Below are 72,089 nucleotides of genomic sequence, written 5' to 3' on the forward strand. Positions count from 1 at the left end.
AAGTTTAGGTGAAGAAGACTGTAACATGGAGGGTTTTTTTTCCTGCATGCATGCTGATAGATATTAGAATTCCTGATTGTGCTTTGGTAAGAAACATAGTTATATTTGTTTTGTGATGCGCATGCAAATCCAAACATTACAGGTAACATGTGGATTTTCCCGTTCAGTGCAGCTAGCTGAACAAGAATAAGAACAAGTTCCTCCTAATATAAGTCTATTTTTGATCTGGGATTTTGAACCACTTTGCTGTCAGTCAGTAATTATTGCCCTGCATTCTTGTGCTGATTACAGTTAATGTGTGGCAGAGTCTACATCTTTTGAAGGGTGGAAATATGGATTTTACTTTACCATCACATTTTTGTCCTTTTGTGTAGTAAAGTACAAACTGCATCCAGGACAGAATCAACTGCATCATACTGTTACCACAACTTTGGCTCTTTACAACCATCTACACAGACAGCAAGCTAGCCAAGAAGCTAGAGTGATGATAAAGATGAGTGGATATGCATAGTGCTCAAACTCAGCTGTCAAAACTGTATCTTAATCAGGTAACACAGGCAGAAATGAGTAGTCAAACATGCACTCTCCATTTCTACCTGTTCATATTTCTAAAGCAGAATTAGTGTGAAAATCACTTTGAAGTCTTAGGCTGGACCATAACTGTACTTATTGTTCATATGCAAATACTAAAAGAAATATGTGTCCGTCTTCATTGCATTACTTTTAAGGAAAAAAACAAGTAATATGTAATACATTACTTTTTGTGAGTAATGACCCCAACACTGCTGGCTAGAGGTTGAAATGGTTGAGATGATAACTCATAACTTCCACTAATGGATTGTTGAATTCAGCTGCCTAAACCCACAAAGAGCAGTGGCAGCAGCACAGACTAGCTAAACAAAGAAAAATCTAGTGGCAGTCATGCAAATTATATGGCTGATTTCTAAGTTACTCAGCTATTGTTTTTCATATGCCAGTGGGCTATTTTTTTTCATGAGCATGTGAAAACACAGATAATCAGCAGTCTCAAGGTATTCTTGGATTCCCTGAAAAAGTTCCTGAGACTAAAGGTTTCAGTTACTTGAGCTTAAAATACAGTTCTCATGGTGGTAACATGCAGCCAAAGACTGTACATCTGTACTCTTTACTGCTAAAACCCTGCTGATTAGCAGATGAGAAGGTATGACCCAGAACATCTGCTTGCTCAGCACACATTTCTGACATCAGAATTAGGGCAGCTGTCACTTCTGGCACTCATGTCATACAAACTAGGTCTTTAAGCATAACTTGATTTTCAGCAGCATGGAAAACACAACACAGAAGTCCTGATTTAAACTAAAAACAACCCCAAAACAACCTGTTATATAATCATAGAAACAATTATTTTACCCTCTGTTTTGCAATGATTATGAGGTAAACAGTACAATTACTTGCTTCATTAATTTACATTCATTATTTAAACAGTGATGAGAACTCCTGCTGGGCTTTCTAAGATGGAAATGCATTTTAATACCCTGATGCTGTATAAATAGTGATTCTAAAGTATTGTGAAGGTCAAGAGCCACTGAACTAGAAAGAAGAAATCACGGAGATGATCAGATTGATACCAGCATGGAATTGTGTGTGTGTGTGTGTGTGTGTGCGCACCCAGTGTCCATCTGGACCATATGTGTTGTGAGCCCCTGCAGTTCACAGAGCACACCTTCAGCAGCTTCAGCAGTGCATGTCTTGAATGGATTATAGCACAGTGCAGTCATGTGTAATACTTCACCCCAGAATTCAGCTATGTCTTCATTAGATGCCTTTCACTCTTTCTCCGTCACACAGACTCACTAAAAGAGAGTATGACAAAATCCTAGTAAGGAAGGAGGATGGAAGCAGTGTTTTAGCATCCATATAATACTGAATCCCACACAGTACAGTACCTGTTACAGTTTTAATATGCAGCAATATATTTTACACTGAAAGGGTATGACAACAATTTGAATCCAGCAGACAGAGATGATTACCAGACTTTGCACATCCACTGAAGAAAAGGGCTTGGAGAAATTCGACAGATTTAAATGAAGTTTTTTAAAATTTGGATTCATGATTCCAAGACGATGAGCTAGGAAATTGGTTTGAATGACCTCATAAACTTTTTGGTGAGAATGTCTTTCAGTAATTTCACATGTAAATATAAAAATCTGAGCTGCAGATCGGCATGTATGACTGTTTGTACCCTGTGGCGCCACCCTCAGGTCAAACACAGGAGCATATTTGTTTGATCCAACATCTTTTGATTTCTCTCTCCGTGTCCTCATGCTGTGTTGACAGCTGTGCTTGTCTGTTCATGCAGCCTGAGCACTGGCTGAATGAGGAATCATCTGCCAGTGCCTGTGAGGAATACAAAATGATTTGTGTGTGTGTTGTACTAGGGGATACAAGGAGTGCTTCACACAAACATTGTGGAATAAGACATTATATAAAGTCTGACTGTGTCTGTGAGAGGCACTATGTGTGTGTGTTGTTTTGGGGGACACGAGTGCTTCACACAAACACAGTGACATTGTATACATGTTATAAAATAATAATTGCAATTAGGTGCTTTAAGACTAAAATGGTCTGACACTTAAACCATCTGATAAACACAGCAAGAGAGGTACTGTAGATCGTCTGTCAGCTGCTTTCTTTGTGGGCCACCACAGTGGAGTGATGTGTTGTTCACAAACGAGTCGGTTCGAAGAGCAGATTCTTTGTAGAGAACGAGAAGAGTGATTTCCATTGGGAGAGCAGAATCTTCAGCTGCTGCTGTTCATGCAGGCAGGGACGAGGCTTTATTTTGATGAGCACGCCATATGAGCACTCCAAAGACAGCAAGCGTAGTGGTACAGTCCAGCACAAAGCGACACAGAGAAAATTTGGCTGGATTTCAGTGATATTGGAGGCAATGAAAATATCCATTAGAGCAAGGTCAACAAAAAACCTGCACAGACACGGAGGACAGCTTACCCTCTCCCTTACACCCACTGATGCTGGAGAAGTGTCCTGTTTTGATCCAAGTATGTCAGCATCCACTGTCTTAAAGAAAACTGCAGGGATACCAAAACAAGAACATTTCTTCCAAAACAAATGACCCCAGCCAAACAGTTGAGTCCTGATCAGGCGATAGCTAAGATGATAGCCAATGATTTTTAAGCCATAGTAGTAGTAAATGCCTAATGCTTTTATTTTTTAAGGCTTTTATGAAAACACAAAATAAAAAGTGTGCTTAACAACACAAAAAACATTCACATTTGCTAAATTAGGCTAAAATAGAAGGTCTCTTCATCATCTTCATAGCTGCCATCATGTCCTTATTACCCCTCCTCCACACCTCTCTCTCTCTCTCTCTCATTTTCTTCATTTATACATTTCTCAAAGTACTTTTTCCAAGAGAGGAACTGTATATAAAATATTTTAATGAAAAACAAATTAAAATATCAATCAGCATGTTGATATTAGAAGTCAAATCTATAATTGGCAACATGGCTCTCTTCTGGGAGCTTCCAGCCCTTTCATATGCATGCATGGAAAGCTGGAGGTGGGAGGAGCAGCAGCAAGATCCCACAGAGCAGAGCAAATGACAGTAATATGACACTGATTAAATAAGAAACAGCATGAAAAGGAAGACATGGCGATATGCAGCTCCACTGTCAGGTTAAGGCAGCAAGTTTTTTATATGAGATGTGCCATTTAGATGTGTGGAAGGCTATCAGCTGATATGGACTGGCATTGAAATCAGCTTATCTACCAGAAATTAGGCTAAACTTAACCTCATGGCTTGCTTGAACTTGTTTTTGTGCCTCTGTGCACCCCAATAGTTGGTTTGAACTAAGACAATCAAATTGTGGTTGAAGAGCAGACTTAAAGATTTAATTCAAAGGGATTTACCACAGTGCATTTGGTAGCTCAAAACTGGACCCCTCAATATGAAAACTAAAACATAATTACCCTGAACAACCAAAAATACTTATCTAACTAACTTATCAGAAAGTGAGCCAAAACTTTAGAGGTGGGCAAATCAACAATCTGGCGCATTTTTAAACAGAAGAAATTCAGAAACACCAAAGCCCTGGAAGACCAAAGAAGACAACTAAAGAGGATGATTACTCTGGTCAATCATGACGATCAATATGCTTTACTTGGTTAAGAAAACTCATTCACAACTTCTAACCAAGTCAAGAACATTCTTGAGGAAGCATGTGTATCATTTTCAAAGTCTACAATCAAGAGACACTTTCATGAAAATACAATTAACAATAAACAAACCAGTGGTAGCACTCAAGAATGGGAAGGCCAGAAACAGCTAAACAGCCTGCCCAGATCTGGAGAGAAAATCTTTGGATAAATGAAACTACAGGATCATGATCACTAGCGTTTACTGATGATGTGACTGCTGATCAGTGATGGGAATAACGGCGTTATTTGTAATGGTGTTACTTTTTCCAGTAATTAGTTATCTAACTAATTACTATTTCTATTGTTACAACGGCATTACCATTACTAACAAGAAAATGTCAACACACAGATGATTGAAGCTGTCTTCAGCTTACCCGGGGCTAAGGGGTCAAAACATTTGCACGAGTGCTGCTGATTGGCTGAGAAAGAAAAGTAGTCATGTTAAACCAATTTAGCAACAAGATGCTATGTCCACCCAAGACAAGCCCGAGTCTCCATTTTGCTGATAAAAGTGTTAACTTCAAACTAAATACCAGTTTTTAAATTGCGTTGATAGGCCACGCAAAATCAGAGTTATGATAAAAAACATACGCAATGTTTTTTTCCAGAATACTATCGATGTGTTTACCCCCACCCTTTCCTACTGGTGGCAAAATGCACCATGTCGACCAATCAAAAAATATGATATGGCAACATTGGATTTTGCTTGTTTAGGAAGAGGGAGAAGTTTTATGAGTAACGGCAGCAAGAGAGAGAGAAAGAAAGAGAGAGACAGCAAGTTTTGACATGAGAGAGATTTGTGACATTTAGCGTGTTTTGAGTGTGTAGTTAGAGTGTCGTGTGTAGTGTAGTGAATAGTTTTGTTTTGTGTGTCAGAACAATGTGTCGACTGCTGAATGCCACAGTTGCTGCCAAAAAGCCACCAAAGGCAGATTACAGTGTAAACATTGTCTCCAGGTGGAAAACAGGAGGAGAGATACACCTCCTGCTGTCAGGCCTGCAGGTATCAGGGTTGTGATGCTCTCCTTTATCTTATAGTGGACAGAAATTATATTTTGGAGTGGCACAAATAATCTGTGTGGCATCTTATTTGATGCAGAACAACTGATTGTTCTGTAAATAATTTTGAAATGGTTATAACCCCCCCTCCAGCCTTGGCTGCATTTTTAGGTGAATAGCTGCAAATAACTTTGCTGATTGCAAAACTTGTGCATAGGTTTTTAAAATGTACAATTTATATTTGCATTTCAAGTTAATGATTCATTAAACATATTTCTGTAAAAATAGTACAAATTTTTAAAAAACTGTAAAAATATAACTTTTTTCTACTCGGATTTTATGTTTTTGGCTGGTTTTAGGTCAATTGTGTTAATACAGTACATCAACATGGAAAAATAACAGTAAAGTCAGACATGTGAGGTTGTGCTGAAAAGAATGATACCAAAAAAGGCAAGGTAAATAGTTATTAAAGGTTAAATGTAGAGGTAAAATAAAAAGTAATGAAAAACGGCCAATTATACCATGGACCCCATGTTAGACAACTTCTGTTGTTTAACTTCTGTTAAACATTTTTTTTAACGTAACACAATAGTTACTTTTCCTAGTAACTAGTTACTTTTATAATATTGTGACTCGGTTAATAACTCAGTTACTTTTTTGAAAAAGTAACTAGTCACTATAACTAATTACTTTTTCTAAATAACTTGCCCAACACTGCTGCTGACAGAAGTAGCAGGAGAAATTCTGATGTGTACAAGACACCATCTGCTAAGATTCAGCCAAATGACTGCAAAACTGATCCGCTGGTGCTTGACATCTAAATGGATAATGACCCAATGGATAATGAGTTCAAGTGCTTTTAACTTGTCATTAAATAAAGAGGAAACAGGTCTCATCTGGTCATGAAACTGTTTGTCAGTCACCTGTCCAATTACTTCAAAAGCATCTGGAAATGGGGGACTTCACATAAAAATGGCTGTAATTCAAAAAACGTTATTGCAATATTCCTTGGAAATAATGCTGAACATATGCATTTCTGTCACATATTCACTGTCATGATACACCAACATGTGTGGTGTTGTCCAAAGAACGAAGAAGAATGAGTCCATTTGTAGTAAGAAATATGGAGAGATTAAGTTAATACAGTCCTCATTAGTCCCACAGTTAGGACAGTTATTTTAGCAAAAAGAGAAGTGAAGTACCACCTCACTGGTTTCTGTGGGCTCTATTGAGACTTCCAGTTGTAGTCCTTCGGTTAGACACGGGCAGCAAAATGAGTAATGCACCTGTGATGGACACTGCTTCAGTGTTTACAAGAAAAGTGTTCAATAGAGTGTTTGATAAGTCACAGATAAATGCATAAAATGCAAACTGTGATGAAAGTGTGTGGTTGTTTGTATTGTAGTACAGTATGCAGTATTTGGCATACCTGGTACACAAGGAGTGAGTGATTCAGGAGGGAGGGGACGCTGACCTTCTGTGGGCTGTGTGACTGTTTTTATTTCTCTGTTTTTCAAATGGTGTTCTCTCCAGTGACATTCCCTTCGCCCCTTCTTCTCTACGTCCGGCCCTTTTGCCGTCCTCTTACTGTGGATCTGTCTGTGTGTGTGTGTTTGCGTGAAATGTGGGAATAGAAAAGATAAGTGGTGATTTGCAAAAAAACCCACCCAAATAAATAAACACCCAGGAGGCTAAACGTAATTAATTAGGAGACGAGAGAGGACAGAGAAAGGGTGAAACACACACACACACACACACACACACACACACACACACACACACACACACACACACACACACACACACACACACACACACACACACACAGAGATCATTGGTGGTGCAGCTGGGATATACCTTTGCTGCATTCACAAGTTTTGTTAGCATCTATGTGTGCATATAGTTTTGATCTAATCAGTGTTAAATTCACTTCTGAATTAGCAGCTTGTAGTGGTGTGAATTTTTTTTTACCACCTTACTGATTTCTTAGATTTTTGTATATTTGTCACACTTACAGAGACAGAGATAAGTCGAGGAAATACAAAATGTGTTTTTAAATGATAATTTCATTTATTAAGGGAAAACAAATCTACCTGTCCTTGTGTGTGTCCCTTCCGTTTAAGTGGGGGAATTACACCCCCCCCCTTCCCCGCCCCATCCTCTAAGAAAAATAGAAAAATAGAAAGTTCCATTAGTAGTTCTGTGGAAAGTACCCAACACTGACCCCCAAACACAGGTGAATGCTGGGAACTTTGTAAAACTACTTTTTAAACTTTTTTTTGTCTCTCTCTCTATTCAGGAGGAAAAGCAGCATGTCATAGAAAAAAAAACCCACTTTGACAGTTTGTAATTGTCAAAGGATGTGATTCTCCAAATCTACTTAAGCATTTTAGAACTTGCCCTGTGTGTTTGTTTGGAGTCATCCAAATGTGTTGAACTCAGAAGTTCACAGGCAACATGGCTGTCACTTGTCACTTTAAAATCTTGGATTACTTCGCTTTTGCTAAGTGTGTGTGTGAGTGTGTGTGTGTCTGTCTGTGTGTTGGGTGGGTGGTTGTGTGCCATGGGCCAGCTTCATTCTCATGCTTCAGTGCATTTCTGGTTACATCATCAGACATCAAAATGAAAGCATGTGAAGGAGCGCGGGAGTATACTTTTGATCAGTGGCCTCAACTGAATGTCCTAGAGTTGAACTGTGTAGATCTAATTATTTTAGCATTCACTCTCTTAATTCCAGGGTCTGGCTGTTAGCTATGAAGACAGTTTCAATAGCAAAGACTACATTCCTCACTGTGTCTCCTTAACCTTGTGCAAAATAAGCATAAAAAACATATATATATATTATAAGTATACATAAGTAAAGGAAAACTAGAATGTTATAAAGTTAGCAAAGCACTTTTGTTCCTGGGTGCCTGAACTGTATTTTTTTTTTAATCACAGCCCATTAATTATGCACAAATTGAAGTTTTTTTACTTAAGAGGTAGTAGTGCAAAGAATCCTTTCACCCCCTCACAACACAATGAGTTCCATTGATATTATGCTGTTTATTGTACAGTAGTATTACTGTATGGTTAGGAAATACATCTATTTTACTAAGTTTAGGCAATAAAATTACTTGTGAAACCTTGTGATGGAAAAATTTGCAATTTTTTATTATGGCTCCATCCTCCTGTACCATGATTTCAGTGTAGAGCGATCAATGGCAGGTTAAAGCATGCTAGCTTGGTGAAAATTGGAAACTTTAAAGGTTGATTAATTAACTAGATATATATTAGAACAACAGAGTTTGATTTCTGTCATATATGTGGTAAAATCATTTTTGTGTACAGTGAGTTCAACTCTCATCACATATATGTTTTTATAAAATGTAAAACATGTTCTTAGTGCCTATCAGCAGTCACTGAGTACATTTCATAATCTATATTAATAAGCAAAATGTAGTCATCTGTCACTTGTCAGGGGAGTCCATAGATATTATCTATTATGCAATTAACATAGACTTTGTTAATTTGGTTTTTGCATGGCACTTTGCCATTATTGTTTTTGTTTTTTTTTAATAATGCTGATGATGGCTTATTATTGAAGCGCCTATTAACAAACAACAAGAAGTACACTCACTACTCAAAAAAATTAATTTTCACATTTTTATTATTCATTCACGGCACAAACAAAACCCTTACTACATTTACCAAAGCCTGACAGAGGATGATTATAATGATACAAGGAGAGGACAGTAGAAGTGTTTACTCTTCACATCTCTTGCAGCTACACCATATGGTTGTTCTTCACATGGCACACATGACATGAAATTTTGGCACTGCTTGTCACTCGCTGCATATGCTGCCTCCCACCTTCTCCACATTGTCTAGTTATTTCACTGGTGAAAGTATTTCAGGGGACAGTTCAGCTCCTAAAGTCAAATTTATGAACTTTCACTTCCTTATCCTATATCCTTCCTGGGATAGGCTTTGTTGCCAAATTGGATAAGTGGAAGAAAACAGAGACATGGATAGATAGATGGTTTACTTTTGAACTGAACACTGATAACAAGTCAGAAGGTCTTCCTTTTCAGTTCATACGCAGTGTTATGTATATGTTTTATAATTATAGCAATTTTATGTTTCAACAACAGAACAGCTTTGCATGCTTTCTCAGTCAATTTTAAATGAACTTAAGCCCAAGTACGTATATCTAGAACATACTGTGTATGATGAGATATTCAAAGTCTTCACAGTGTTATGTTGAAGGACATAATCTTTAAATTTTGTTTTACAATTTGTAAACAGTTTTTTGCTGATTGATAAACCTTTTCCCCTTTCTACTTCTGAGGACCTAAAACCTTTTAAGAAGCTGTTTTTATACCCTGTCCTGACCTGTTGCCAGTGTGTTGATGCCAACAAATTCAAAATGACCTTATTTTCAAAAAATGAAATAGTAAAATGTCTTATTTTAAACATTTGATGTGTTTTCTATGTTCTGTTGTGAATAAAATATGGGTCACCAGTAGTAACCCTGAAGGCATAATGACAAAGAGCATCTGAGCGCTTAAGAGTTGAGTCATAATCATCTGGATAAATTATTACAGACCAGGACAGACAAGTTGGAGGAAAGTTGTTTTCTTATAGCAGTTAGCATATGAAATACACAAGCATAATTCGAGAGAGGTGGATAATATAAAATGCTATGTACCATAGGTTTATATTTTAGTTATTCTATATATAACTACAGTGGCTTGCAAAAGTATTCGGCCCCCTTGAACTTTTCCACATTTTGTCACATTACAGCCACAAACATGAATCAATTTTATTGGAATTCAACGTGAAAGACCAATACAAAGTGGTGTACACGCGAGAAGTGGAACGAAAATCATACATGATTCCAAACATTTTTTACAAATAAATAACTGAAAAGTGGGATGTGCATAATTATTCAGCCCCCTGAGTCAATACTTTGTAGAACCACCTTTTGCAGCAATTACAGCTGCCAGTCTTTTAGGGTATGTCTCTACCAGCTTTGCACATCTACAGACTGAAATCCTTGCCCATTCTTCTTTGCAAAACAGCTCCACAACTGCCCTGTGACGGCCTCAGAGGTTGTCTAAGAGAATATTGTGAGCAACAACACCGTGAAGTCCAAAGAACACACCAGACAGGTCAGGGATAAAGTTATTGAGAAATTTAAAGCAGGCTTAGGCTACAAAAAGATTTCCCAAGCCTTGAACATCCACGGAGCACTGTTCAAGCCATCATTCAGAAATGGAAGGAGTATGGCACAACTGTAAACCTACCAAGACAAGGCCGTCCACCTAAACTCACAGGCCGAACAAGGAGAGCGCTGATCAGAAATGCAGCCAAGAGGCCCATGGTGACTCTGGACGAGCTGCAGAGATCTACAGCTCAGGTGGGGGAATCTGTCCATAGGACAACTATTAGTGGTGCACTGCACAAAGTTGGCCTTTATGGAAGAGTGGCAAGAAGAAAGCCATTGTTAACAGAAAACCATAAGAAGTCCCGTTTGCAGTTTGCCACAAGCCATGTGGGGGACACAGCAAACATGTGGAAGAAGGTGCTCTGGTCAGATGAGACCAAAATGGAACTTTTTGGCCAAAATGCAAAACGCTATGTGTGGCGGAAAACTAACACTGCACATCACTCTGAACACACCATCCCCACTGTCAAATATGGTGGTGGCAGCATCATGCTCTGGGGGTGCTTCTCTTCAGCAGGGACAGGGAAGCTGGTCAGAGTTGATGGGAAGATGGATGGAGCCAAATACAGGGCAATCTTGGAAGAAAACCTCTTGGAGTCTGCAAAAGACTTGAGACTGGGGCGGAGGTTCACCTTCCAGCAGGACAACGACCCTAAACATAAAGCCAGGGCAACAATGGAATGGTTTAAAACAAAACATATCCATGTGTTAGAATGGCCCAGTTAAAGTCCAGATCTACATCCAATCCAGAATCTGTGGCAAGATCTGAAAACTGCTGTTCACAAACGCTGTCCATCTAATCTGACTGAGCTGGAACTGTTTTGCAAAGAAGAATGGGCAAGGATTTCAGTCTGTAGATGTGCAAAGCTGGTAGAGACATACCCTAAAAGACTGGCAGCTGTAACTGCAGCAAAAGGTGGTTCTACAAAGTATTGACTCAGGGGGCTGAATAATTACGCACACCCCACTTTGCAGTTATTTATTTGTAAAAAATGTTTGGAATCATGTATGATTTTCGTTCCACTTCTCACGTGTACACCACTTTGTATTGGTCTTTCACGTGGAATTCCAATAACATTGATTCATGTTTGTGGCTGTAATGTGACAAAATGTGGGAAAGTTCAAGGGGGCCGAATACTTTTGCAAGCCACTGTATATATTTTCATTATGGCAAGTTCATAGAATTGATGTGGATGTTTCTTTCACATTTATGATTTTTCTTTCTTTAAAAAAACTAAATAAATAAAAAGAAAATATAAAATATATACAAAATATATACTATGTATATATATATATATATGTGTGTGTGTGTGTGTGTGTGTGTGTGTGTGTGTGTGTGTGTGTGTGTGTGTGTGTAGATCGACTCGGATGTCACCTGGATTAACAAGGTCCATGTCAGGTGTTGAGAGGCCAGCACACACTGATGAGAAGTGGCCTACTGGAACAAGAAGGCATGAGTGGAAAATGGCAAGTGATAAAAATAGGGCACTGTTAGAATGCTACTATTATGTTAGAATGCTACATGAATAGGATGAGGGACCTATGGAATCTTCCATACCCAGCATCTAGATTGACGGCGAAACAACTAGTAGCTCAGTCTTCTGACATTCGGAAGAAGGAACTGCTCTCACAGCTAGAGATTGACGAGGTACAACACAAATGCTACGGGACGGGGAGCAGGATGACCTGTCATCCTGCTCCCCCGTGCCTGCTCCCAGGTTATCATCAGCCCCACCCGAAATTGGCTGGCTCCAGGTGTAATGGAAGAAGGATCGTTGAATGGGAGAAGAACGTTCCTGAAAGATAGTATCCTGGTGACGCTTGAAACCTCCTAGCCGGTTACCAAGACTAAGTAAAGTACCCTCTGGGGGATCTATTAGATGATGTGAATGCAGCACTGCGGACAATACCTACTGCGACCATTACCAGCTGATCTACACTACGGCAGCAGTGATCAATGAGATGCTAGACTACAAATTGAACAGCCACAAGGAGCAGTATCCTCTATGGAGAAGTAAACTAGACACCAAGATCAAGGTAGCAACTATTGGAGCTGTAGAAAGGTTCAATGAAGAAAGTGCCTAGAAGTACAGCAAGGTGTCCACATCTGAGGCCTTGGAAACTGCCAAGCAAAGACTCACAGCCTTGGCCAGTTGCTTGATAGAAATAGAACGCAGGAGAAGCTGTTCTCCACACAACAATCTAAGGTGTACTCTCAGTGGCAGGAGAACAATATGAGAACAGCATCACCAAGGCTGAGCATTGATGTTATGTGTTGCGTCCTTCTCCCATATCATCTTCCAGTATTGCTCAGTGGCTAGTAGATCTAAGAGTAGACCACAGCAACCTCCCAGAGCAGGGTCCACCATGTATGGATGGTTTCACACCAAATCCATCACCCTGAGACTGTACACTAAGCTGAAGGAAGGAGGCTGAGGACTGGTGAGGGTCAGTACCACAGTCCAGGATGAGACAACGAACAACCACGTGTACAACCAACCTACCAGTGGCTGGACGAAGCTGGACTCAAAGACAGCACAGAAGCACTAATCATGGCAGGACAGGAACAAGCTCTAAGCATAATATCCATAGAGGCTGGGGTCTATCACACCAGGTGTAGGTGTAGGCTGTGTAAAGATGCCCCTGAGACAATCCAGCACATAACAGTGGGATGCAAATGTTAGCAGGCACGGCATACATAGAACGCCATAACCAAGTGGCCGGTATAGTATACAGAAACATCTGTGCTGAGTACGGTCTATGAAGTCCCAAGGTCAAAATGGGAGACACCCCCTAGGGTGGTGGAGAATGACCGAGCTAAGATTCTGTGGGACTTCCAGATACAGATGGACAAAATGATAGTAGCTAACCAACCGGACATAGTACTGGTGGACAAGCAGAGGAAGAGTGATAGATGTAGCGATACTGAATTACAGCAACATCAGGAAGAAGGAACACGAGAAACTGGAGAAGTACCAAGGGCTCAGAGGAGAGCTCCAGAAGATGTGGAGGGTGAAGTGGACCCAGTGGTTATTGGATGCAGTGACCCCCAAGCTAGGCGATTGGCTCCAGTAGATCCCAGGAACAAAATCCGAGATCTCTGTCTAAAAGAGCACAGTCCAAATTATATAGATGTTTGGAGTAATGTTGTAAATGCATGGTGCCTAAGACCTTTTTGGATGTTTGAAACTACTCACTATTAAGAATTGGCTCAACTACAAAGAAGTTAACATCTAACATTTAGGCCTAGAAGGTCACCGGAACCATTTATGGTTGGGGTCAGGGCTGGGTTGTACGCTGTATTTTACCAATATGCTAAACAAATACACTTTTTGAACCTAGAAGATGTTACCTTTTAAATCAAGTCTTCATTTGGGTATGCCAAAATGTTGAAAATGCTATATAAATAGTGATGTAAATGTAACCCTAACTGGTCACTGCTGAACTGGTGGATGTCAAGAGCTTAATCAAGTGTATCCACTTGTTTTTATATCACACACATGTATAAGCTGATTCAATGGTCAGTATGGTATTTATACTGACGCTGTGAAATCTTCCTAAATATAACAGCAAATTTCTCTGGTTGCTTTTATATGGATAGTCTTGTATACTACATCAACATTTTAAACTTTTTTTGTATGTGTGGGTGTGTGCTCTCCACCACTGATACTGTAGCTGCTTCTCTTTAGTGTGCAGCTTGTATTGACCTGTTGACAGATCGTTTGCAACACAGCATTTGGCCGAACACTTGAATACAATACTTGTGTTTTCTGAAGTGGGTTTAAAGGCTTAAACAGAAACAAACAATCTGACTTCAGCAGTTTGCATCAGTGGTATACTGTGGAAAACAAATCTCTTCAATCTCTCTTGATCTTTGTCTAGCACTCCACTCCTTCTTCCACGATTCTTTCATGGTCAGAGAGATATCGAAAAACTCTAAAGATGCTTTTTCAACAATTGATTTTTTTGTAATGTTGCCATTCTCAGAATTTTGGATGGTTTATCTGCTGTAGGACCCACACACAAACATAAAGCAAAAAAGAAAACTTTGACCTAATTTAAAGAAGACAAACATGAGATTCTGGAGCAGTGCACTTTAACTGCTGTTGCCCTTTGCTGATGTTATGTCCTCTCAGTGGTGGAGTGGCAGCGATGCTGCAGGTCTGAAGGGTTGCAAAGTATAGAGAAATGTCAGAGTTGCTTTTTAAAAATATTTTCCTGTGTTCTGCTCTCTAGAAATCCTTCTCACGTTTTGAGCTACTGTGAATTTCAATGTTAGATAAACCACCTGAAAATCACACAGAAGTCTGGCATACATATTCATTAACTTATTTTCAGTGGAGAAGTGGGAGAAAGCCTATGTGTACTCTCAAAAGATGCCATTTTGTAGCCATGTGTATGCGTGTGTGTCTATCTTACGGACTCTTTATAAAAGATTGAAGTAGCTTCCAGGTGTGAAGAGGCAAGTCGGTTTGGAAGTTCCTTAGAGCTGCATTCTTTCTTATGGTTAGCGGAGGCTGACTGGTTGCAAAAAGATGCTAGGTTGCGTAGAAGTTTATGGAAAAAATAACCCTCTACTCCCTTTATTTACAGTTCAGCATTTTCCCCATGAGTTTACGATCAAAGTTTTAGGTCTTTTTCAAAGCTGATGTAGCATGCACGATCCCCAAAAGTTGATTCTCTTCAACTGGAGGTAGCGTTTTCAGTGGGAGAAACGTTTCGTCACTCATCCAAGTGATTTCTTCAGTCTCAGCTGACTGCAGGTTTCCCCAAGGAGTCAAGGAGGCCATTTACGTGAAAAAGGAAAGGCCATCTTTGAATCGAGGATGGGGCCTAAGGGTACATCTGTCACCATCTTACGATGCTGTGATTGCAGCCATTCCCCAACTCTCTGTGAATGGTACTCATGGCCATTGATCAGTGGTTGTTGATCAATGGTCTTTGATCAGTGGTTGTTGATCAATGGTCATGGGAATTTGCATAATTATGATGAAGAAACTGACCTCCCAGCCCATTGTTCCTTCAGTGGTGCTAGTTTCAGTCATTATGCAAATGTACTGTTTATAAGATTGGGGAAACCTGCAGTCAGCTCCCACTGAAAACGTTACGTCCAGATGAACAGAATCAACTTTTGGGGATTTACTTACCTGGATGATTGAGCATTCATCAAGAAGATAGCATGCACAATGTTTATCTTGTAAATTACAGCCCCAAAAGAATAAAAAAGGATGGTAAATCAATGTATATGTTTGGTGGGCCTACCTCAAGAGTAACACACTAGCTCGGTTTGTCAGTCAGAATCCTTGCTTTGGTCATCATATCCAGTCACTCAGCTCAAGGACAATCTCACTAATTGATGGGTGATGCCACAGTGGCTATATTATGCTTATGATGAGTCCAAGTATACATCCAGAATTAGAAGACTGGGTTTGTGCTTCTGAGTATGTGTTGTTAAGCGGCAGGAAGGTTGGTGGGTTCTGTAGTATGGACCTGTAGAGTCCCACCTAAGTTAAGCAGAGCTAAACAGGGTTATTGGTGTGTCTCTGTTTGCTCCATGTTTGTGTGATAAATAATGAAGGAATCAAAGTGCCATAAACATGGTTGTATAACTGTAAAATCTATTACAAATGCCTTCCACATAATTATTTTTATTGTAATGAAATTGATACTTATTGTCTTGGTGTTGATGGGAGGGGTCTTAGCCAGAATGAAAGTCAAAGCAGAACATATAAACCCTCCACTCCATTTGTCATCATGGGGAATGTGACGTCTCTGGTTAATATGATTGATGAGCTGTGGAACCAAAGGGCCACATTGCCAGAGCTGTGGCTTAAGGGAGACCAACACAATTATTATACAGATGGTTTTAATGTTTTGGCTGATCAATGTATGTTAATTCATCACATTTGAGTGTCCCACTCTTGCTATCTTGCATCATTGTACCAGCATTATTTTTGTGTCCTCATCTCCACCTCAGTTTTACTCTGTGACTCCAGTGTTCTCGTGCTGTTTCTCTTCCAGCATTTCACTTTCTCACCACATGACAGTTTGTTTAAAGCACAGTTCAAACCACACTGCAAGTCTTTTGACCACTGCAGTCTACACTTGTATCTGTGCACTCGTGTGTCTTTATGTGTGTGTGTCTGTGTACAGAAGGAAAAGCTCCTTTCATCTTTAAATATTCAGGCCCTTTTTGGTTCCCTTTGGTCTTGGTTTCCAGTTGGCTTTGTGACTTATTAAGTCTCACAACAATTCCTAATCCCTCCTCCTCCCACATAGATCTCACCCTCTTTCTGTCTTTGTCTCCAAGATTGTTCAAATAAAGTTTATGGACATGAATGTCCTCTTACAAACCTACTTTTGCTTTCTCTTTGCTGTGCAACAGTGTAGGATCAGTTTCAGGGCAGCCAAATATTTTGCATATCTAGTGCCACCTGCCAGCGACTTGTCTGATCAAAGGTAAGTAGAGGAACTATGGACTGACTTCCTGATCAGATTTTTCATATTGAGAGTTAGAAAGATACCCTTAGCATTTAATAAAGAATGAGACCAGCTCATACAGCCTTGCCTTTGAATCTTGGCTGTAAGTCTCGTTGCATTGTGAGCATTAATATGCACATTACATTGTGAATCCCTTTTCACATATCAGGCACACACAACACCTCCCATCCGGGCTGGGTTACTCCCAGTATGTTCAGCATGCTTCACTGTATATTCTGCCTTTTGGCTATCAGACACTCTCCCTTCAAGTTGAGTCTACTGTTCTAGAGCCAACATGTAAGGCATACAACATCTAAGGTTTCCCCAAGGTCACATAGTGTTCAACTCTTAAGGCACAGGGTTATACAGAGTTCATTCACTATGGCATACAACAACTGTGGTTTTTCTAACCAAGAATTGCTCTCAGGACTGATTGAACTGATTTCCAATTCATAAAGATGACCTTCTTGGTGATAAGACTGTAAGCAGATGGACCTTGTAATTCCTCAGATAATAAGTCGCCTGAGATGCAGATTTTGGGGACAGCATAATGTGGCAGCACAATAAGTGTAAAAAGTGATCTGTAATTTGGATTCAAAGGTGTCTAACAAGGGTGCAATGCCAAATGGCATGCAGACAAGTGCCAGAGTGCTTTGAGAGCAGTATGTACATTTATTTAATTCACTTAATTACAATTGATGCAATTTATCACCTGTGTAGTGTGTTGTGTGTGTGTCCATTTTTAAAGAGAGAGAGAAAAAAAGGTTTCCATATTTTTGATATAATTTTACTTGGTATTGTAAGTTTCAGAATATTCACAACTGTAATTGAAATATTAAATTTAACGGGAGTTTAGACAATGACTTGATTGATTTTTATTGCTGATTTTTATTTGCAAGTATTCCAGAAATTAAGGATTTCCAGTGCCAATTTTTTGCATTAAATGTTCAGAATTAATGAAAGCATTATCCTTAAATGAATGCACTTTTGTTGATTATAGTGTTTTTGTTGTTCCAGATTGCTGACTGCAGTGCGATGTAACTGTTGAGTTGGTGATTTGAACTGCTTTTCTCCAAGGTGTCAGAGTTTATATGAACTGGGAACACTAATGTTTTTTGATTGACTAATACAAGACAGATCTGTTAACTGTATATCCTTTGATAGTGCTGGTTCTGCAATTAACCAGGAGGTGACAGATTGAGAATGATTGAGCCATTTAGTGATGTATTTAAGTTGATTTGCAAGATTTTTAATTTTGTAATATTTCAAGTTTTACATTTTGAGGTCTGTTTTTTGACAGGGCAGAATTAAGGGATTTATACGAGGTCATATTTGGAAAACTTGCCTCGGTGAAAAATAATTGATTTAGGGTAAGACAGATGATCTGATTACTACAATTTGTTTGTAAATTGATATAGGGAGGTTCAACCAAGTAATTAACTCATCTTGTACTGCTTTGAATAATGGAGTGAAATTTAGGCAAAATAACTATGACAGCTTGGATATTAATATTAATCCTGAGCTATTTAATATTGTCTGTGTAATGGGGATAGTGTGATATCAGGTTGCATTAATAAGGAATTGAGAAACATTCTAAAAACGACAGCTAGAAGTCTAGAAGTAAAAAAACCATCATCTGCATGTTTTTGTGTTCTATTGTGTTTCTTTGAATACCTTTAATATTTTAATTATGAGGTCTTAAGATATTACATTTAAAATCATGGCACTTACACAAGTTTTGGCCTTTCACTTAATCGTTAATATTTCAAGATGCCAGTTAATAGAAGCATCGTGCTGTAGCTAGTTTTATTGTTCTCTTACTGTGTTGGTTGAATTATTTTTTGGATTAGATCTATTAACATTGTTCGCATTGTATTCAGTTATTGCATTTCAAGTTTGGAAATAATCTACCCAAGGGGCCCTTTAGTGGTGGCTGTAATGCTGGGATTGTTCCTGCTGTTAAGTTGCCAGTGGTGGCCCTCCTGCACAGAAGATAACATATGCCTGGTTAAAAAGAGGTCAAATAAATGAAATGAGGACAATGTTTTAAATTAAGCTTTGGATAGGTCTTTAAACTGAAGTGTATTGCTCAGGCACATAATATCACACTGCACCCAGCCTTTAATTTTCTATGACAGCGAAGGGACAAGAGCCCCAGCAGTCAGTGTTTACAGCAGCAGTGCCAAATGCACCAGCTGAGCCAGGCATGTCCACATGGCCCGTCAGTTTGACAAGCAATCCCCTGAGCAGGCCAGCAGAGATAGACAGGGCAGCAGATGCAGACAGACAGCAGCTAGCCCACACATGGCGGCAGCCGTGACTGCACGACAGGCAACACAGAGATAATGGCCCTTTCAGAGCTACTCTCTTTTTTCTGAAGGAACACTTTCCAGGGGCGATGAAGATGAGGACTCATCACTTACTGTAAACTCACGGGTCTGTGCTTCAAAAGTGGAAGATGACGGGATTAAGAAAGAGAAGGGAAAGAGTTGCTTCTGGCATGCATTGTTAAATGACAGAGCACTTTCATACTCACAAGAGACAGGCCAGGGTTGGTTTGTGTACAACAAAGGGCTGTGGTTTTTCTGCTTACCTTGCTGACAACACTCCAGCAAGATAATAGACAGAATTCTGTGAAACACAGACTGCACTCATTTCTCTTTTTATTCTACAGACATGTAAACAGACTGGAATATATATAGCACCTTTTATACTTAATTTGACTTCTACTACAAGTCTCATTCACCTAAATTCATAAATTAGGCACATCAGGGTTCAGTAACTTGCATAGGCATAGTTCGAGGCATGTGCTATGGGAGCTGGGGTTTGAGCCACCAACCTTACAATTGGTATACTGTCTTGTGATTTTGAACTGGAGAAAGATTCCCTCTTTGAGGAGATGGATCTACAACTTTCAAGCAATTATTATTCAGGTGTAAAATGACACTGTTTCATCAAAGCCTGTATCAGTAACACACATGGTTTTAGTGGCAGTTATAGTTAACAATAATTTCCTGGCTGATAAACCTGGAACTTATGCCAATGCCTGCCCTTAAACAACAATTATGCAGACTTGGTTGGGGTTTTGACACACCAGCTGTGGGTAAAAACCTGCAAACACCAGCTTGTCTGTAATTGTGAGACAGAGGTGGCAAGTTCTGATAAGACAACATTATATGATGCCTGTGCATAAGAACATCTCAAAACTGTACAGCACAAGTACAATACTAAAAACAAAGGCCCTTATTTTGGGTCTGTGACTGCCAGATCCAAAAGCACCTCAATTTTGCCAAAAGAGAACTATCAGAAAATGAGCAATTGAGCCTATCAGATGATATCACTAAGCAACTTACTCTTTGGGTAATTTTCCTGATCCATTAATAAACAGGTCAACCATGAAAACCTTTCTCACTCACTATGTGTTAATAGACCTCTCTGCATTGAATTATACGTGTTATTAATCTCTGGCTCTCTTCCACAGCATGTCTTTTGTCCTGTCTTCCTTCTCTCTCCCATCTGGTCACGGCAGATGGCCCCGCCCCTCCCTGAGCCTGGTTCTGCTGGAGGTTTCTTCCTGTCAAAAGAGAGTTTTTCCTTCCCACTGTCGCCAAAGTGCTTGCTTATAGGGGGTCATATGATTGTTGTGTTTTTCTCTGTATCTATTATTGTCAGTGTTGGGGAGTAACGGAATACATGTACCGGCGTTACGCATTTAAAATACAAAATATGAGTAACTTTATTCCATTACAGTTACTGTTTAAAAAGGTTGTATTCAGAATACAGTTACTTTGTTGAAATAAAGGGATTACACAGCAGTCTTTTCCTGTCTCATACGTTAGGCTATGCCCACTCTATTTTTGATAATTCCACGCCGCTGTAAACCCAAACAAAATACGCATTAAGAGGCTCTAACGTCTGTGTTTCAATCTCTTTTTAAAAATTATTGTTCAAAAAATTATTTAATATGAAGGCAATAGCCAAAGTGTTACAGGCATAGCCCTAAAGAATGTAGCCTCATGGGCAGTGTAGCCCAGTTGTAAGTAAGCTATTAAGACTCGACTGTACACTGTGTTCGTGTTTTTCTCCAAAACTATAGCAGCCTTTCAGCGCTTCTTTCTGTTGCTCGCTAGCAAAGTTGACCCAGACAACAAAGTAAAGCTAGTTTTCGGCTACGAGCCCGACACAGAACCCAATGTATTAGCCAGAGGTCGCTTTACTATGGTTTGGAGCCGCGGGCCTGTTTTATATAAGCGCAGAATAGTTTTCTATACGAGATCGCTGCAAAAAGTGCAGCCTTACCTAATGTCCACCCTACTGTTACTCATTTTATATTAAGATTTAAAACATCTAGTTGGTATTGGTATGGCGAGTAGCCTTCAGTAATAGTAGTAAATCACACAGCAATAGTACATTCATGTAGTTGTAAAAAGCTTGATAATATATTAAGTAATCCAAAGTATTCAGAATATGTTACTCTTATTGAGTAACTTAACGGAATACGTCACAAAATACATTTTGGGGCATGTATTCTGTAATCTGTAGTGGAATACATTTTAAAAGTAACCTTCCCAACACTGATTATTGTAGGGTCTACCTTACAATATAACGCACCTTGAGGCGACTGTTGTTGTGATTTGGTGCTGTATAAATAAAGTTGAATTGGACTGAATTGAAAAGACAGCAATAATGCCTCTGGTTGGTTTGTAGAAGTCATGTACCCACTTTTCTGGAAGTTTCAAGTGGTGCTACTGAGAGGGTGTGTTGAATAGCTGTGCAACTTTTGCCCTAAAGCAAAAGTTGAACCCCAAAAGCAGGGGTGTCGAATTCCAGGCCTCGAGGGCCGGTGTCCTGCAGGTTTTAGATAACACCCTGGGTCAACACACCTGAATCAAATAATTAGTATATTACCAGGCCTCTGCAGAACTTCAAGACATGTTGAGGAGGTCATTTAGCCATTTAAATCAGCTGTGTTGGATCAAGGACACATTTAAAACCTGCAGGACAGTGGCCCTCGAGGCCTGTAGTTTGACACCTGTGCCCTAAAGCAGCGTATGACCTGTCCTGTATCAAAACACCAGCAACCTCACTTTTCTGTTTAAATTCATGATACCCTCATCATACCATCACCATATCCTAATCAATTCTCTCATGCTATCAGAATTTGCCTTTTAACTGCCGTTGTTCTCCTAAGTTTGGTAAGGAAGGGACAAAAATATTCTGACACAAATAAAAAAATACTTCCAAAAAAAGAGCCCATTTTGCTTGTTAGCAGGGTCAGGGTTTGGGGTTAAGGTCATCACTGATGACAACTCAAATGATACTTCTTCCTTTTTTATCTATCAAAGTACTAGGGACAGCTGTGGGATGTGCTGTGATCATGTTATTGCAGGATACTTACTGACAGTGGAGGCAAAAAAAATAAAAAATAAAAAATAGTTCTTTCATGTCCAAATCATTTTGCTGCTTTCAGTCTGTACCCAGCATAGCTACCAGTGTTATCATTTCAGGGAGGATTATCAGATAATGTATCTGTGTGTGATAATGTGTCTATAGAGCTAAATGTTCTCCCAATAACATTTTTGTTCAATTTATTTCCTGGATTGTATTCCTTGTTTAAGTTGTGGCTCCACCCACATTTCTTTCCCAGCTTTGATAGAAGCAACAAGTGAAGTACGTAAAGATGTCCTTTGGCTAAACAGATTTGCATAATGAATTCATTGAAAGCAGTCAGCCAGACTGCGACTGAGAATCTGACAAACCCAACTCATTCATCACTCCCACTCTTTTCGCTGAAGAGAGGCATAGCAATGACTGTCACGACTTCAGCTGAAACTAGCGCTTTTACCAGACCTCTGCCTGGGCGTTCCTGTCACATCAGCTGTCTTCTGTGCTAAGCACAAGCTACTAAAGGAAACCTATTTTCCTCCACTCAGTGGGTTAGTGTAAGTGTTGAAGCATTGCCATTCCTCAATATCCTCACATCATCAAGATCAACAATGTGCAGTATCCTACCACTGAATCATGAGTTGGTAGACCAACAAATGAACAAATTAACTTTCCCTGGGAGATGAAATAAAAAAAAGAAATGCACCACTTACATTAACGCACATTAACGCTTTATGCTGCCTGCAATTTGTTGTATTTAGTATTTATTCTTGAATAACTGTTCTGAGCCTAGTGATCTTTAAAATCAACAAAATACACTGCATGTTTGAAAAATCCATGCTTAGAAATGGCAAAGCTGACCTTAGAAAAATACAAGCTGTTGTGACCAGTGGAGTGAAATTAATTCCTCAGTACAAGTTCTTATCTTTGCATCGTCCAACCAAAGCGATAGGGAGTGAACCCAGCTGAACTGTAATGTAGAAGTCCTTAAAGCTGCAGGAAGCAGAGATGTAGAAATGGCTTTTTGCTCTTCAGACTACTTTACCCACCGATCTGGGCTGACGTTTTATATTTATACAAATATTTTTATATGGTGGATATGAGTTTGCTTGTTCTCCTGTAGTACAAGGTTATGCTCTTGCTTGATGGTGTTATATAGATTGTCTTAAAAAAAATCTAAAACAAATACTAAAGAGAGAGGGAAAACGGGAGATGCTTTCTGTCATGACATATATTATGTTTTATTGCAACCAAATTCACAAAATAGGTATTATGTTTTCCATAGTTTTATATTTCTTACATTACATTACAGCAGTAATATAACTAGCACTCAACCTAACTGTTGTGTTGTACTGTATTTTTGTAAATGTTCAGAACAGTAACAATGGCAATGGCAGTTTTATTTATTAGTTATAAAAATAACTGTCATTTACGGAGCCCCGCAAGTGACATGGGAGAAAAAAAAATTAAGATGAACTTTTGCGAGATCTCGCAAAACAAACTCGGGATCTCGCAAAAGTTTTGCGAGATCCGAAAACGTCGGAGCACTTTTGCAAATATGTGATGTCTTGTAAATCGAGCAGATATTTGACATTTACACAGCTACTTTCATGCCTCAAAATATCTTAAAAGTTTATTTTGTGACCCAGAAAGAGTAATATTACAACTAAGTTGCTGCCACCATTGTTGGAATTCAACTTTTGCGAGATCCCGAGTTACCTTTGCGAGATCTCGCAAAAGTTTTGCGAGATCCCGAGTTTGTTTTGCGAGATCTCGCAAAAGTTTTGCGAGATCCCGAGTTAGTTTTGCGAGATCTCGCAAAAGTTCATCGTAATTTTTTTTTCTCCCATGTCCCTTGCGGAGCTCCGTAGTCATTGCCACATTAAGTACACTAACTAGAAAAAACAAACCCAACTGAAATCAGAATCAGTGCTATGACTTATTGTTCCTCTTGTTGTCCAAAATATTGTAATAAAGCTTTTATATTAACATTATATCATTTATATTAAACTGTAAACTGTTATATAAACAAATATTTATTCATTATGTAAAATATTTACACATAATTCCTAAAAAGTTTCAGATAATTTTTTAGTTGGATTTCTTAAAAATAAATAGATAAATAAATTCATAATCTCTCAAATAATTCATTCATTTTAAGTAAGTTTTAGAATATATCAAATGCTGTGCATTCACATTTTCTTTACACCATCTGAGTTTTTCAAACTGAATTTCTTCCTCATTAGAAGACACTTTCTGTTGTGTTTGTGTGTGTGTGTGTGTGTGTGAGTGTGTGTGTTTGTGTGTGTGTGTGTGTGTGTGTGTGAGTGAGTGTGTTTGTGTGTGTGTGTGTGAGTGAGTGAGTGAACGTGCACATCAGCCCAGACCTGTGCTCTTATGTAATCAGTTCAAAGCCTTCCTCTTCCTCCCTCTGAATTTGTGCCAAGGAAGGCATTTCCGAAGGAAATGGACGTCTTGCACTGCCAAGTGGAAGAGAGAAGTTGCTTGGCTTGGAAACAGTGTTAAAAAGAAAGGAGTATTGATGCATGGAGCCACTGGTTGTTGCTGGAAGTGTGAGGAAAGGGCACCTAGTTCCCTGATTTACCTGATTTTTAGGGTATTTATTTACTCAGCCCACATTTAGGGGGGTGCTTGCAAGTTTGGGGTGAGAAAATAGAATATGCATTTAGTTGTACTTGTCTTCAAATGCAAACAAACAGTGCTAGTTAGCCTGTTTGTATGCCTTGACTGTAATCACTGAGGACATACAATAGCACTCATTGGCAGAGTGTTGACTTTGTACATATTTAACCACGATCTCTGTGAAATATCACACCACATGACATCATGTTAAAGAATAATTCCAGTTCATTTCACTTTAATACTACTACTACCACTAATAATAATAATAATAATAATAACTTAACAATAAGATGACAATTACTTTCATTTGTATAATGTCTGGTGGTGATAAACGTATGGATGAGAGTCTCTGCTGCAGAGTCAGTTAGTGATGGCCAAAGTTGAGAGATGTTCTTTAGATGAAAAAAGTCTGTTTTGGTGACAAAATTTGACATGAGCAGAGAATGAAAGAATGGAGACAAAAATGACACCCAGACCACGAACTACAAAGATGAATTGAGGCAGCTGTGAAGTAGGAGTAGGGCTTTGGGGGCCACAACCAAGAGCTTTGTTTTGTTACCTTTGAGCTTGTGTAGGTTATTTGACATCCATATTTTAATTTCATGCAAACAGTTGACAAGTGATTGTGGGGGGAGCAGGGTGGAGGGTTTGTACTGAGATAAAGTTGTGTATATTAAACATAGGAAAGGAAGCAGAGACTATGGCGATGGATGATCTGACCAAGGGGGAGCCTATAAATGGTGAAGAGAAAGGGTCCAAGCACAGAACCTTGGGGCACACTGTAGTTAACTGGAGCAGAGGTGGAGCAGGAGTGTCCCTTGGTGACAAATTGTGCTCTGTTGGAGAGGTACGACTGAAACCAGGAGAGTACAGTACAAGTGAGGCCAAGGTAGTTGGTTAGGCAGGAGAGAATGATGGTGTGAAAAACAGTGTCGAAGGCTGCAGAAAGGTCGAGGAGGATGAGGATACTGATGTGGCCAGAGTTAGCTGCAACTGCAGCTGCTTTTGGTGAATGAGGGAAGAGTAATAAGGAGCTTTGGCCTGAGAGAGAGCTTTATGGGGTCTCACATGATATTTATAAAACTCGTGGTTCTTCTGTAGAGCCTCTAATGTCGGCGGCCACTCATCTTTAGGTCATGGAGATGCATAGTAAACTATGGGGCAGGTCAGGTAAAACAGACAGTCCAAGTTTTGAGGGTGGGAGAGAGAGTTGAGGCTGCTAGATATGGCTGCATTATAATAGTCAACAAGCATGTCAATCATGGTGTTGGGTGGGTCTGAGGCAAAGTGGATTTCTATCACATTGTTCAGAGCCAATGTACTGAAAACAGAGCCTTGTTTCTGGTTCCTGTATGCAATGATATGTTTAGTGTGCAGCCTAGAAACAGGAACAGGAACAGAAAAGCAGACAGTGAAATGGTCAGAAACAGGAAAGTCCAGGCACTTCAGATTGGAAGGAGTAGTGCCAGTGGAGAAAACCAGATCCAGCGTGTGACCTCGGACATCGACAGACATTTAACATGCTGTGTGAAATTGAGACAGTCCGCTAGTGACAAGAATTCCCTGGCAAATGAAGACCTACTGGAGTTAGCATGAATATTCACCAAGTTGGACTGTGGCTGGAGACAAGGAGCAGAGCAAAGCTCAGGTGAGAAGCTCAGACAACTCTGACATGATGACAGTATAGATTTTAGGGGAGTCGTAGATGAGGAAGATCTGGAGCTGTGTTGACCCAGCCAACGTTGCAGTAAGGCACTCAAAAGAGGGGAAAGTGGGTACTGGCAGTACTTTGACCAGGATATCGGCTTGGTATAATTTAGCTAACCAAAACAAACAAATCCTGGGGGAGTGGCTTGATTAAGTGACATAAAGTCATGCGGATTTTGCCATACCTCTGTTCGGTAAAGAAAATCGATCTTCCTGTCAGTAATGATATCTTGGATTAGTATTGCTTTATTGCAAGCGAGCATTCAGCAGCATGAAAGATGCACTCTTGGTAGGTGAAGTTGAGGCATCGCTGCTGTACCTTATAGAACCGCAAACATGAGAAGAGTCGTATCAGTGCCGCTGTAAGTAGCAAGGCCAGGATGGGGAGACAGAACCAGAAGAATACAGCATGGACAAATCCTGGCATTGATATGTCCCACTGAAGGCCAGGAAGGATTGAGTGAAGTCAGATGGGAGAGCCAGAAAATTGTTTGCTAGCTGCACTAGGCTATCAACTGTTTGACAGACAGTCAACTGCTCAGTGGCATCCAGGTAACAGCTGATCGGCCAGGAAGGTGAGTGCACGAAGATACATGGAGGCAGGACAAACAGTCAACAGATGTAGAGACAAGATAACCAGGTACAATGTGCAGTGAAAATCAGGCTGATTCACACAGAAAGCAAAGTTTTATCACAAAGTGAGAGGAGGCAACTTGCCAGCATGCTCTCAATCCAGAAGAGTTATAGATGTAACACTTTAGGCATATAGTGCTCTGTAAAACTTTTCACACATTATTATGTGTGAAAATAAGAAGGAAAAAGTAATGTTCCAGAGTATTATATATAATAAGGATGGGAATCGAGAACCATGTCTTGTAGAGAACCAGTTCCCAGTAGTCCAGTTTCTTGGAATTGTTATTCTGCCTGCCTATAAATCCCGCTTATCTGTTTTTGCACTCACTTTATAATTAACTGATTTCAGTTTGTGTGCTGGACGAGGAAAATAGTGGGACAATATACAGTGTGGATCTCGACATGCTCTCATTATAATTGCACAAAAGGGTGAGAGCAAGATGGTAAAGTGGAGACTTCATCCAGGACAGAAACAGCTACATTATGCTGCTAAAACAACTTCAGCTCTTAGCAAGCACCTGCACAGACAGCAGGCTTTAAAACCACAGTTCAGAATAATAGTTGGAAGGTTGTAAAGCTGCAATAGCTATCATGTTTTATCCACTTAAAATCATAAAATACTTAAGCTTAAGTTGTCTGCTACTGATTGCAGGCTAAAATAAATGTACTTAAATAAAACCCTAATTATAACCTACAATAGCTTGATTACCACAAGGCCAAAATGAAAAGTCAAGACACAAACAAATAAAAAGAAACTTTTTGAAATAGGAAGCCAATGATGGTGGGGCTGGATGTTTTAGGAGCAAGAGGCATGAGTTGTATGGCAGCTTTTCATCCGCAAACGACTTCCAGTGTTTTTTCCTCCATCACAACAGCTTTCAACAACTTGCCAAGAAGGACCTTCAGAAATGTTCTTTTGTCCCCAAGGGTATCTTGTGATGCTACATTGTTTGAAGTGGGTACAAACAAACCAAAGTGGGACTCGTGACTGTCAACTTGTTTATTCTGTCAGTGCTTCTGTGGAACATTCTTGCCATTGTACTTGGTGTAACAACACAAATTGTTGCATCTTTACTTGTGTTGCATAAGATGCTTTCTCCTCTGACAGCACACTGTTTCAAGGTCCAAATCAATCTTGAAATTTCAAGATATCCTTGGAAATTTCCATATTTTATGTTACTGCTAAAAGCTCACAATAGTGTACAAATTCAGATGTAAACAAGTTACGACTTTATGTACCTCCAATGTGTGTGAAATCAGGAAAACTGGGGCTTAATTGCACAGCCAATATCATAGTGTTAAGTTCTGTCATAAATGATTTATTAATTAAAAATGCCTGTGTCTGTGTGCTGTTCCTATATTCTAACCAAAATTGCTAAATATGGTCAAAGCACTAATGTTGATGATATTAGTGCTCTGACCATATTGGATTGAGGTGGCTACGTCCATCTTTTATATAAAGTCTAAGCTTGGGTCTTGTATTGTTGCAGTTGCATAAGAGGGAATGAAAGAGTCGCTATTTTTGTTCTCATATCCCCATTGTAAGCCTGTATGCTATCAAAATGATTTTAAAGCTGTGTTTTTAAGGTAAAATCATTGTATAATGTTGCTTTATGATACAGAGTAATGCTGCATTTATCTTCAGAATTGCTTTTCAAGTATGAAGTGTACACATGCATGAATAAGTGATGACTGTGTTCCACTTAAATGCACATGTTTGTGCATTTATTAAATCATACAGTAGTGTGCAGACAGCCACACGCATGCAAACTGATAAAGTAAGTGTGCTATACAATTTCACATATTAAAACTGTAGGCTGCCTTGATGATATGCGCAAGTCATGACAGTGAGATGATTTCCATTGAAAAGTAGAGAAGAATTGGGACAATTGAGTTTTCTCAATTGTGTCCCTTGCATTTTAAGTCGGATGTTAAATGCATACTGATAGTTTGAGGAGAAAGGGGCTGACAAAAGAAAAAAGAATGCACTGCCTTACATGTTGAATAATAATGCACAGAGGTCATTACTTTATCTTTACTTGTTGTGTGATGTTTGGATATGGGATGTGTGCAATGATTGAACTTTGGAATTTGGTTTGCATGTTGCGTGCAACCCGTTATTACTCAGCAGGAGAAAGACATTTATATGGAAATGAATTGTATGGTGTAATCAGCTTGGCATTTGTGTAATTGTGGCTTGGCTGCTAAAACATTTTTTACCATCACTTGATGTCACAGCTTTCATCTAGAATGCATTCACCTTTTATAAGTAGTTCTCATCCAATTTTAAATATATAGGAAGCCTTATCCGTTTGAATTGAATTCTGCCATGGGAAACCTAACTGCTGACATTTCTAATTAAATCACAGCCTGTAATAAATCTATAGTTTGTCTTAATCCAAATGACAGTGAAAGAAGATAAACTTCAAACCTCAGGACAATAAAAATGAGAACATTTAAATTAGGGTGGCAACATGTCCTGGTTTACAGGCCTGCTTTTAAATGGAGCATCCTTGTGTCCGGAGAAATCAGTGAAATATATCAAAATGTCCTGGTTTCAGCTGTCGGGTTGTCATATTTGTCAGTTTCCTCACACAGCACTGACCACACAGGCAAAAATATCTCTGCAAAATTATGTTATTGAAGACCTGTCTCCATTTCTTTTGCAATTTACTGGATAGAAAAAAATACTGAGTAAACTCAACAGTTTCCTGTTGGTTTTCTCTCACTTCTTCCAACTCATCATTTCATGAATGTCTCTATTGTTTCTTGTTTTCACATCTGTTCTTACAGAAATTGTAAAAAATAAATAAAGAAAGAAAGAAAGAAATATCTGAATGTTGGGGCTCCAGAAAAATACCACAAAATAACAGAAATTTACCAAAACGTAAAAATATGGACATATTCTTTATTTAAAGTATGAAAAATTCAGTGTTTTTACAAGCTTAAGATTAAAATACATTTCTGTAGCTTGAAGAAACCACAAGAAACAAAACCCTACCTACTCTTTGATCTGAATGCCAAAGACATGCCAATGTCTGGAGATAAACAGCACTCATCACCTGGCCTCTACCATCCCTATGGTGAAGCATAGCGGCAGCAGTATCATGTTGTGGGGATGTTGTCTGGCAGCAGGAACTGGCAGGCCTGTAAACCAGTACAAGGGAAAGATGCAATATACAGAGACATCCTTCATGATAACAAGAGCGCTCTGGAACTTAGACAACCCTAAGCACACATCCAAGATAACAAAGGAGTAGCTTCTGGAGCACTCTGTGAATGTTATCAAGTGGCCCAGCCGAATTCCAGACTTGAACTCAACTGAACATCTGTGGAGAGATCTGGAAAATGGCTGTGCAGCAACACTTCCAATCCAACCTACACTGTTAGACTTTTCATCTCCACTTTACGGTAACATACTGGCGTCACTGTTGCCAGCGTCATACCGTGACGCCGTATTACTGTAGCTTACCGTTCTGCAGGATGATACCGTTTTTTGCTGTTGTGGTATAATACTCTTGGACAAATTATGGTAACGCACCGTAGCTTTTTTTACGGTATCTCACTGGCGTCACTGTCGCCAGTGAGATACCGTTATGTCGTTATGTCGTAAATTACGTCAACAAAGTAACATTATACTGCGATTAAGAAATTGGTATACTACCGTTTCTTCACGGTATGTCACTGTATGCCCGCTGCAAGGTAATAAACTGCAATATATTTACAAGTAACTTACCGTTATCACGCATCATCAGTACCAAAAATATTAATCTCTGCTAGAGGATACCGTGTCCCAACAGGCGGTCATTTACTGTTTAACACGTCGCAATTTGCCCTAATTTAAGGAAACAGTAACATACTGTAAGAGACTGGAGGGTTAAAAAAATTGTATTGTATTAAAAAAAAAAAAAAGGTACCATTTATTTATTTATATAAAAACATATATATACCCACTAAAGATCGATTGATCGAGATAGATAGATACATACACACAATAATTCATGTGCTTCACACCACTTTTTATTTCTGTTCTGATTTTTCCCTGCTGAAATACACATTTCCAAAATCAAAAACTGAAAAGAACTGAAAACATATTTTCATTGAGGAAGCACTTGTTTTTACTAAACCATGTAAGCCATTATTTCCTCAGACGGTTGTACAAACAAAAACGATATTATGTCATATCCATATCATGGCAGACAACATATGCTCAAGTGTTGGGTTTCCTCAGTTATATTTTGTAGGGTCTTAAACCTACAATGTGAAGTGCCTTGGCATTCATTTTGTTGGCACCATACAAATAAACTGAATTGTAATGAATATAATATCAAGCCCCACACTTCTGCCTTTATATACACTTTATCCAAAATACTGGCTCACACCACCAAATCAATGCACAAAGCAGGGTCCACAAGGACATGGATGAGCATGTGTGGAACTGAAGGAACTTGACTGACCTGCACTGAACCCTGATCTTGCTTTATGGACTGAGTTCATTGGGTAGGGTGAGCCAATACATGTGACAATTAAAGTGTAAGTAGCTGAAATAATTTTTAACAAACGGGTAAAAGAAGGAAAAAAAAAATCAAAACTGTTGCACTCAAAAAACCTATTGGACAGAGACAGCGTCTTGCAAGATGGCAAAAGAGCTTGTCTTCATTGTTGTTCGTCTTGTGTAAATGTCCAGAAAGCATGGGCCATGGACCGTCTGTGGAGACACAGGTAACAACACATTGGTCACTTAAATTATACAAGAAATTCACTAAAAATGGCAAAAACAGTTACCTAATTTGAAGTTTTCCACTCAAATTCAGTAAGCCGCTGGAGGAAAGTTGTGACATGAGGGTTAATGTGAACAACCTTTGGCTTCACAGTGGTCCCAGTCTTTCTGCTTGTCCCAACCTTGGAGGTACATATTGTTCCCTCTTCAGGGTTTATCCTTGCAAAAAACCTTAAAACATGCCATAATAAATAGTAACATACAGTAACATTGAGTTGTGATTTGAAATAATGAGTTACTTAGGGATAATTTATTCATCATCTATCACTATTAGCTAACTGTTCAAACATACCTCTGAATTAGTTCCAATGTTGCACACGCTGACTCCTGGTATTCCAGGTTCAATACATAGAATGAACCAAAGAAGACTGACATCGTATCAGCAAAGGTGTTCTCTTTGTCCAGCTCAACAATTACACGCCCCTCTGCACTCACCATCCAGCAGGTGGTGGTCATTGAACTTTGTCCTGTATGTATAGGGGCAACATGTTGTCATTATGCAACACAAAATAATTTCAATACTTCACTTCTTCACACTGTCTAGATAGTCATAAAGCAAATAGCTACGTACAGTTAATTATTAAACATAAGTCAGTTTTAACATATTAGAATTGTACATAATTGGGAATTATTCTGCACATTAAACACACCTAACAAAGAGTCAGCCCAATTAAATTACCGGAGATGAATCAACTGTATGGTTATTTTGGAGTTTATAGTTTGTGCTGCTGTTAAACTTTACAGTATTGACTTCAGTATTTCTGCTGTTGGTGTAGCTAGACTACCATGTTGATCAGTAATATGTAATATGAAATTTGATATTGTTACCTTGCTGGGTTCACTGAGACACATGTCCAACAACCTTGGTTTATAAAGGAAATTACAGAAATTTGAGCTACGAAAAAAGAGACTGGATACCTGTGTCCACGAAAAGCTCCTGTGCCAAACAGAAATTTTAATATGGTCTAATCAGCTCTATTTCATAAATGACTTCTTACCAAGCATAATCAGCCTTGGAGCGATTGGCAGGTTGCTCTCTGCTTCAAGGGACATCCTGGTAGATGTTTCCTGCCAGAAAAAGGACCAGGACATTTTATGTAACAAAAAACAAAACAAAAACAGGACAGCAAGCAACAGCATTAAACATAGAGCTGTATGAAAAAAAAGCTTACATCTGCTAAGACAAAGAGGGAGTCTTCATCTTCCTTGTAATACTTCATCATGAGAAGTATGGCTGCTGTGCCAACCTTGTTGTTGGTCAAAACTCCCTCATTTTGTATCTGCTGGATGAGTGTCCTTATACCAAGGTTCCATTTGAGCTTCTGGCTGGAGAAATAGTTAATAATCCTTCTGCCTTTGGTTATGAGGGCCTGACCTAAGCGCTCACTGATATCGATGCCTGTGAGTTTGTAAAAGTGGTTCAAAAAACCTTTCCGAGTAAACAAGAATGGCCACTGCTCCTGAATTTCAGCTACTGAAAGTGAGGAACAACTGTTGATAAGCTGCCGCTGAGAAATATATGTGAGGCACATGAAGTCATCCACATCAGGTCTCTCCACAGCTCCAGGTCCTTCTGAATTAAAAATTGTTAACAAGATGTGCTTCTTTTCCTCTAAAGAATCTGGTGTTTCCCCCTCAGGAAGTTCAACTGGCTGCCAATTTATACAACCATAGCTATCAACAAGGCATCTAACTTTTTTAGGTGAGGTTGCATTACTGTTGGGACTGCAGTCTTCCTCATTCCTGGTTCTCTTTTTTTGACGAAGTCTATGTGTTGTATTATCTCAATTAACATGTTCAACTCTAGATTTGATGCTTCTTAGTAGTGAATGATGTCCACAACCCAGTCTTTCTCCCTTTTCAGTAAAATCTGCAAATGTTTGAGGGTATCTGTTTACAATGATTTTAGCAACTTCTTCACAAGATGCACGTTTAGGGTTCCTGCAGTGAACTTGCATGGCCTCCACAACAATTCTAACCATACTTCTCCTGTCCTCTGGATGAGCTCTGTCTCCTCTTGTGATTGCATGCGACAGTCGGAGTGGAAATCTTTCCCAAGGAATCTGTAAGTGTGAGACCCAAGAGCTGGAGTAATGGTTGTACATAGTGGTGGACGTGGAGGAGGAGGAGTGAGGTGGATGGCTTGATGTTTCAGCTGATGCAGCAGGGCAAGGCTCCAGGGTAATGGTGTCATTCAGGTTCTCTGGTCTGTTGCCATCTAAACAAATAAATAAATAAAGATCATTGGAAAAGTTACCTTAAAAAGCTACTATGTCAACAAATATGTCCTCACTAAAAGATGAACCATTCAATTAGGATTGAGTAGTAACGGCAAGGCAGTTTTTGGGGACCTTGTCTGAAGATGAAAAGAAGCAATCCCAGGACTGCAAAAGAACTACAAACTCAAGGTCTTGCACTGAAAAGACCTTGAGTCAATATATTTTACAGTATTTCACAATTTCAAACCCTTAGTTGTACCACTACCAATGAAAGGTTAATGGTGTTAGATTTAGTGTCTACTTTTGTTTATGTTTTCCGTGTTAATTATCTACCAGACAATGTGAGCCCCAAAATGCTCTTCAATATTATACTGTCAAAGTACATGTGTAGTATGGTGAAGAGAAAAAAAAGCTAATCAGTGACATATGAGTCTATGAGTGACCTTCAAATCATAGACTCAAGTCTATGATTTGTACAGAACCAAAACCTCCTTTAAATGCAAGAAGTAGTTTACGTATTTGAATTGGTGTGAGAAAGGGTTTGAGATCGTCCGCCTCTACAAACACTTTTACTTTTTTGTTGTACACCAATAACGTCCGTCAGATGTTCTACAATGCAGATTATTTTCTCTCTGTCTAGTGTCGGCAGGAGGCTTGTAAGTTCCTCTTCAATTTCCATCCCTGAAAGAGAATTAAGAGGAAACTGAATGGTGTAGGGAGACAACAAAAAGGCCTGCCATGTTATAAAGTGGTGGTGGGTAATAATCCATCAGACTGTCAGCATTTACACAAACACTTCTTTCTGTAGGGCAACGCAAGCAGTGAAGTCCAAGGTCAATGAGGAGTACTGAGTGATGCAACTCGAGCACAAAGTACAATTCAGAATCGTTAACAAGTATAACAGCTATCTTCCCAAAAACCAAGCCATCATCAGTGTTATCTACAATGGAAACATAGCCTTTGACATACTTGGTACCTTTGTAGACAACTGCTGACACATCCAAAGTTTGCCACAGCTTCTTGAATGAGAGCGTTGTAAAGATGATGATTCTAATCTCTTGTTTCTCCAATCATTTGAACTATAGGTGGAAACATTTGGCCCACTGAGAGGTAGGACTGCAGTAACTGATGCCGTTCAGTCTTGCATAAGTTGATGAAGTTATGCAAGACTGAACTTGTACATGCTTTGAAATACGAGTGCTTGCTCTCAAACCTAAGGGTGCACAAACGAATGAGTGGTCCAAAGTGAAGGATAAGCACTGCATAATGTAACAAATAGTGATGTTTTGCTTTTAAAGCTTTGTCAGGAAACCTACTGTGTCTCAGATATATATAGTCCTCTATGAAAAAAGTTCTTGATTGATTTTGTCCACTTCTGCTTATGGAATATTAAATGAAGACAGTTTGTCAGACAGTATTGCAAGAACATCGTGCATTGCACAGCTGAGAAGATCCTGAAATTCCTCTATGATGCTCTGTATAGTGCTGGTTGGTAAGAGCATTTTAGCCTGCATTTTTAAATGACACAAAGCCAACTGTCTTCTAATAGACTAACTGTGTCCTGTCCTTGTATTATGGCAAATTCCCCAATTTCTTGTTGCCTTGACTGCTGAACTGTCTACTTATGTTTTCGAGAAATACGGATGGAAAATGATGTTCGGACACTGAAGTATTTAGAGCAATCTTCAAATGGACATAATACTTTTTTCCCCGTCTTTGATGTGAAATCTGAGATGGGCACAGAGTTGTAAAGTTTTGTGCAGCATACCCACATCCAGGAACTTGACAGCTGAGGTCACCAGTGAACTTATAAAACTCCTCCTCAGTGGTCTCCCTTCTTGTTCTGTGATTCCTAGGCATATGTGAATGAAAGGCAGAAAATGTTCTGAAAGTGGCAGGACAGTTCTCAGTTCCACAAGAAAGCCTATAGTTAGCTACATGTCTGTGGCTTTTAACATGCAAACTGAACAATATAAATTTGTGTGCACGGAAGCCACAAAATTTACAAATACACATAGTTGCAAAAAGTTCAATGACCAATTACCTTTCCTAAATGACATATGCAATGCAAAAAAAATAAATAAATAAAAAAATAAGAAAGAAAAATAAGAGTATTGTCAATAGAGACCAATTCCCAGTTTTTACATGATCAAAATTATTAACAAAAGGCTTCAATAAACAGAAAATGTGTGCTGACAAAAGACAAGAGAGCAGTGCACAAAAATGAAAAGATATTTGAGCTCGACGCTTTAATGCAGGGGTGCCCAATCCCAGTCCTCGAGAGCTACTGTCCTGCAGCTTTTAGATGCATCCCTACTCCAACACAGCTGAATCAAATGGTTTGATTGCCTCTTCAGCATGCCATCAAGTTTGGCAAATGCCTGATAACAAGCCATTCATTTGATTCAGGTGTGTCGGAACAAGGATCCATCTAAAAGCTGCAGGACGGTAGCTCTCGAGGACTGGGATTGGGCACCCCTGCTTTAATGGGTTTAGCCTGACTAAGTCAGCACTCCGCACCGTACAGTTAGTACAAGCACACCTGAAAACACTGACCAGCTAACAGCTTTAAGCATTTGGGCACAACCTCGGTAGTTCACCGATTCACCTGTTGCAAACGTCCAACTTTCTATCAAGTCTCATAAATCCATCGGCAGCTATTACCTAACTAGTCTTTTGAGTCTCCACATTCATAGATATTGATATTTTGTCTTAGCATTTGAATGAAAATAACCTGGCACGGTAGCTTAAAAGTCAAAACAAACAGTAATAAGAACGCATTTCTGACTTCTCTCGAATAAGTGAAAAAACACTTACCTTCAGACTGATTAGCTGGTGTCAATCCAACTTTAATGTTTCCCATGTCAGTCCGTTTTAGGGAAAAAGTGTTTAGTTGTTTCATTTACTTTTGAGATACTCCCTCATGGACGAGAAATTTGGAGTCTAGCAGAGTTGTCACGAATAGCATACGATCTTCAGATATAATCCAATCAACCGTGCATTTAACCTGACTGAACTCCATCCAGTTACCTCTGACTACTTCTAAGTTGCACATGTTAACGGTCCGTAAATTATCTCTGTTGTTCTTCCACCATCTCATCATCACTCTGAAAAGCTAAGAAAAGCAGATCAATATTTTCTTCTTGTTGTTATTTAATGGTGGTTGGCAACCAGCGAAAGGAGCATTAGCCACCTCGATCAATATCTTCTATCCGCCATTGTTGTTTTGGAAATGTGCGCCATACGTCACGTTGTACGTCAGGTAAAGGTGTGGTCTCGACTATTGCTCTCCCATTGAGATGTGTAACCAGTGCTACACACACCTGTCGCATAACACGCTTTAAAAACGTAACATTCGCTTTAATAACACAACCCAACGCGCTAAACATGAACAAACAAAAACACCCGCGTTACATTATCATGTATATCCAGGACATCTCTTCTGAACCAAGATGAAGTGGTGCTACAAGGAGACTGCATTTTATAGCAGTCTGGCCTGCCACAAAATGCACCGCTAAAAATACAGTTTCTGCTTGTCCCAGAATTTATTAAATTTGAGAGTGAAGTTGTAGGACTGATGCTGGTTAGTGGTGTAGGTTTCATGGATGTGACACCTGAACTTGTGTAAAATGACCACCAGAGCATATTCCGAGACTTCTGGTTAGTTCACTGTAGTTAGGCAGAGGTGTCTTAAAAGTACCACCTTATACAGAAAAAAAGTTCCAGTATAAAAAACAATAAGAAGAGAAAAAAGCTACACCCTGCTAAATGAAGTAACTTTTAAACATTACTCTAAATGTAACATATAGAAAGGAAATCAGTCTAAGTATATGTTACCTAGTAAGTATATTACTAATGCTTCTTGGGGACTACATTGGCCCCCGTTTTAGTATATAGAAGTATACTTGAAATGAACTTTTAGATGTACTTTTTGTTCACTATAACTGTACTAGCATAATGTCCTTTCCAGTCTATAAGAGTATACTTAAAATATACTCTACTCTAACACAATACTAAACTTACAAGTATACTATTGATTTACTTTTTAGTTTATATTTGGCTTACTTCTGGTTGAAACATAGTAATTAAAATCCAGTTGAAACATATTTTTCACATGCAACAAATCACTCCATTCCCCAGACAGTCAGATAGTAGTTCCAACTATCAGAAGGCTTCCTTTGCAGAGAACTACACTCATAGTTCACGTACCAGAATTATATTGCAAACAGGTGAGAAAATGATTTGAGAGTTGAGGTTTATTAACTATTAACCCTTTTCACTCACGGTTTAAACATTTTTTTTTATCCCACTTACTCTGTTCAGAAGGTAAAAGACATTACACAAGAATTTGTGACAAATTCTTGTTTAAAACATCAATTATTTGTTTCATAGTTGTTTTAATTTTACAGTTAAAGCATTGCAATGCTTGCTGGGTATTTCGTTGTACTTCTTAGTATACTTCAGTTATACTTCAAATACTTCAAATACTGTAGCTGCAACTTACTCAAGTTAAAAATGATGCTGTATATTGTAGTTTACATGTGATACTACTCTCACAATGAATTGCATTTTATGGTAATACACTCTGAATGAGGATTTAGGTAATTATTCTTAGATCTACAGTAGAAAACAACAGAAATCCCGATTGTGTAATAGTATAATCTCAGTAACATCACCAATTGTTACATTTGCTGTATTTTACAGCTGTTTCCATGAGTACGGTGAGTTACCGTAAAAATAATGTAATCTCGTGGAATTTTCCCACAATTACTTGCAAATTACAGTACTAAACTGCAAACATCCTTTAGAGTTTTTTACTGTTGGTTTTGCAGTACTAAGCTATGGAAATTACTGCAAAGGCTAACAGTGTAATGTAGCTTGAGAGGTTTAAAAGTCTTTAATGAAGACTGTGAATACTTATATACATGTTTTATTTTTGGGTTTTTTTATTTATAATTATTGCTAAAATATCAAGCAAACTTTTTTTACTTTGTCATTAAAAGTTATTACATTTAGAATCTTGAGATGAATTGAATCCATCTTGGAGTAAGGCTTTAGCATGACAAAATGTGGAACAAGTCAAATACTGTAAACACTTTCCGGATGCACTGTAAGTGGCTTTCTTGTTACAGTATCCCTTCGGTCCTTCCATCACTCATCTTGTTTCAGCAAATGTAAATAAAAAAGACCAAACGTGTATAATTTGTGGGGTTTTTAATGCCTTTGTTATAAAGACTCCTCTGTTTGCCACAATATTAACAAAGGATCCACACGGAGATTGAGACTACTATTCCACCCCAAACAGAAAAGTTAAGCTCTTTATTGAACAGTTCGTTGTACTACACTGTGCTTCAGAGGCTCAATAACCCCGCACAGGAACTCACTCATGTTAAAACATCTCTTTCCATCAAACAACAACTGTCAGTGCATTATCAGGAACAGTTAAGAGTCATGTAACAGTTTCCTCGCCTACATGTTCCCAAGGCATGATGGGAGATAACTAGCCACTCCCAACACGCCACAGTATTATAACATCATAGTTCTCAGTGGAGAACTATGATAAAGTGTAACTGGGTAGGTTATGCTCCCTGCTCTGTTTCTCCTCTCTCTCTCTCCTCCACTTGTTGTTGTTGTGCTGAGTGGTGGCTCACCTACAATTTCATTATTGGGCGGTGTCTCCCACAGCATAAAGTAATCTGGGCTTTGAGTCTCACTCAGTATTCCTTTGCCTTCTTCAGGGCAAGATTTATGCTCTCACCAGTTCGTGGGTTTAATCGAGATGGCCTGATTGTTTCTTACGACAGTCAGCTACATGCCTGTCCCTTTGATAATGTTCGCTTAAACAATTAGAAGTATGGTAAAGCTACAATCACACTGTTTATAGTTTTGCTGGCTATTCGTTTTCAGCTGTTGTGGAGGAAATGACAATATAACTGCCAGTAGATGTGATACAGCTTTCTTTTCCCATATGGAAAAGAAATAGTAAAAACTTATAAAAGACTTGCATAAGATGTGGCCTACTTCATATAGTGAATCATATAAGGCTTATATGATTTACTCATGAAAGTGGCCACTTTCTCATTACTTTCATATATTGTTTTAGTACGTATCCAAAACATACAAGTTTCATTTATATAATTTTTCAAGGGATCTTATATCTGTTTTCACTCTTGTATGCTTTTCATACAAGTTTCACACAAGACAGATACAAACTTTATAAGATTTATATATATCTTTTCCATATGGGTTACTTTGGTGAGTGGCTTTGGAGGCAGTGTGTTTATTGGGTTTAATTGTTCACATTCCAACCACACTTAAAATTAAGAGTGTATAACCTGCACTTCCACTATCACAGCGGCCTGTTATCAGAACTTCTGTTTTGTCTGTGTCTTTTACCTACGTTCTCTGGCCTGCGTGGTCTAGGCCAGCGGTCCCCAACCTTTTTTGCGCCACGGACCGGTTTATGCCCGACAATATTTTCACGGACCGGCCTTTAAGGTGTCGCGGATAAATACAACAAAATAAAACTAGTACCGGTACCGAAAAAAGAAGATTTATTCATAACACACGTGAAAAGACCCAGGAAAACCGAGTTAACGATAAAAACGATAACAAAATAACGCTGAAAACCGATAAAAACTCTAAAAACCATACATTTCACACCTGAGCCTCAACTCTCGCGGCCCGGTACCAAACGACTCACGGACCGGTACCGGTCCGAGGCCCGGGGGTTGGGGACCACTGGTCTAGGCTGTAAAGTTTGTCAATTTTGTTTGTCTCTCTTTATTATCCTGTCTACAGCATTTGCTTCCAGTGAACTTCCAAAAATGGATAAAACTTAAAGGGTTAGGGTTACAGGATCACAGAAACTGTTTTTTATCAATCTCCAATGGAAACCTAAAAAAAACACTATTCATTTTTGGCAGCAAAAATATATAGTGTAACAGTTTGGAAATAGATACCAAAGAAGCCGTACTACAAAATAAGTCAGCACTCCATAATGCTGATATTGTGGGGCATGTTCAGTGAAGAGCAGAGCTGCGTCTTATGTTCAGAAAGACCCTTGTGGACAAAGGTAACTCCAAGAAAGCTGGTACTCCTGGAAGTCCAATGGCAGGAGATCTGCTAAGGTGGTCTCACAAGGCCTACAGGGACAGTGAATGAAATGGGAGAAGATCAAAAGAGCAAAACTCAACTCCTAAATATAATAGAATAATACAAATAATACGTTAACGTCAGAATCTGAGCTTTAAAATGTGTGAACCACAGGCAATGACCAAGTGTCATCCTAGCCTAATCAATAAAACAGAGCTGTGGCGTATGGCTCTTTTTGGAACAGCTGAAAACCATGTCATGTCATTCTGAATTTTTTACCCATGAGTAAGTACTTAACACTAGAAGTCCCAGGCTTTTCTAACCCTCTGTCAGCCAAGTGGAAGCTAACTTGGCTAGTCTGTTAGCATCAATTCATATGTAAATTGGGTCATTACCTGAGAATTGTGGAGGGGAGTGGGGGTGTGTGAATGATTGCGGATTTCTAACTGCAAACTGCCTCTTTGTTTGTGTGTGGGGAGGGGGAACTGCTAAAAGCTGTGAACTTCATTTTGTGTTCGTCTTGATGCATTCTCAATCATCCAGGAAAATAAATCTCCAAAAGATTTATTGATAAAAACAGTACAAAAAAACCAAAAAATATTTCTACAAAAACAACCATTTGTACACATATTTACAGATAATAATAAAAAGTGAGTGAGTACATTTCAGTCACTCACAATCCTGGCACTGCCATGGTAGCTGTAGTCTGCATTTACCACATGTGTATCTGTAGCAGTGAACACATCGCACAGTGGCATGATTGTTCTTGCATTTGTGTTTGACCTGACACGTGGCTCTTTTTCCAGGGCTAGGTGTGGAGGGTTGTTCAGGAGCAACTGTTCTTTTCTTGCCTTCTTCCCAGCCATATGAGAGTTAGCCAACTCTCTTGCAAACTCCACCAGGAAGTCCACCCGTCTTTCCTGCGTCCCGGTGCATGCTTGATACAGCACATGTGCATTCAGTGCTGCCATGTCAATCATGTTATAGAACACGGCAACTGGCCAGCGCCGTGTTCCTCTGCGGACCGTGTACTCCCGCACCATCTGGTCCATCACATCCACGCCACACTTTGTGGTGTTGTAAAGGGTGACAGTGTTTGGCTTCCTTTTGGTGGTGTTATCAGTCTGAACCACGCTGTGCATGCTGCTAAGAATATAGACTGTCTTCTTCCGTTTGGCCGCATACGCCGTCAGCGTGGCAGCAGAGGTTGAAAACACCTAAGAAATAAGATAAATTGTTATTTCCATAGCACTTTTACACACAATGAAACACATAAACATAGAACCACAAAAGACCTGCAGCCTACCTGAGTGGTGAATTCATTGCGATTTGTGTATCTAGCGGATTGAGGAATTTCCCAGCGAATCTTGCTGACTGTGCCGAGGATGGTGGTTTTCCGTCTAAGAAGTTTTTGCGCAAGTGAAAGCGATGTGAAGAAATTGTCCGTGGTAACATTTCTGCCCTTGTCTAGGAATGGTTCCATCAGCCTCATCACTACATTTTCAGACAGTCTCTCCCCACTGGGACGATTGGGGTCCTTGCCAAGATATGGGAGGACATTGCAAATGTACTTGGATTTTAGGTCGCAGGCCACCCAAAACTTGATCCCAAACTTGTCAGGTTTACTTGCAATATACTGCAGGAAACAGCACCGAGTCTTTGATCTTGATCTTGATCAAAGATCTCGATCTTGCGGGGGGTTACTAGGGTTCCATCACTACGTGACTGCTGGTCAGCAAACCTGGGAAACCCACAGATCATTGGAACTATGCCGCGTAACCGCTTCCAAGACATCATGCAACACCTATGCTTTGATGACAGGTCCACCCGCAGTGATCGAGCAAAGACTGATAAGTTCGCTGCAGTTTCCAGTGTGTGGGGATCATTTGTCACCAACTGCATCACGTGCTACAACCCTGGTCTACATATCACCATTGATGAACAGCTCTTCCCATCAAAGACTCGGTGCTGTTTCCTGCAGTATATTGCAAGTAAACCTGACAGGTTTGGGATCAAGTTTTGGGTGGCCTGCGACCTAAAATCCAAGTACATTTGCAATGTCCTCCCATATCTTGGCAAGGACCCCAATCGTCCCAGTGGGGAGAGACTGTCTGAAAATGTAGTGATGAGGCTGATGGAACCATTCCTAGACAAGGGCAGAAATGTTACCACGGACAATTTCTTCACATCACTTTCACTTGCGCAAAAACTTCTTAGACGGAAAACCACCATCCTCGGCACAGTCAACAAGATTCGCCGGGAAATTCCTCAATCCGCTAGACACACAGATCGCAATGAATTCACCACTCAGGTAGGCTGCAGGTCTTTTGTGGTTCTATGTTTATGTGTTTCATTGTGTGTAAAAGTGCTATGGAAATAACAATTTATCTTATTTCTTAGGTATTTTCAACCACTGCTGCCACGCTGACGGCGTATGCGGCCAAACGGAAGAAGACAGTCTATATTCTTAGCAGCATGCACAGCGTGGTTCAGACTGATAACACCACCAAAAGGAAGCCAAACACTGTCACCCTTTACAACACCACAAAGTGTGGCGTGGATGTGATGGACCAGATGGTGCGGGAGTACACGGTCCGCAGAGGAACACGGCGCTGGCCAGTTGCCGTGTTCTATAACATGATTGACATGGCAGCACTGAATGCACATGTGCTGTATCAAGCATGCAACGGGACGCAGGAAAGACGGGTGGACTTCCTGGTGGAGTTTGCAAGAGAGTTGGCTAACTCTCATATGGCTGGGAAGAAGGCAAGAAAAGAACAGTTGCTTCGGACACAACCCTCCACACCTAGCCCTGGAAAAAGAGCCACGTGTCAGGTCAAACACAAATGCAAGAATAATCATGCCACTGTGCGATGTGTTCACTGCTACAGATACACATGTGGTAAATGGAGACTACAGATACCATAGCAGTGCCAGGATTGTGAGTGATTGCTGAAAATGTTGAAATGTACTCACTCACTTTTTATTGTTATTTGTAAATATGTGTACAAATGGTTGTTTTTTTATTTTTGTTTTTTTGTACTTTTTTATCAATAAATCTCAGCTACAAAGGAAATACACCCATGTGTGTTGATTTCTCCCTAAGGCAAACTGAAACACAAGTTTCCTTGTGGCTCAGGAAACTAACCACTCCCAAGTGGTTCAGCATGGCCCCACCTTATTTACATAACAAAAGCAGCTGTTCACAGGTGATTAAGGATATTAGCTAAAAGCCTACCAGCCATTTGGCTCGACGGTGGGTTTTATAGGTAGAAAAGCCAAATGGCTCTTCTCTGGGACTTCTAGTGTTAAAGAGCTTCTACTTGTCTGACAGTAAACACAACTCGTCGCACATTCAAGTGCTTTAGTGTGGAAATGTCAAGAAAAAAGAACAAAATGTGTTTTTTATTTTTCATAACTGTTGTGTTCTGGGATGTGCACTGTGAGGATTCATGACAGATCCCAAATGGCCATGGAAATGGAAACACTTTTACTAGTTTCGCTCCATCGCCTTTGTGTGCAAAAAGCATTGACACTGATTGAAAGAGTTACTCTCTTATTACAATTGTCTTACTAATGCAGGTTCATATAAAAAGCACGTTCATTATTATGAAGGAATTTGTTTGCCATGTTTAATGTAACATGTCTACAGAAGAAGACTTTCTTTGATAATTTTTGGACAGTAGCTTAGTTGAAAAAAGTTGAAGCCAGAAATGGAACAAGAACAGAACAGCTACCAGGGAGGAGGCAGCACACCTCCAAGCCCTCACACTGTCGTCTTGATGCATGCTCAATCATCCAGGTAAGTAAATCTCCAAAAGTTGATTCTGTTCATCTGGACGTAGCATTTTGTGGGAGAAACGTTTCGTCACTCATCCAAGTGGCTTCTTCAGTCTCAGCTGACTGCAGGTTTCCCTAATCTTCTAAACAGTACATTGCATAATGACTGATACCAGCCCAGTGAAGGAACAATGGGCTGGGAGGTCAGTTCCTTAATCTGGTTTCAGTCATTATGCAATGTACTGTTTATAAGATTGGGGAAACCTGCAGTCAGCTGAGACTGAAGAAGTCACTTGGATGAGTGACGAAACGTTTCTCCCACAAAACGCTACGTCCAGATGAACAGAATCAACTTTTGGAGGCTCACACTGTGTCATGCTTAGGGATTAGTGATGTGTCGGTCGCGAACGAAACGGCTCCTAGAGCCGACTCTTTGAAGTGAACGACGCGAGCCGGCTTTCTCTCACCCTCTCTCTCGCACTTATTTTCCGCTCTACTCCGCACGCGAGCCTTGTGCTTTGCGCTGGGAAGAGGAGGGAGGGGCGGTAGTCACACTCGCAGTAGCACAGGAACAGAGCGGGAGGGAGAGAGAGAGAAAGAGAGCCAGGGACAACGTCACATTAGGAAGGTATAGTGATCATCCACAACTATTTTCAGTTGCAGATGATAAAGGATTCAGAAAGTTTATTCATGCAGGCCCATATGACAGAGAATGTGCATCTTCCTTTTTTGTTTTTTCATATTTATATTTAATTGTGTTGTGGTTTGCAGTGTTTTGTGTTGCTTCACTTCAAATTTGTTTAAAAGGAAAAAGCTGAAAATTTAAATAGTTGAAAGTTGAAATGTAAATAGTTGGTTTTTGTATTATATGATTTATTTATTACATTTTATGTGGAGTGAAAAAATAAAAGTATATTTACGGTGGCCCCTAGAGACAAAGCACGTACAAACTCCAAAACACGTACAAACTCCGAAGCACGTACAAACTCCAAAACACGTACAAACTCCAAAACACGTACAAACTCCAAAACACGTAAAAACTCCAAAACACGTACGAAACACAACAGAAGTGCTCCAGGATGCTAGGGGCAGTGTTGAGTTTAGTGGCTACACAAGCCAGGAAGTACCAACGACTGGATTTGGTGTGTGGTAGTAACAGGTAAATGAACATTTTTTTAAATTATTTGAATATATATGAGTGCTTGTGTATAAATACACAAACAATACACATATGCTTTCAATTGTGTAATTTAAGTGATCTAGGTAGCTCTGTTTTGGAAGTTCAGTTAACGCTAGAAATGTGTTTTGGAATTTGTACATGCTTTATGGAGTTTGAACGTGCTTTGTCTCTAGGTGCCACCGTATATATTTATATATAAACATATATAAATAAAACCATGGTTTTTTTTACATTAGTAATTCCTTTTGTGCATAATTTTATATTGTTGTTAATAATAAATTAATTAAAGCAACAAAACAACCTGAAGAGCCGGTTGGGAGCCGAAAGAGCCGGATCTTTTTAGTGAGCCGAGCTGAAAGAGCCGGTTCTCTAAAAAGAGCCGGAAATCCCATCACTATTAAGGATGGAAAGTGATAAGAATTTAGCGATTCCAATGCTGTTATCATTATCACTTTTCAAATTGATTCCTTTGACTCATCTATTTTCTCCTCAATTCTCAGTGGGTTCTCATTGGCTCCGCTTTGAGAATTACCACCATAGCTAAGCAGCATATCAAAGTCATTACATTTGTGCAAACAAGTTGCATGTTGTGTGGTTAAATGTTTGTGCATATTGGAGGTATTTCCCCCCTTTTTGTTTTAATCAGTATAATACAGTACATTACTCCCAGGAGGAAGTAATTTGTCATGCTACTTGTTACTATTGCACTTGTCGGTAAGATGACCTGAAGCACATTGTCTCGTAATTACCTTTTAACAATATAAACCTATAAGCTACATTCTCAGACACCAACACAAATTCCTGCCCTAATGAGGACACAAATACGATCTTTGTCTTTGTGTTTAGGTATCAACATAAAGTTGACAGCACAAACCAAAGATGAAGTGATCACCACGGTAATTCAGGTAGAAATGGAGGGTATAAGGTTGAGATGAGATTAGTGGGTGACAACAAGAGGCTACAAGCTGCCGAGGAGGCACTAGCCAAAATGCTAAACACTACATTACTCGCCTTGAAATCATTAGCTATTATTTATCTCTAGCTGTCTTCCTCAGTGTGTCTTTGTCCTGTCTTCCTCTTTGGTTGCAGCAGATGGCCGATCCTCCCTGAGCCTGGTTCTGCTGGAGCTTTCTTCCTGTTAAAAGGGAGTTTTTCCTTCCCACTGTCACCAAAGTACTTGCTCCCATTTTATCGAGCATGCATCGGTGGTGACTTGTGTGTACTTGGTCCCAGAATGCATTTCGTCCAAAACGCAAACACGGCAATGGCGGAGGAGAGTGGCAAAAAGTTCTAAATATTACTCTTTCTGGGTCACAAAATAATCTTAAAAGATATTTTCAGGCGAGAATGTAGCTGTGTAAACTTCAAATAATTGCTTGATTTATCAAGACATCACATATTTAAAGACTCCGGAACGAAGATGTCATCAAGTACACTGCCGTTCCAATTGTAGAATGATCGCGCTGCGTTCTCGTGTTCTCACGTTCTCGGGAAGTCCATATTCCTGTGTGAACTTACGAAGTCTGGACTTGCGAGAATGCGAGTACGGACTTGTGTACTTGAGAACTGAGAAACGGCCAATGATCCCTACAGAGGTCAAAGGTCACCAGTAATATAGTAACTATAGTGTTCTCAAGTTAGACTGCAAGTTATTCACAGCTATTTTCTCACGCAGACTGAAAAAAGTTCTACCAGGCTATCCTCTAATGACTGGAAGGAAATATTAATTTTCAGGGGTCCCCAATTAATTCAGTGTAGTAAAGAAAATGTTGCTGGAAAATATCATTTAGGACTCCCACGACAAGGGGAAAATAAGAATACTCACTCAAAATGTTGGAGACAGTGCGGATCATCAGAAACTAATCACTATCATATATTTTGGGGATGCCCAAACCTGGATTTTTACTAGAGGGACATACACAAAACACTTAATACAGGATATAGACCTGTATTCCACTAGAGTTTGAAAACCTCTACCTAGTATTTGTGGCCTGAAACTGAGGAGAGATACAAAGGTGCTGCAAGCGCTTCTGGCTGCCAGTAAAAAGTGTATAATCAGAAAATGACAAAATTCAACACAGTTACAGTGTAAGATTGGTGTTGGATTGTACTGAGAGCATTTGAAAGGAAAAAACTGATATACTATCAGAGAAATTCTACCAAATTTGGAATGATTGGACTGAATTCTTAAACTCAATCAGAGCAGACTCTGTATGAGTTACTAAGGTTTCATATCGACCTTAGTAACTCATACAGAGTCTGTATGAGTCTCCATGGGAGACCATTCCATAGCAGTAGTGTGCCCAAGCTGGTGACTGGCATAAGGTGTAGGCTTTTGTGGCTTTGCATGGTTCTTCCACATGCTACTGAGGCCTCTGGCTGTTAAATGAATACATTGTTAAAATTGCCAATATGCCTTGTTTCTTCAGTTTTCAATCATCCAAGTTTTTCATGGGTGCAACCCACATTCTCAACTCTGCTGCTTAATCCATGAATGAATTTTCCTTATAAATGTGGCACAGTTTGAGAGCAAATAAACAGGGATTCCAACAGTACCTAGTTTATTGCCATGAAGCAGTGTCACTACAAAGAAATATTCAAACACAAATTTCTTTACTCTTTGTGCTATATTCACAAAGAAATACACAATAGCCAGGACAGCTAAAAAGACATAAAATTTAAGAAAAGACATCAGTACAAAAACATAAATCTGTTTTCAAGTGTCTGCTTTCAGTCTAGAGAGAACCATCCAACAGCTGCCTTCCTTGGTTAGTAATTTGAGCTGAGTGAACTGTTGTCACTTGTGCTGCTCACACACTGAAACACGCAGCTTTGTTCTGAGAGTCGCTACAATTTCCCAGTGTCACTTGAATTACAGTGTGAAGCAAATGGACTCTGCAACAGACTGGCAGAAGACTAATGATAGTTATCTCAGCACCCCTAAACGTGTATTTGTATGTGCTGATACTGATGTGTGAACTTCCTCTTGTTTGTCATGTTTGGATAGTCAATATGGGTTTATCTGGCTACTTGTGTAAAGCAGTAGCATGCGTGCCTCGTTAGTTGTGACACTTCTTTGGCAGAAAGATGCTGCAAAAAGCTCCCAGCTGTTACATCTAAAGGTGAAGCTATGGTGCTTTACAGAGTTACTGCAGAATATTTCATGGTTGAATAAAAGTATTCCTTTTTCCCCCACTCCTTTTGGACAGTATGGGAATATACAGTAGTTTATACCCAGACTGAACTAACCCACATTTGCCAGTTTACCATTACTGTTTCACAACAACAGCCATCTACAAAATTAAATTCAACACAACACACTTGTTGTTAGGATTTTCCATAATGAATAACAGTCTATTCCACCACAGCCCCAAGCATGTTCAGTTTGTAGCCAACCACAGAGCCTGATGCTGATCAGTTTATTCATTCTGTTTATGTCACCATAAAGAGCAGACTGTTAGAAACTCTCCAGCATTTCTTTTGACACACACTGACAACAGTTCTGTAGTAAAAATCAAGACCGAATATTACAGTTAGTTAGGTGTGGGTTCAAGGAGTAAAGCATTAGGCTTCCAGACAAAAGATCATCAATTCAGTCCACATTAATGCCTTTCTGAAATTACCATGTGCTTTCTTTTACTTCAAATACAGTAAATATATTTAATATAGTAAATATAGATTCAGGTCCTAGATTCAGGTGTTCAGTAAGTCCTTTCTTACCCTTCACAACTGTGTGTGCCACACACAATCAGGTTTCCAAGACTTCAGGGCATATTTCTTACAGATTGCCCTAACCTAATATTAACTCAACCTTAAACAAATACTTGCTTTATGTCTCTAAGCTGAGACAAGTGCGCGACCACAGAACAATTTATGTTGCTACAGCAATTCAAGTATTCAAACACACAGGCACAATCTGTGTGATTTTTTTTTTTTTTTTTGTGGGAGGGAAGAGATGTATTCTGAGGTATTAGTGGTCTTCTGTGTCTCAGCAGAAATAAGGTGATGCCAGGACATGTTCGGTTATTAGACAATTAACCTTTGCTGTGACCCTGACGACGAGGTAGGAGTGAAGTCACTGAGGTCCGATAACAGTTTTACAATTCTCGTAAGTTAGCAGAACATATGTGTGTATGTGTGTGTGCGTGTTTGTGTCATTTATCCTGTTCACTCAGTGTCGTGTTTGTGTGTGTGTATGTGTGTGTGTGTGTGCGCGCTTCTTCTTTCTCTTTTACAATTAACCTCTACTGAGACCCTGAAAATAATGCTGGCTGAACAGAAATTGAACTAAGCAGTAAAACAGGACCTGCTTGCAATAAAATGTTAAATGACTGAAAATTAGGTTAAAGTATTAAAGTTAAAGTGTTGCACCTGTCCAGATTGGATAGATGGAAAGAAAATTAGTCAATTCACACAAATTAGTTCATTTGCAACTGCATTCCATCCTATATACAACTTTAAAATTTATAAAGATCTGATGCTTCTGTGTACAGATGCAGTTATAAATGAAATTAAAAGTACCTCAAGACTTGAACAAGTATCAGTGATCTTCACAAGAGAAAAATGACACAGGCAAAGCACAAAGAGATGCAGAACAGAAATATTTATTCACCGATGCAAACATAAACCTGAGGTTTGCAGAACACTGAGGACCAGAGTCTAAGTTTGTAAGAGAAGAGAAAAATACGCCGAGCAGTCAGAGCCACAGTAAGGCTTCACTTAAATATACTGAAGCTTCTTTATTTTAAATGAAATCTGAAACAAATCAAGAGTAAAGATTTCACAAACAAACATAAATACTATAAACACAGTGTCCATCATATTAAACACATACTGCAAGAAAATGTCTCTGGAATATTAATGTATAAAGTGCTTTGAGTCCCCCGGGAGTGTAGAAAAGCATTATTTGAAAAGTCAGTCCATTTACTATATTGAAGAGTTTGGATAGGTTATTCCTGACATTCAGCTTTCCTCTGGTTTGTAGTCTGGAACTGAACCTGACTGGATGCTGATTTTACTAAAGCTATCTAACAAAGTAAATGGAGTGATTCTTATATAGCGCTTTTCTACTCTCCCAGAGTAAGCAAAGTGCTCTATACAACATGCCACATTCACTGTCTTCTATGCTTTGAAATGCTTTATAACTACCATTCACACTAACTATTGATGCATCAGAAAGCAACTTGGGCTTGAATACATATGAATATATGTAATATATATATATATAAATAAAAAATAAAGGTAAACTGAGTTTAGGGGATATTAAAAACCACAAAGGGTATGTTGCTACATTTGTTACAATTTGACTACATTATTTGTGAAATCAGAGCTGTTAAGGACATCTGAAATAAATCAATAGGTTGTATTTGCCAACTTTTAATTTGTCTTGCAACAGTAGTTGCAAGACAAATTAGTTTGACAAAAAATAATAACAACTTCAGCTACTGTGTGTGTGTGTGTGTGTGTGTGTGTGTGTGTGTGTGTGTGTATGTGACACTTGTGGCTCAGCTGCCACACTGGCATTTTCTGTGGAAACTGGGTCAGGGTGAGTGTGAGTTTAACACTTAAACACAGCAATAGCTTTTGACAGAATAATAATCTAACCACTTTGTCATGATGTAGGATAGGTTTACCATCATTATTCAAAAACTGGAATCATGGATAAATTATAACCTTTTTACCTTCAGCCAGCTTACATGCTTCAGTGAGTGCAACCAACTCAGTAGTGCTTGTATTAAGTATTAAGAAGGCGGAGGACCAGATTTTAAAACTTCATGCTGTGTGGCAAATGCATAGCCTACTTGATTTTGTCCAGTGGTTGGATAGTGAGATGCTGTCATACACAGTGGGCTATTCCTGCTGTAATAGCATTAAACTTTGCTGAAAAATAGGCTGCAGGTTATTGTCCTGTAGTAAATCAGTAGTCGTACATCCATTTTTCTCATCAACTGTCTGTGTCTGAAATGTCTGATGGGGTCAGGCAAAGGTGGGTGCAGACTAAGGAGGCAGTTTTAAGTCACAGGTTGTGGCATCACATGAGCGTAACTCTTTTCATTGAGCAATAGCACTCAGTTGAGTTTCCAAAGCAGTATAAATGTGCGATAGTTAAAGCACATTGCTAGAAATGTCAACGAGCGATTTGCCCTCAGCTCTGATCAAATGACCCAAAAAATTGACCTTTTGCTTTAGAAACTATCATTTTAGAAAGGCTGACCCATCATATACAAAGCCTTTAATAATCATGTCCCATCTTATGTTAATTAACTGTATCAACCAAATATAGCACTTTGCTCTGAGGCTGCTGGCTTACTTGTGGTTTCTAGTAGTGATGGTAAATTCGATTCTTTTTACTGAATCGAGTTTGAATGAGTCACTCACCAAAGTGAATCGGGTTTTTTGAGTCATTTGAGTCACTGAGTCAGTTGACCAGAGAGTGCAAAAAATTTACATTTTCACTCAAACTTAATTTTTTTCTCTTTTCATGTAAATCCTACTGCTAAGATGAATGATTGAAAAAGAAAAGCAACTATTTTTATAGAGCAAAAAAGAGCAAAAAAAAAAAGATTTCTAAAGGGAACATTTATTTTATTCATTTTTATTTATTTTATTAGTATTTTCCTCAAATGTGTCACATATATATTTTCTCATCTAAATGTCCACTGAGCTGTGTGCCAGGGGGCGGTAATGCTCCTTAACATTGGTTGCCAACCAAGAAGAAGAAGAAGAAGATGTGAGCCAGGAGGGAGGGGGTGAGTGAGTCCTGAGTGATTCGCTTACGCTGCGATTCAGCACAGGAAGGGAGGGGGTGAGTGAGTCCTGAGTGATTCGCTTATGCCGGGCTCACACTGTGCGATTTTTGGCCCATTTTGAGCCGATTTTTGAGTCGTGCGACCGTTTTGTCGATCGGCCCGATTTTGGCCTTCATCATGCGTCGTGCATCGTGTAGTATACGTGGGGCAACGAGAAGCGATTAACACCTCACGCCCAGCTCCCGATCATCAATCGCTTGGTCGTGAGGATTTCAAACCTGTTTGAAGTCCTCGCGACCGTCGTGAGGGTGTCACCGCAGCTTTTCACACTGCGCACGCGCAAACACAAATGTCAGTGAAAAAGACGGCGCAGCACGGCTGTGCAGCGTGTGATCTGGACACAAGCGATGGAGGCACAACTTGTAGAACTTTGGAAAGCTCATCCGAGCCTTTTCGATGTGGCCTCACAAAATTATCACGACCACAACAACCGTGAAAATAGTTGGATTTACATTGCTGCTCAATCACAGCTGCCTGATCAATGTTTTTCATTAGCAATTTAGCAAAGTTGATGGTGGTGGTGTGCGTGTCTGTGTGAGTGAAAGACAGAGAGGGAGAGAGAGCGACAGAATTTCTGTTATAACCTTCATTTTATGGAGGCACAGTGTGAGCACTCAGGTCGCATCAGAACATCGGGCCGTATAGTGTGAGACCCTGCATCGTGACCTATGAACTTCTAACCCCTGCGAGTCAATCGTACAGTTTGAGCAGGAGCTGAATCGCGCGACTGAAACAATCGCACAGTGTAAGCCCAGCATTACGCTACGATTCAGCACAGGAAAGGAGGGGGTGAGTAACTCAAATGTGCTGTTAGCATGTTAGCAGAGCGATGCTACTGTGAACTGAGGAGCTATTATCTTGATGTGAGTGTTCTACTCAGGGTTTTTTCTTCCAGTTCAGAGCAGAAATGTTTTTGTTAAGAAACTGGCTGTTGTTTTTTTCCACATAATTTTAATTATAAGCTAGATATATTTCTACTAATGATATTAGTTTGCTAATAGCAACAGGGATGAGTCAGTGAGTCAGTTGTGCTTGTGAATCATGATTCATGAGTCAGTAAAGTGATTCTCGAGTATTGAACGATTCATTCATGATTCGCGCATCACTAGTTTCTAGCGTATTTAAAAGTCTAAAGGAGGTGGATCCTTCAGCATTCAGGCACCTTTTCTGTGAAATCAGTTTCCAGTTTGGATTTGGAAAACACTCTCTTAAGCTTAAAACGTTCCTTTTTGATAAAGTGTATAGTTAGGGCTGCATCAGTAAGGATGAGAATTGATAAGAATTTATTGATTCAATTATCAGTTCCATTATCAATTCTCTTTAGCTCCACTTTGAGAGTCACCCCCACGTCTAAGCAGCATATCAAAGACATTCCAATCATGCAAATTAATTACATGGGTCAAATGTTTGTTCATGTTGGAGATATTTTCCCTCTTTGTTGTAATCAGTGTTGGGATTATTACTCAAAAAAGTAAAGTAAAAAAGTTAATACACAAACATCCATCCCTCCATCCATCCATTTTCTTCCACTTATCCGGGGCCGGGTCGCGGGGGCAGCAGCCCAGACCTCCCTCTCTCCAAGCTACCTCCTCCAGCTTATCCGGGGGAACACCAAGGCATTCCCAGGCCAGCCGAGAGATATAATCTCTCCAGTGTGTCCTGGGCCTCCTCGCCCAGGAGGTGCCCAGGGGGCAGATTCCCGAACCACCTCAACTGGCTCCTTTTGATGTGGAGGAGCAGCGGCTCTACTCTGAGGCCCTCCCGAATGGCCGAACTTCTCACCCTGTCTCTAAGGGAGAGGCCAGCCACCCTTCCATTTCCCATTTCCGCCGCTTGTATTCACAATCTCGTTTTTTCGGTCACTACCCACAGCTCATGACCATAGGTGAGGGTAGGGGTGTAGATCGACCGGTTAATTGAGAGCTTCACTTTTACATTCAGCTCTCTCTTCACCACAACAGACCGGTACAGAATCCGCATTAGGGGTGGGTTTTTATAATCGATTTATCGATTAAAATCGATTCTGGCTTGGATAACGTGAAATCGATTCATTAAAATCCTGAATCGATTTTTTAATATAAATTTATTTTGCCCGAAATGCCAGAATCTCAGGTGAAACCTCACAAAATTTCATCAACCACCAAACAGCTAAGACAGTAAATGAGAGCAGGTACACGGATTCTGCACAAAGATGTAAACACACAGCGCAGACCCTGACGGCATGGACACGGTCGGGGCTGAAAGGCGACAGCTCGCTGATTCTGATCTGTCAGCGGGTCCGCGCTTTGTGTTCACGCCGTTTTTGCACTGATTCTAAAGCTGTTAGTTTTATCTCTCTCCAAACAATATTGACCGAACCAGCAGCAAAAGAAGATCCAAACTGCGTTTTACATAAACATCGTCATGAATTCCCTCTGACTTTTCCTGTTTTGCTTCCACCACGATAAAAATCACACTTCATGCACAGCTCTCTCTCTCTCTCTGTACTTCAAGAACAGTTTCCCGTCTAAAAATCTGTTTTCTGCATTATTCGCTTGCTTGTTACGCACAAGTCTACCGTTGTTTACAGCACTGTCGGCCGCTGTTTTTTTCCAAAAAGAAAACCTAATTTCTGCCGTTCAATACTGAACAAATTTAAACTTTTTTAAATTATGCAAAATGCAAAACGCTTAGCCGTGTCTCTAATAAAACCTCTGTAACTTCAGAGGTAACGTTCATATGTTGATTAATGGTTTTCTTTCGTTTTTGATGTACTGCAGAATATTTTTATAAAATCCCAGGCCAGGAAAAATCACCTTCATGTTTTTCTGTGTTTTATCTTCAGCTACTTTGACACAAAGGCATCTGCTGTGACGCTCACACCTTTGATAAAGTCTTGTGTGTGTCAGCTTCCTTTTTATAGATACAAAAATATGTAAATGTACTGATCTGAATTAAAATATTTCTGACTGTCAAAATTTCCCAGATTCAAATCGAATTGAATCGAATTGAATTGAATCGAATCTAACTGAATCGAATCGTGGATCGAATCGATTCAGGACCTTGTGAATCGGAATCGAATCGATTCTAGAAATCAGTGACGATACCCAGCCCTAGTCCGCATCACTGCAGCCGCTGCACCAATCCGTCTGTCGATCTCCCTCTCCCTTTTCCCATCACTCATGAACAAGACTCAACAAAACTTAAACTCCTCCGCTTGGGGCAGGGTCTTGTCCCTGACCCGGAGTGGGCACTCCACCCTTTTCCGGCTGAGGACCATGGCCTCAGATTTGGAGGTGCTGATTCTTATTCCCACCACTTCACACTCGGCTGCGAACCGTTCCAAGGCGAGCTGGAGGCCATCACCTGATGAAGCCAACAGGACCACATCATCTGCGAAAAGCAGAGATGAGATCCTGAGACCACCAAAGTGAAAGCCTTCTGCCACTTGGCTATGCTTAGAAATTCTCTCCATAAAAATTATGAACAGAATCGGTGACAAAGGGCAACCCTGGCGGAACCCATCACCCACTAGGAATGAGTCCGACTTATTGCCGGCTATGCGGACCAAGCTCTTGCAACGGTCGTATAAGGACTGAATGGCCCATAGCAATGGGCCAGACACCCCATACTCCCGGAGCACCCCCCACAGGACACCTTGAGGGACACGGTCAAATGCCTTCTCCAAGTCCACAAAACACATGTAGACTGGTTGGGCAAACTCCCATGCGCCCTCGAGTATCCTCGAGAGGATAAAGAGCTGGTTCAGTGTTCCACGACCAGGACGAAAACCGCATTGTTCCTCCTGTATCCGAGGTTCGACTAACGGACGAACTCTCCTCTCCAGCACCCTGGCATAGACTTTCCCAGGGAGGCTGATGAGTGTGATTCCCCTGTAATTGGAACACACCCTCCGGTCGCCTTTCTTAAAGATGGGGACCACCACCCCGGTCTGCCAGTCCAGGGGTACTGCCCCTGATCTCCACGCAACATTGCAGAGACGTGCCAACCAAGACAGCCCTACAACATCCAGAGCCTTCAGGAACTCGGGGCGGACCTCGTCCACCCCAAAGGCTCTGCCACCAAGGAGTTGTTTAACTGCCTCAGTGACCTCGCCCCCAGAGATTGGTGGGTCAACCCCTTCGTCCCCAGACTCTGCTTCCGCCACGGAAGACGTGCCAGTGGGATTGAGGAGGTCCTCGAAGTATTCCTTCCACCGCCTGACGATTTTCTAAGTCGAAGTCAGCAGCACTATACACAGTGCAGGTAGAACACCGCTTTCCCCTCCTGAGTCGCCTGATGATTTGCCAGAAATGTCAGGCAACTCAGAATACACAGAACATTTTTCTTAAAAGTAATGCAGTATGTTACTTAATTACACCCACAACAGAAAACCAGCAAGCCACAGGAGGCACCTGGGATAAGCTAGCATAAGAGTTTGGAACACTAGGACCTCTCAGCTTACAGCTGCATTTACTGCCTATAGCTTCATTCAGTAGGGTGAACTTTATCAAGCATTTTCTTAACAGGGAAAACTGTTGACAACACACTGAAAACAATTCAGCAATGTGAAAACACATTGCTGAATTGTCACAATAAACAATTATTCATGCTTCGTTAAGATTTAGGGATGATCATCACTGGCTTTGAATTTTTAATCAGGTATATTTGAGATATGGTGCAAAGAGTCATACTGGATGTATTGCATGTATGTGTGCTTTGTGTAATTTCTTGCCTTCTCCAAAAGTAAGTACAGACTAGACTCCCAGTTCCCGCTACCGAAAACCTTCCCCACAGCATGATACTTCCACCAAAGATGTCTCCATTCTAACATATTGTTGGAGATTATTAAATACCAGGTGCATTCATTGATCTGTGTACATCAGTGGAAATTCCAGCAGACTGCTGTGTTTACCATAACAATACACACAAGCCAGTAACTGTTGGTCTGTGTGTGCTGATAGTGTTAGTGCAGCTGTCCCTTTAATAGTTCTGATACCTGGTGACATCACAGGAAGCAGGAAGTAGTAAGATTTAGTGAAGTTTGCACATGGCCAAAGAGACTGCCATGAATCCACATGCATCTGCCCTCAATCCTTCGTCTTTTGGAGCATCGTCTGTATGTATATTGTTTATTTGATACTTATCTGTAGTTCTGTGGTTGTATTTTTTGACAGGAGGGAAGTTTAATGTGTAATTTTGATACGTTGTTGAAGCCACATGTTTAGAGCACGGCTAATGCTTATTCTTGCAGCTAAAGTGCTACGATATGTTGATTTAGATTATTGTAGACTTGTAGGTACAGTGTATATGTAAGATTTAAAGAATATACTGTAATTGTAATTGTGTTATATTTGTTTCAGTTTCACACTTTCTACATCATTAAACCTGTGGATTAAGAGTAATGGTCTTCAGAGTCTTGATGGAAGAAAAGTGTTGAACCTTGCTGCCGGTTCCTCTTCTGTGCAGTGTGAAGAGTGAAAGACAGTACACTGTGTGTATCAACCCACTCCTGTGAACATTTTGTAAATAAAAATCTGTCATCATCACAACCCTCTGCCTGAGTGTGGGTTCCTTCATGCTACAGTATGGATAGCGGGTGCTTCCTGCAACTCTGTATTGGACAAAATGTGCTGCCTTAGGTATTCTCACTGATGAACAAAACAGAAACAGATGAACAATAATATGTTTAATGGTGCAATGAAGGCAAATCTGTCAGTTTTTATCTAAAGACGTTGATATTGTTGAATAAGTCAATGATTTTCCATAGGTCTGCAAGACCAACACAAACATGTTGCTAAAATACCTCATTGACGTGATTTGGGCAGATTATGAAAACAACAGTTTTTAACTGATTCAGAGAAAACCAGTGGACATCACGAACTTGCTGCATTGCTGGATGTCTTATTACTCACATAAACCACAGCTGTTTTTAAATGTGAAGCTCACACTTACTCAAAAGACTGTTTCTTTAGGCAACTATAGAGCAGATGCATTAGCAGAAGCTGCAGCTAAACAGAATTTGAAACCAGACCACAGCACACTAAAACCACACTAACTCCACCTCCTAACACAGATTTAGAGGCTAACCATAGCAAGGCTACCCAGAGGAGAAATAGGCAGGAATAACAGCAGGGGCATAGATGACAGCCCCAGCCCCGGGTCTCGTATGGCTCCAGTAACAAACATATGTCTCCACCTACATGATTTTTTTCCACATTATGCTGTATACTATGACACATGGGAAGGACCATGTGTCAAGAGGACAAATACAGACACACTGGGTTATAAAAAGATTCAGCATTTATTGTCAAAACTTTACAATTCTTGTCTGCTTGGTATAACTGACAATTTGGGTACAAGTATTGTCCCCAATACAGGTATTATCAAAAAGCTTACCTGTATTGGGGACAATCTACAAATGCATTTTGTAGAACTAATAATAGAGTAAGAGTTAAACATGGTCCTTTTGAGAATGTGTTTGGATGTCCACCAAATGCAAGGATCGGGCCCCAAGGACACCTTCTAACCACAAAACACTGAGGATGTAATGTGGGGCTATTGTGCAAATCTCTCATAGGCTGAGTGTAAGCAGGGTTACGGTTTAGATGTTAGGTATTCTTCAGCCAGCTGCTGAAGGCCAACCGTGTTTGCTTGATGTTAAACAACTTTGATGAGCCAAGGATAAGGCTCAGGCTGGTTGTGGATGTACCACTTGACCAGTGGTGTTACGGTGAACAAGCGCCTCAAACAAGAGGTGTGCTAAGCTACAACCAAGTGTTGTGCAGAGTGAGACTGTAACATCCACGAGGGATCAGAGGGTTTTTTAAACACCAGGTTCCTGTCGCTTGAAAGGTTCTTGAAAGGTTTTTTTTTGTTTGTTTTTTAATTGTAGTTTTAGGTACACATCTGAGTATTATTACACATGATAAACATTCACATGAATCCATCTTGAGTGATTAAGGCAGAAAACATTTGCCTCAATCACTCAAAGTGCTTTCTGGAGAAAGCTTTTAACCTTTTCTCCAAGGATGTGTGTGTGTGTGTGGTGTTTGGTGATATATGTACATTAACTCTTAATGCTGTGGCAGATGAGTTTCACAAAATCGCTCAATAAATTGTCTTGATACATGCTTTGTCTGGACACAGCATTTTCAGTGAGAAAAACGTTTCGCAGCTCATCCATGTGACTTCTTCAGTCTCAGCTGACTGCAGCTGAATGTTTATAAAGGCTGGGGAAACCTGCATTCAGCTGAAACTGAGGAAGTGACTTAACAAGTGAAGAAATCTTTCTCCCGATGAAAATACTATGTCCAGACAAACAGAATCACCTTTGTAGGACACTCATTAAATTGAAAACATTGGCTGATGGTTTTAAAGTTTGATAAGAAAGAAAAAAAATCTCAAACTAAATGGATCCTTCACTGAAGAACAGTGAAGGCTCCTCCAGTCTGCATGCCAAGAATCCTTGGACAAGATACTAACCCCAAGTTGCTCTCTGATGCATTTATTGGATCATGACTTGGAAGCACCAAAAAGCTTAGAAGAAAGTGATTGTGTGAATGTGGCATGTTGTATAGAGTGCTTTGAGTACTCCGGGAGAGTAGAAAAGCGCTATATAATTGTGAAGTTGGACCGTTTACACATGTACAAGACACGGACGTGGTGACAGCACTTCCTTATTTTGACATTCGGTTTACTGTGGTTTTACAATGGGACACAGACACTCCCACTCCGCTGCCACGTCTGCTCTCCTTCCTCTCCGACTGTCACTGTGAACATATAAAGAGTCACAATCACATTCACATCCCAGCACACCTGTTCACCCCGCCCCTGCGCCGCCCTGGGAGCTTGCTGCGTCACCCCTCTTCTGCAGCCTGCCAGAGACCACACCCACGCCACAATAAGAATCAGTCCATTTGTCAAATTCATTTAAATAAACATTTAAATCTCTCTTCACCGTTTTTTACCGTTTTGTGTACAAATTGTATACTATATGAATAAAAATAATCAAAAGGCTGGAAATGTAATCGAAAATGTGTGTTTGAACTCATCTAATGTCTGTGTACCTTTGGTAAACTTGTCACGGACCCGGTTCCGGGGACTCGGGGTCCGTGAGCAGTGTGGGCTATAATTATTATAATATTATTATTTTGTGATGTCTGCACAATGCTGTCATGTCTGTGTTCCATTTATTGTATGTGTAGGCAGGGTGTGTGTGTGTGTATATATGTGTGTGTCTACGGGTGTGGCTGTAGGTTGGATGACAGGCACCTGCAGGCCTGATGGGTGTGGCCCTGCTGGAGGACTGGCCACACCTGAAGTCCCTGCCACACATCTGCTGCTGATCAGGGCTCGTCGGGGGAGCTATTTAAGAGACTGATGGAGCGCCCACCGATGCGGGATAATGGAGTTACACTCCAAGTTAGTGTGTGTCCAGTATAGTCGTGTAGGTCGTGTATGCCCACGGGAGTTGTGTTTGACAGCTGCCTCTGTTGTTTCCTTGCAGGAAGAGCGTGGAGCAGAAGAAGACAGCACGCACGGGGTGTGCAGTAACACGGGAGAGGAGAGCACAAACACGGACGTTTGAGTGAGACACGACACGAGAGTTTAGGGAGCTACGGGGATTTATTGTGTACTGGTTATTTATTGCACTGTAAGTAAACGCACTGCTTAAGTTCAGAGCTCCGCGCCTGGGTCCTCCTTTTCCTCACATCCCCACGGTTGGCCATCGACAACCGTGACAATACTTTCTTGCACAAAGACTTTGTATGAAGTAAGTTGTGTTCAAGGTCATGACTTGCTTTATAAGAGTGATACGTACATGTTGTGGGAAGAATACTCACAGACAGTAATATTCAACATTATGTACCTACACACTGGGTATAAAGGAGCTGTTATATTTTTCTTTCTTTATCAATTCTGAAGTGAAGGCTGCTCATACTGTATTGTAGTTTTTCTTTCAGCGAATCTCATAAAATCAGTTTGGTTTCAGTGTTTATTTCTCCAGCTCCAGCCATGACAAGAGCACTGTTATAAAAGATAACTTGTACATCATGTGGTATAGCTGAAAAATAACATAGAGATGGAATATGTCAATATGGAGCCTTCCATGCATTAAAGTCATCTCTACACAGAGAAGTAGTAAAATCTTAAATTCTGCAGTGTAAAGCATGTCTACAAAAGCAGCTGGTAAGTGGTTTCATAGTCAAGCTGAGATAGATCCAAACCAGACTCTATACCAACTTTAACTTCAACTTCATCTCAACTTTAAAGTTTAGATAATGTTAAAACCCATAAGCTACAAATTAGAAAATCACAGTAAGGCAGTAAATAATAGATAGTGATGAAAAGCTAAAAGCTGTGCAGAAGTAATAAAAAGCAACTGAAAGAAAAACCATAACCAGACAATTAAAGAATAAACGATGATATTAGAAATGTTTTATGAAGGAATTTCAATATGGAGTGAAGCTCAGTTGTATTAATAGGAATTTTATGTAGAGAAATTAAAGTATTTGCTGGTGCTACCAGGTTGATATTTGTTTGATCAAAATTCAGTCTTCACCTTTGACTTTAGACCAGCTCACAGTACTGTAATACTGTGAGCTATACAAAGCAGGTATTTGTTGTTTTTCAAATTGGCTGCCTGTCACATGTGTTTTTTCTGCACTTATAAGAATAAACTTTGGATCTGAGAAGATAATCCTGCTCATGCATCTTCTCTGATCCTTTTGTTAATTGCAAGTTTGCATAATTGTTTACTTTGAAAATTTGCACTCACAACCTTTCTTAGATGCGAATGTAGTGTGAATGTAGACTACAGGGCACAGACAACATTTTTTTTCTTTTTTAAATTAAATTTAAAGACAGATCCCTGGTTAATTTTGATTTTCTAGGGAGAATAACAACTTAGAAGCACATTTGACAATTTGCATCCCCAGAGAAATTTGTTGTTTAAGATACACACTGGTTTCTTTATTAAGGTGTTTCGATTTCATCTAATGTTTCCCAAACTTTGAAAAAGCTTCTGTCAATTAGAGCTTATGATTTATAAGTTAATTAAAACAAATCTGCCTATTATCCAACTAATCATTAGTCACAGATTTGCACAATGGTTTAATTACATCCTTAATTCCACATTAAACTCAGAAACTCTGTTCAAGAATTTGCACCTAAAGACTAATTTTAGAAAAAATAACAAAGGCAGATTAATAAAGTCACATTTTAAATTTTTGTTTGGATGCCTCTTGTCGTTTCACCACCATATAATTCATACAAACAATATTTGTGTTCATCTGCCCCACTGAACTGAAATGATTGTGTTTTTGCATTTGAAGAGCAAAAAGACAAATAAACTGAAACTATTCTAAACTCAGGCATGCCTGGAAATGTCTATTTGTCCAAGTGTGCAACAAATTTTGGAAGCAGTGCTATGCTAATTAACATTTTGTGCAGTGTGTCAAAAAAAAAAAAAAAAAAACACAGACGGGGGACTTTGATGGATGCTGACAGGACCCCCCAGTCACGGGTGTGGCTACAGCAGACGCACTGAACCAAACACTCTGGAACTCACAGCTCGACTAACTTAAAGTGCCGAAGCCAAAATCCCAAGTGGAAATGTCACAACAAGACGAGCATTAATCAAATTAATTACAGATCCCATAGACAAGGTTATTAACAGTGTTGAGGTTGTTTTTCAAAAAAAGTAATGTGTTAGATATTACTCACCTCTCTAAAAAGTAATGCAATAAGTTACTTAATTACTTGGTGGAGAAAATGATTTGTTACACTGCCCATTACATTACTTTCTCATCCATTGTCACATAATTACCTGTTAACAATATCAACTATAGGTTACAGTTCCACACACAAACTCTGTATCCTAATGAGGATATATATATCCTCATTATATATATAGGATCTTTCTTTTAGTGTTCACATATGAACACTAAGGTTGCAACAAAAAGAAAAGATGAAAAATAGCACGAGAGTCAGAAAACAATGGAAGAAGTTGATTTAGCAGAGAGATATTCACAGCTCACATGTATTAATAACAATACCAACAAGCATACTAGATACAGATAACAGATATACCAAAAAAAGAAAAAACGCAAAGTGGTAAAAGAAAATGAACTAAAGACAGAACTAAAGCTGAAGCTATGAAACGCAAGAGCATCAAACACCTGCTGTAACCTGCAACTTTCAGAGACACAGAGATGGATGAAACAGTCAGACTGCTGAGAGAGGAGATGGCTAAATTTAAAAAAAAAAAAAGAAGAAGAAGAATTACCACTACTCCTCACAGACCCACTGACCAAATAGGAAACAGTGTCTGAAGAGGATGTAAAGCGCGTCACTTTTCAGCCAGGACACTTTTCCACTGCTGCAGGCGGAAAAGGACACCGCTAGAGAAATCTAAGGGGACAAAAGTGGCAATCCAGTCTGTTGCAATGTCAAAATCACTAATTCTAAATTCATTAATACTTAAGCAGTTGACAAGTTGCTTGAAGTGTTTTGGAACTGAATAAACTGCTGGAAAGAGAATTAAAGAAAAGTGGCAAGGCTAAAAAGACTGTAGGTTCAATGTATGCCAGCTATCTCTCACTATGCTGCCAAACTCTGGCTAGGCTTGGCCCTTATTGGAAAGAAGTGTATGGTGGATTGTTTCTTTCAGGGGGGAGCAGAACAAACATTGTGGGATACGGGCTTATAGGTGATTATTGTTAACAAGAAATAGGAGAAGTCCTGCTTTTCACATGTCCAGTTAAGAAGTACAAGTGAACTCCTGGGTGAAGGCTTTTGTTTGCAAACCAGGCACCCACTCTTTACAGGTTGGCTTGAGCTCAAGTTCAGACTGTGATTGAATAGCCAGATTTACTCATGTCAGTACTCATCTCCAAGGAGCCAGGAGTAGCAGATTATCAGCTGCACAGAAGTTTCACCTGCAGTGGTAAGAGAAGCCTTCTCTGTTGTCTTTAAGAAAAAATGTTTCATCCTCACAGTCCAGTGCTGTGATGAGAATGATAGGGAGGGTGTGCTCAAAGTTGGGAGGCCTAATACAGTGGGCTGGTAGAGTGGTGTGGACATGAACAACTACAGCTAAAATTTGTGGGACTCACCTTTATCAGGTGATCCCCTAACCCCAGATCAGCAGGAGGAGGTTATAAAAATGGTAGATGAAGTACTGCATTTTCAAAAGATCAGAATGATGTGGGTGTGATTCGTCTCCTTTCTTAAGTAAATAATCAGACCTGGTGACATGTACCCAAACAACTCCACAAGACATGCTGAATACCCTGAATGGGAGTATGGCTTTCAGTGTTGGACCAGGGCAAGGAAAATCATCAGGTGGAGGAGAGTAGCCATTCAGAGCCCTTATCACACCTTGAGTCTCATATAAGTAGGTAGAGAATTCCCTTCGGCTTGTCCTCAGCTCTAGCAGACTTCCAGTGGAGTATGGATGAGTGCTTATAAGTTTGAGAAACTGAATATCTCAGCCATATTTTGATGACAATCTAGTCCACAGCAGATGATTTGAGGACCATCCGCACCATATGAGGGACGTCTTGAGTCACTACGGCACATGGTGTGAAGCTGACTGAAAAAGTGAGGTGATTAAAGATGAGCTGAAATTCTACCCATCCATCCTCTGACACTTGTCCAGGTCTGGGTCACAGGTGCAACAAGTAGTTAGTATCAGTTGCTTGTTTCTCAGTTTTGTCCGTTTAGTAACTAACAACAGCTTGTGGCTATAGCTAAGGGTGGGCATGTAGATTAACCCATACATCAGCAGCTTTGCTTTCACTCTCAGCAGTCTCCTCACCACGGCAACCCAAGCATCATCTGTATCACTGCAAAGACTGCAATATTCTGTTTCATGCTTCCTCCCTCCAACTCATTCCCAACTAATAGTGAGCATGCCACACATTTCCAACTGATTAAAAATAGCATTTGAGTGCATTCTCCAATCTGCACTGATAGGTGTGGCTAGTTTTGCAGGTGATTTACAATAGTTGCGCTGTTTTTTCAAACACAGGCACAGTTAGTTCATTTCAACAAAACATGCCCAATCTGCCAAGACTAACTTAGAGTAGAACTGAGGGTTTCATTTTACATAGCTTATCACAACCTCAGTCCAAACACAGCAGTCCAGAACATGGCAATGCATCAGTTTTCATGATGGTTCGAAAATTTGTTGTGAAATAAGCTCCATGATGCAGAAACATATGCATGGCACTAGTTTATACTGGATGTGGCAATAGCATTACTTTTTATTAAAGATGATATGAAATGTCCCTCCACAAAAAATATTATTCATTATTCAGCTGAAGGATGTTCCCATTTTAGTGATGATAAGCTTTCATCGATCCGTCATGAGTATTAGGTGTAATAATTATTATCAGTGTGACAGATATAAACACTAATGCACAATGACTGACAGAAAAGGTAAAAGACATTAGACATGGGCTGTAATTTGTGCCATTTTATGCCATTTTCTTAAATGGTGAACAAAACCAAATGGAAAATCTCATTATATCATTATGCCATCAATCATGTTCCTAAATTAAGAATAAAACAAATTTTATACTTAAATGTAGAAGTAATCTGAGAACAGAGGACCTTAAATCTCACAGTTATTTGTAGTAATGTTCAAAAAAAATGAAATTTGAATATGCCACAAGAAGAGCCTTTTTTAGAGATTGTCTACAGAGTGAGAAATTTCATTGCTGTGAAAATTTCTGTTAGTTTAGAAAATTAAGTACATCATTTTACTTTAAAATCCTTAGGGATACAAAAGCTTGTTTCTAATATGTCATTAATGTTTGATAAACAGAATGCTAACACAAATTGATGACCTCAGACATGTTACGTTTCCCATTTCTTAAAAGACTGAAAGACCAAAAAGACAGTGCAACAGCTTGTCAATAAATAGTCAGAACCCTAATTTAAGAGTTTTGAGTTGGATGATACACGTGGTAAAACAGAGATTTATACAGCCTTTGTGTCAGTTTTTTTAATTTATTGCATGCATGTTTGGAGAAAAAGAAAGGTATTACTAGGTTCTTTTTAGATATCAGAGGGAACCAGTGTCTCCACTATGCTACTAGAAAAACTAATGAAGCCAAATGTAAACAGCTCCATTGGAGCAGGAGGGAAATTATGTGTCAAGATGGTAATTGTGGAGCAAAAAAAAATCCCCATAATACTTCAATTTACTAATCTTAGATTTGAGTATAGACTTTCTGAGTGGTCAAAAATGTAGTAAAAAAAATCCACTTGTCTCACATTAAGGTTGTGCTGCCAATTTCCTTTCTGTCCATTTACTGAAAACAAGTCATTCACTCTTTACATGATATGAAAGATGGGGTAGACATTTTAATAAACAGTCCCAAAGTCTGGCAAAGCTGCTGTCAGATGTGCAGCTGGTAGAATGTTTGATATTCACAGTTTTCTGCACCCCAAATTTGTCCCTCAGGCTTAGATAGTCTCTGCTGAGTCCTATAGCATCCCTGGGCATTTCAGATAGTAATCATGTTTAAAAAACAGTTTCAACTTTTATAGGTACAGTCTCTGAATGTCTTGTTTATAATTTGTAGTTAGGATGAGCTGTTGTCTGTCTATGTTGCCAAACAGCCAAAGCAAGCAATATGTGACAAAATGAGATAATTACCGGTAGTCTGACTTTTAAAGTAAAAGGGCATCATTTATTGTTATGCTTGTGTTTGTTTATGCAGATAGATGAGATGTGAACACAGTGTTAATGGATAATCTAAAAGCCAAGTCTGAGGCTACGTCCACACGAATGCGTTTTCGTTTGAAAACACATTGTTTTCTCTCCGTTTTGGCCTCCCGTCCACACTGAGATGGCGTTTCCCCCAAGGAAAAACACAGTGTTTTGAAAACGCTCACGAAAATGCATACATTTCAAAACGGAGCTATCCCGTCGCAGTGTGGACACTCGAAAAAAGCAGACTTTCTAAAACGATGATGCATTTTAGTCATGTGATGCCGTCATGTGACTAATTAAACAAAGATAGCGGAGTGCATTATACAGCAGTTGTTTTGATTGCTCTCAATTTTTACAGCCCTAAAAAAGATTAATATCAGTTTGTACATGCATCCAGATAGCTTTTCTTCAAATTCTTTAATTCTCATTCGCTTTTGCGCATGAGCAGTACTGGAACATAAGCATTTTCAGCCGTTTCAATGTGAACGCACAACTCTGTGAAAAGGACTGAAAACACTAGTGTGGTCGCGGAGCGTTTTCAGACAAAAACGCCGTTTTCAAATCTATCCGGGCTAGTGTGGACGTAGCCTAAGACGTTTCCCTCCAGCTTCTGCCACTGAACAACTTCAGCATAACAACAGAGAAACTATGTGACATGATGTTAATTGTGGAGGAAGAGAAGAACGTGGTACTCCCATTCAATCAGCTCTGAGTACAGACTTTCAAAGTCAACAGTTTACCACTTGGTGAACATTAAGGCTTCCCCTGATTCTTTCATACAAAGATTTTAAATCTGAAAGAACACAAAGTCTTTGATTGGAATAAATAAAAAAGACAAATCTGGGTTTAAATAAAGTCCACGTATAACATCAACGACACTAAAGCAGGACCAGCGCTGAAAAAGTTACCACAAAACTCTTTTTTGACATAGTTTGATGTCAATGGGCAATTTTGTAGTCGAGTGGTATGAAGGCCTCTTGAAATCAACATATGTCAGGTGTTTGCATAGATGAATTTTGATCTTTTTCGTTTGAGTAACACAGAATGAAAAACCAGGATATATTTGCACTAAAACATGAAAAGAACAGCATTACTTATTTAATGGGAACTTTAATTGATGCACACCCTCCAGCAAGTTGCTGGCCAGATTTTCAGGAGCAATTTGGTAATTTGGGTATACTGTCCATGGGGATCAAACTGTGACTAAATAATGAATGATCCGTTCTCTTTCCTGAACCTCAGCCACTTTTGCTAGTGTTCAAGTTTATTTACATCTAAATGTACCTACTGCCCTATAAGCCTTAATTTTGAGTCTCTTTATTAAAGTAACTTAATTTAACCTTCTTGCTTTTTCAGTCTTGCATTTTCCATTCCTCCTGTCCTTTGTTGATATAGACAATTTCTGTGTAATCCCAGGTTTACATGCAGCCTACAAAGGGACACTGCAGTGGACAGACGCTCACATAACCTGCTGCTTTTCTGCTTTTGCAATCCTGTGGTTCATTTGCTCACACTGTTGTGTACAAGTTACGAGTAATCAGGTTACTGATGTTCCATACAAATATTCATCCATCGAAACCATTCTCTTCGGTTATCCTTATCAGGGTCACAGGTGGGCTGGGGCCAATCCATAATAAGCAAAATTTTTAATAATGTGTGTAATTATATATTCAAGTCCAATCATGCACATGGTGTGCTTGAAACCATGATGTAAATATCAAATTCATATATTTGTTTCTGGAATTAGACTGTCACAATTTTCCTACCATGCCCCATTAAAACAGAGTTAGGGTTACGTTGTGGAAAATGAAAAAAATATATTGGTTCGTTTTAAGTGATATTTAAAAAGTGAAGGCATGACTGCTCTTCAAAATATATTGATAATGCTAATGTTCGGTCTAGCCATACATAAAAAGAGTCTTTATCAGCTGTAGTGATGTGTGCCGTTTGCTTAAACTAAATGGCTTGTTGTGCTCAAAGCACCAAAAACACATCTGTTTGATCAATCACTTGTTGTTGAGTTTCTTGTCAGAACTGTTTTCTTCCTGTTGAACTCCACCTTCTATAAATACTCAACACATCACTCTGCCCTACACATACATGGGTAGTTTGATGAACGCAGCCTTTTCTATATGTTTTGGCCTTCACCTACACATAAATTGAATCTCAGGAAAATGGAGCTTTTCAGATTTTCAAAAAACACCCATATAGATGTGGAAGTAGCTTTGACGGAAGAAAGCATCTATGCTCAAGCTAGCAAAACATTTCTGTATAACATCTGACAGGGTGGGGGGGAGGAGGTGTTGCTTCTACTTTGCAGACATTCTTGAGCACCTATGTCCCATTTGGATCAACAGCTCAACAGATCAGTATATTATATTAATAAAATCATAGCTTAGATGCTGCTTTTGTTGGGGTAGAACCAGCAGAACAGCTTGTTTGAGGTGGTGAGTTATATAAATGTAGGTCTGAAAGGCATGCTGACAGAATATCAGTAATATGTGAAGACCTGTGTTAGACTGATCTAGAGGAATGATTACTGCTTATACATTTTAATGCCAGAACTGTCACGGGTTGCTCTGAGGATCCTCATGCAGGACTCCGGAGTTGCGATTTAACAGAGAGAGTTTTATTTACAATTTCTTCACCAAGTGTATTTACAGGTAGTGCGAGGACTGTGCTATTTACAAGACGTGAGGGGCAGGGTTCCAGGGAAAAAGGGAAATCACACACACGTCCACTCCGGGGAAATCACACATACGTGCACTCCGACCTCTCTCCACACTCCACACGGGGAAACACGGGGAAACACGGGGACGGGTCCGGGGAATCTAGAGACACAGAAACACACGTTAACGTCTGATATGTCGGCACGGGAAACTTCGGCTAGACTTGTAGTAACAAGAGTCTTCACAACAATCCAGCGTCGAACAGCAGACCTCCTCCCTCTTAAATATATCAGCTGGTCTGATGAGGCCCAGGTGTTCCCAGTCCAGGAAGGCATGGGCCGAGGGCATGAACCCACCATGAGTTCCGCCCTGGCAAAACAGGAGAGAGAGGGAATAGGACGATCAGCGCCTTGCTGATCCCACAGGTCGTGACAAGAACAGTGCAATTAGGAACTTGACAATGAAAAATAAAAGGTATGAGAATAGAGCAGGGAGTAGGGAAAGAAAATCCCCTGTGGTGTCATAACAGTCAGATATGAGAAAACAGATATTCTTTTTCTGACCTTTAGGGTGATTTTTTTAAAACCTCTGCTTGTTGAATTAAAAACCTTTAAGTGTTACACTTGTAACAACAGGGATGTAATTTCCAGGACCTGAACTGAACCTTTGCTTATTTCAAAATGAATCTCTTCCAAATTAACGACATTTGGATGAACAGTTCTTTGATTTTGGCTATAGGTTCGCTATTTGTTAATACCAATGCTTCGTCTTTGTTGGATTTAATTTACATTAATCCACTGTTAAGCATTTTACCCCAAATGTAAGACATCAGATCGAAGTACCAAACCCTTGCCCTTCATGAAAATGACTCCCAAGACCAAATCTGAATCCTCAAGTAGGCCTTTTGAAAAAAACAGATAATAGACAGATAATAGACACTGAAAAGTAAGACAACCCTCTTAGTGAGACATGAATCTTCAGAATCTGAAAATTGATATTAAACTAGATGCTCATGGGTGTCGTTGATCGGCTACTCTTCCCTTCTAGGTGGTGGTGATTCTGGCGGCTGATACCCGCCTTTCTCTAACTTGTAATGTTTAATTAGTAAACGGCATTCTGGTTACTTCCTAGTTTCATCTCTGTACCCACCAGGCTTTCTCCGTTGCTGCTACCTGCCTCCCATGCTGCCACTCACCTGCAAGGTAACTTGTTCCATTCGACCTGTTTACTTGAAGATCTGATCTCGCTGGCCAGCCCTCCTGCTCCATACCCGAAAGCTTTCTGTCCATCTTCCACGGAGCTCACCATTTCCCCTGCTGCGTTCCTCCTCAACGTCACAAGTAAGACAAATTCCCTTTCACTACCTATTCACACCTGACTGCACGCTCCGCTCTCTGCTAATTCTGCTCTCTTCTTTTTCAGAAAACACGTCCCACAAAACTCTCCCAGTGTTCCATAGTATTCCTGCTTTAAATAAACTTATATCGAACTTGATGTCTTTTGTGCACTGTGTCTTCTTTTGGGTCCATCCTAGCACCGCCCATGACAGGAAGAAAGTTCAGAGGATGAACTTTCACTGTGGAGAAAGTTAGCC

The 72,089-nt window shown here is 39.8% G+C and overlaps 1 pseudogene; it reads right to left on the bottom strand.

Moving 5' to 3' along the window:
• Positions 1 to 31,766: 31,766 nt before the first annotated feature.
• On the bottom strand, positions 31,767 to 56,801 carry LOC134637867 (uncharacterized; annotated as a pseudogene).
• Between the last annotated feature and the right edge of the window lie 15,288 nt (positions 56,802 to 72,089).

This window comes from Pelmatolapia mariae, linkage group LG2 (assembly GCF_036321145.2).
Source record: "Pelmatolapia mariae isolate MD_Pm_ZW linkage group LG2, Pm_UMD_F_2, whole genome shotgun sequence".
NCBI classification, from domain to species: Eukaryota; Metazoa; Chordata; class Actinopteri; order Cichliformes; family Cichlidae; genus Pelmatolapia; species Pelmatolapia mariae.